The sequence below is a fragment of the Microtus oregoni genome, unplaced genomic scaffold (assembly GCF_018167655.1).
Source record: "Microtus oregoni isolate MIOR12 unplaced genomic scaffold, Mior012 000020F_ref0000438, whole genome shotgun sequence".
NCBI lineage: Eukaryota > Metazoa > Chordata > Mammalia > Rodentia > Cricetidae > Microtus > Microtus oregoni.
In genome coordinates this window covers 37,590,307-37,662,395 of record NW_024543079.1, presented here as the reverse complement: position 1 = coordinate 37,662,395, position 72,089 = coordinate 37,590,307, and the positions used below count along the sequence as shown (strand labels likewise).

The 72,089-nt window shown below is 46.1% G+C and overlaps 1 protein-coding gene across 2 annotated transcripts; it reads right to left on the bottom strand.

The window, feature by feature from the left end:
* Positions 1–32,087: 32,087 nt before the first annotated feature.
* Positions 32,088–54,184, bottom strand: Pdyn (prodynorphin). Of its 2 annotated transcripts, none has more exons than XM_041670588.1 (4): positions 54,139–54,184; positions 42,434–42,494; positions 35,224–35,375; positions 32,088–34,106 (listed from the first exon to the last, which is right to left on the bottom strand). In XM_041670588.1, exons 3-4 carry the CDS (start codon positions 35,356–35,358, stop codon positions 33,489–33,491), a joined length of 753 nt encoding a protein of 250 aa, XP_041526522.1. In that variant the 5' UTR covers positions 35,359–35,375; positions 42,434–42,494; positions 54,139–54,184; the 3' UTR covers positions 32,088–33,488. The 2 variants fall into 2 exon arrangements, with proteins under 2 accessions (XP_041526522.1, XP_041526521.1); XM_041670587.1 differs by lacking the exon at positions 54,139–54,184 and adding an exon at positions 43,648–43,933.
* Positions 54,185–72,089: the final 17,905 nt, after the last annotated feature.

Sequence of the window (72,089 nt, the reverse complement as noted above, 5' to 3'; positions counted from 1 at the left end):
CAGCATCAGCGTGAGATGAGGCTGGAAGTCATCTTGCTGAGAAAAGTGAGGCAGAAACATGGAAAAACTCTATTTTTGGTGGTATCAGTGAGGACCTAACCCAGTCCTGAGGTTAGCTTCGATCCAAAGACCCTGTTGTCTAAGTTTGGCTTATTCCTTATGTGTAAACGTCACAGGCAGTAGGTGTGATTCTGTTCGATTGCTTGCCTTGGATGCACAAAGCCCTGGGTTTGAGTATCAGTACTTTGAGAACCAGGTGCAGTTGCACAAGAGAAGGCTGGGGCAGGAAGGTCAAAAGTTCAAGGTCATCCTCACCCATGTAGTGATCTGAGGCCACCCTGGGATAAGAGAGACCCTTTCTAAAAAGTAAAGCAGTAAATAAACTTCACCTAGTTCTCCCTGACTTTCAACAGGCTTTGTGATGATGTACCTACCAGGTGTGATTCTGTAGAGGCTACAAGATGCCATCAGTTTAAGAACAAGCTTTTGTTTATATTTATTTTACTTTTTTCCTTCTTAAATATGTTGAAATAAAAACAAAGAAAAGAAAACACGAGTGCAAGAAACCTTTCCTATCCTAAGCCTGTACAGCCCCAGCTGGTAATGACCCAATTCTGAGAGTCCCACTGTCTGTCACTCAGCAGATGTGTCTTCCTAGCCCCACTTCAAGGACAAGGCATTATGGTAAGAGGAGCTGTCCCCACTGGTCAAGACCTTCTGACCCTGCCTGTCCACTCAGACAGGGTCAGCTGGGGTCGCAGTCAATGGCACGAATCCAAGCCACAGAAACAGTCTTCAAAATGAGGCTGGGTGAGCGTTTAATGGTAACCCTGTAGCCCGACCGATGCTGTGTCAGAGTTGGGTCCCCCGTGCACACAGACTAATGCATTATCCCCGATGCTGTGTGAGAAATGCAAAGGAGCCTGGGCTACCATTGTAGCGTGACCTTTTGCTAGAAGTTTTTGCTCAGGGCAATGTTCAGCTATCTCCTCCTGGGGAGTGCCGGCTTGCATCTTAATTATGTTTAGAGAAGGGAGGTAGTAGAAAGGATACCCAGATTTTAAAAAATTAAAAAACAACAGTCTTCTTGGTAAACAAAGCCATTCTTTTGCAGCTGTGAATCTACTCTGAAGCCCTCTCCCCCTCAGTTCCAGAATGCCTTCGGTCCTCTGGGCTTAAAGCTCCCTATCATGTAAGCTCCTCTTCCAGAGAAGTAGGGGAATTATGGGAGACAGCATGTATGTTCTTAGCGAGGTGTGCAAATCTTCTCACTACCTTCCTATCTTCAAGAGGGTTGAAGGCATTAACCTCGTTTTACAAATAAAAAAAACTCAGGTGGAGAAAATAATTGGCTATAACCTGACTTAGAGCAATTTTTTTAAAAAAAGGTATAAATTATTGAGAGAGGGAATTACAGAAACAAAAACAAATCGATGCTGATCCAAAGGAATCAGCACTGAGATGCGCATCCTCTTTATGGAAAGTGCTAGGACCAAGGACTGTTGCAACTCCCCTGTCAGGGGCTGAGTGGGGGGACCAGAAGTGGCAGAGGGGCTTGGGGGAGGTGGAAATACTCTGTCTTGAGTGCTGTATGCAGCTTCAGTGGGAGTGTCTGGATAGCAGAGCTGGCGAAACTATAAATTCAAAATTGGTACACTATTTATATGCTTTAATAAAATTCTTCTTAAGGGGAATAATATAGCAATAAGTAATAGCTCACTTCCTGTGTGCCAGTTTTTCTTGTAAGCACTTTGTGTATGTCAATCCATTATATCCCTCACGCCAGTCTCTAAAGAGGTGCTGTGGTGGTCTGGGTGAGACCCCAGTGGCTCACATGTTTGAAAGCTTGGTACCAGGTTGGTGAAACAATCTGGGAAGGTTTGGGCGGTGTGGCCTTGCAGGAAATGTGTCACTGGGGTGGGGGTTGGGGTTTCAACCCCACATCATTCCCAGTTAGCTATTGCTGTGAGTTATGGCTCTAGCAGCATGCCTGTCTGCTTCCATGCTCCCTGACACTCTCTGAAACTGGGAGCCCCTTCTTTCAGAAGTTGCCTTGGTCATGGTGTTTGAATCATAGCAATAGAGGAGTAACTAAGACAAGAATCATGAGGGTCCCTTTCCAAGCTGAGGAGCCTGAAGCACGACAAAGACTTCAAAAACTCTTCTCAAGGTGACATCTGGTAAGAGACAGAGCCTGGGTTAAAATCCAGGCAGCCTGATCCCTGTGCCTAGCGCCACTTAAGAGCGAAGTTTCAAAGGCAGGCCTGGGCCACTTGTAATTCCAGCCCCTGGGAAGCTGAGACCAGAGGATCATGGGTTAAAGTTGAAACAAACTTACGTTTGCTCACCTGAAATTGTTCAAGGCAGGGTTCTCTCCAGGGCCTTTCAACAGGACAGAATGGGGGGGGGGATAATTAGAGAAGTATTTGTTGTATGCCTACTTCAGTTCAGAATATGGAAAGCAACTGAGAAACCCAAGGCCTTGTTGAAGATAAGGGGAATTGCCAACTAATCAAAATCAAATCAGGACATGGCGTGTGTCCGTGGCCCCAGCACTTGGAAGCCTGAGGCAGGATATGGCTTCAGCAGAGGAGTTTGAAGCCAGCCAGGGCAGCATAACAACTGTCTATCTCAGGAGGAAAGAGAGAAAGAAGGGAAGGAGAGAAAAGAAGGGAAGGAGGGAAGCAAGAAAGAAAACGAGAAAGAACTGTGAGCCATAGTCAGTGTCAAGTCCCAGCAGGAAGGAAACGGGAACGGAAATGGAGAGTTAAGCAGCCCGTTCTTCACGGGCGATTTCTCCGAGAAACAAGCTGCTGCCCAGCGTGGGTCACATTTCCCAGACACTTGATGTCTCTTTTACAAGATTCGCTCTGCTGTGGCCAAGTTATGAGTGCCATCTTTCCCAGGCTGCTGCAAAGGCTCTTTGGGGTCACACCTGCACTTAGCACCTAGAAGCTTCCTGGGCCCCAGCTATTTCACAAGTGGCCCAGGCGCATTCCCCTGGGGAGACGCCAAGAGTGTCATGTTCCACCACACAGGAACGACAGAACGGGTGACAGCTGGGGTTCCACAAGGGACCCAAGCCACCAGACTTGTAGAGCCCTGTGTGGCCTGGTCAAGGCACTGGGATGTGGCTTCTAGGCCTTTTTCCCACAAGTCAGCTGCTGTCCTGTTAGCTCCCACAGGGGTGAGGTCCCAGTGGACACTTTGAGCACATCATCCAGCGTATTCTTAGCAGCTCTGGTTCCCAAGGGAGAATAGAGAAGGGAGGTGCTTTGGTCAAGTCATTTGGTGTAGTTGGGGCTGTCTTTGACTCTGGTGATCAATCTTCCAGGTGCCAGGGGATCCAATGCTCAGATGGTTGCTCCTCGTGGTAAAGTCAGTGCCATGCTTCCAGTTACCCCATCGGTCACTCTGTGTTCCTGAAGGTCGCTCAGTACTCCCGGGCTTTGCTCCACTCCTGTGGAGTTTGCTGTCCCAGACCTGCTCTAGCCTAGGTTGTAGGCTTGGACCTGTTTCTGTAAATGTCCCCGGTCTGGTTCAGCTCCTGCAGAGGTTCCTGGCTTGGGGTTGGTCCTGCAAAGGTCTCTGGCTCAGGCCTACTCCCTCAGAGGTCCCAGACTCACGCTTGACCCACAGAGGTCTCTGGTTTCCTCCTACTCCCTCGGAGGCCCAGACTCACATCTGACCCACAGAGGTCCTGCCTCAGGCCTAGTTTCTTGAAGGTCCCAGACTCACACTTGGACCCTTAGGGGTCCTGGCTCAGGTCCACTCCCTTAAAGGTCCCAGAGTCATGCCTGGACCCACAGAGGTTTCTGGCTCTGGCCCACTTGCTCAGCGGTTGCTCCCCTGTACCTGCTATAGGAGCATCTCCACAGGGAGTTCATTGTTTCAGGCCCTCTCTGGACTAGGTTGCCAACTCAGTCCTGCTCCTGTGGAGTTTGCTGTCTCAGGCCCTCTCTAGCCTACGTCACTGGTCCAGTCCTGCTTCTGCGAATGTCCCTGGAATGGGCCCCACTCCTTCTCCTGTGGAATTCACCCTTGTGTTGTGGTTCTCCAGCTCACCAAAGCTCTCAACTCATCAGCTCCCTGCAACAGCAACTGGAGTGAACAACTTCTAAGCAAGGATACCAGAGAAGGACTCATGGTCCATTAAATCCTTATTCTCAGGCTCCCACGAAGCCAGTGCGTGCAGTAGGATCAAAAACCCCCAGTGCCATTGTTCTTGACTTCTCAGTAGTCCTCATTGTCCGCTATGTTCAGCGAGTCCGGTTTTATCCCATGCTTTTTCAGACCCAGGCCAGCTGGCCTTGGTGAGTTCCCGATAGAACATCCCCATTGTCTCAGTGTGTGGGTGCACCCCTCGCAGTCCTGAGTTCCTTGCTCGTGCTCTCTCTCCTTCTCCTCCTGATTTGGACCTTGGGATTTCAGTCCGGTGCTCTAATGTGGGTCTCTGTCTCTGTCTCCTTACATCGCCTGATGAAGGTTAATATTCAGGAGGATGCCTATATATTTTTCTTTGGGTTCACCTTCTTATTTAGCTTCTCTAGGATCACGAATTATAGGCAGTTTGGATGCTCACCTTACTAGACCTGGATGGAGGTGGGTGGTCCTTGGACTTCCCATAGGGCAGGGAACCCTGATTGCTCTTTGGGCTGACGAGGGAGGGGGACTTGATCGGGGGAGGGGGAGGGAAATGGGAGGCGGTGGCAGGGAGGAAGCAGAAATCTTTAATAAATAAATAAATAAAAAAGAAAAGAAAAGGAAAAATAAATAAGTCCTTATTCCCAGTCCTAGTGGGAGAGATAAGAACACAATCAATTGAGAATGCATTACCTTATGTTGATTATTACGCAAAAAATATGTTAGGCAAAGCTGTGGAAAGATCCTGGGCCTGAGATGGAAATGGAAAGGTGACATTTTCACTTCTCCTTGGAGAAAGAGAAGAAGCTGAGGGAATAGCATAGGGCTAAGGCTGGGAGGTGGAACTGAGCTCCAGGAGGGAGAGAATGAGCATTTTGAAGGATGTGGATGAGGTAGGACCTGGGAGGGACCTGGTGAGGAGCTGGAACATTATCCTGAACAACATGCAATTCCACTGGGGTGGGAACATTGACTGTGTATAGAAATGGCCTAGAGGGACACCAGTGGAGAAAGGTAGACAGCATTAGATTCCTGGAGTCACCCAGGCCATGAGACAAATGATGGTGGTGGGATCCTGGAGGCCACCTCCAGCTAGGAACATACCTCATGGTATTTTCTGATGATGGTGGGACCCTGGAGGCCACCTCCAGCTAGGAACATACCTCCACGGTATTTTCTAACAGTGTTGGGACCCTGGAGGCCACCTCCAGCTAGAAACATACCTCCATGGTATTTTCTGAGGGTGGTGGGACCTTGGAGGCCACCTCCAGCTAGGAACATACCTCCATGGTATTTTCTGAGGGTGGTGGGACCCTGGAGGCCACCTCCAGCTAGGAACATACCTCCACAGTATTTTCTGAGGGTAGTGGGACCTTGGAGGCCACCTCCAGCTAGGAACATACCTCCATGGTATTTTCTGAGGGTGGTGGGACCCTGGAGCCACTTCCAGCTAGGAACATACCTCCACGGTATTTTCTGAGGGTGGTGGGACTCTGGAGGCCACCTCCAGCTAGGAACATACCTCGTGGTATTTTCTGATGGTGGTGGTGATGGAGGAAGGTCATTGGTTAAATAAAAAGAAACTGCTTGGCCCTCATTGGTTAGAAGATAGGTGGGAGGAGTAAACAGAACAGAATGCTGGGAGGAAGAGGAAGTGAGCTCAGACTCGACAGCTCTGCTCTCTGGAGCAGAGGTGCCATGCTCCGCTCTCCCAGGCAGGTGCACACAATGAAGCAAGCCGCCAGGTCAGACATGCTGAATCTTTCCCGGTAAGACCGGAGCTACATAGTTTATTAGAGATGGGTTGATGGGGATATCAGAATTAGCCAGTGAGGGCTAGAGCTAATGGGCCAAGCAGTGTTTAAATGAATACAGTTTGTGTGTTATTTCGGGCATAAGCTAGCAGGCGGCTGGGGTGCTAGGGACGCAGCCCCGCCGCCCTTATTACTATATGGTGGGACCCTGGAGGCTACCTCTAGCTAGGAACATACCTTCACGGTATTTTCTGTAGGTCCAGGTGATGTAGGGTCAGAGCCATGGACATTACTCCCAGGATGTCACACTGCCTGCATCAGATGCTGCACTCCTGAGAAGATTCTGCTCACACCCTCGGTCCCTGACAGAAACCCAGCAGTTGCAAATGCATTCAGATTTCTTGATGCAGTATGCAGTTACCGATAGCTCAGAAGAAACTCTGAGGAGCAGGCTATGTGGCTAAGACTGCCTAGAGCAGTGGCTCTCAACCTCCTCAATGCTGCGACCCTTTAATACAGTTCCTCGTGTTGTGGTGACCCCCCATATAAAACTATTTTATTGCTACATCATACCTGTAATTTTGTTATGGTCACGAATCATAATGTGGATGGATATCTGATATACAACCCCCAAAGGGGTCAAGACTCAAAGGTTGAGATCCACTGGCCAGGGGGCTTCCTTTTCCAGAAGGAGCCAGCAAGAAGCCATCAACCCCTGGAAGGGGGCCTATTTACCCCTATTCTTCCAATCACACAGAATTGACTTTTCTACCTGTTAAGCCCTGAAAGCAGTGCCCTGCCCAGAGATTGCCATGAAGCCAGCCCTGCAGTTTCAGGTGCTGAATGGCTGCTGCAAACCCTTCTTCAAATCTCTCTGAATACCAGAAACCGAGAGAATCACTGACCCCTGAGCCATCTGAAATCCCCCCCCCCCCGGAACCCACCTGGCTTTCTTATCTCCCATTCCCTTGGAGTTCCTCGTTATAGCCACCACCTGCTGGTCAATGATCTACTGGCCTCTATTCCAAGTGGGTTCTGCTGCCACTGCAGCTGAGACCGGAGCACTGTTTTGCTGCTCCCCCCTCAATTTGATCTTCTTCTCTAGTTCATTTTGGGGAAGGAGTGGGTAGCTAAGATCCTGACGGTTCCCAAGCAGTGTGCCTGAGCCAGTTTGTTTTTAGTGCTGGCAGTGGGGCTGTTTGGATGATGCTTCGTGTTATCTTTCTAAAACTGTGCTGGAGGATTAGGCAGGGTTCTCAAAAGTGACAGAACCAGTAGATCCAATATGTACATACTATAACAGGATTTATACCATTGCCTTACATGACAGGGGCTGGGTAATCCAACAAGGGCCTTTTGCAAGACGGAGAGGCTAGAATGCAGTAGCTGCTCACTCCGTGAATCTGGATATCTTTGGAGTCCCCTGGCAGGAGGGGTTTATAAAGCTAAGCAGGTTCCAGTGGCCACAGGCAGAGCATTAGCATATGCACTTAGTGGACACACAAGAGCCTAGCTGGAGTAGGTACTTGCAAGGCTCAGGTTCACTGTTTAGGTGATACTCTAGAGCAGAGAAGTTCTCAAGGGACCTATGCCTTCAGGATAGGATAGGATAGCCAGATTCCTACATGAGACTTTCACGGGCACGCTTCACCTCCTGTCTAACTTCCATCATCACCTGGAAGGTATTAATAGTCCCCAAGGATTACCTTTTTTCACACATGATATGGTGTCCTGTATACTGTGTAAACTCCTCTTCACTCTATGCAATTAATGCCACCTGCTCCCAGAAACCTGCCCACTGACAGCAGACAAGTCCTTACTTTCAGTTCCTCATCCCTTTGTGTTGCTTGGACCCATTTTATTACAATGGAATCACATTGCATGTATATTTAATATGCTAGTAAAAGAAAAGAGAGATACCCAGATTTTCCATGTCCCCCTCCAGGGTCTAGCCTGAACTAACAAAGGAAGTTTCATCTCAAGGATACCAACAATATGAAAGATCAAACCAGTATCTTCTCAAAAACTGCAGTCTTATAGAAATGTTTGTCAGTGAGAATTACCTAGATGAACTTCAGGAACGGTATTTAAAAGAACAATCATAAACTTCATTAAAGAATTTGAGGAGTTTAAAGAAAACACAAAGCAACAGTTCAATGAAAGTAAGGAGGAAGAGTTTAAGGCTAATAAATACCTCAATGATGCTCCCAGAACCCAAACATTAAGATTTATGGAAACCATGGGGACAATGGAACTAGAAAACTCACAGCCTTGGCAGCTGAATGAATAAAACAGAAGAAAGATTGTCAGGACTCCAGGTAGAGAAGTAGACAAAATAAGTAAGGAATGTTGACAAAATTAAATCACAGGAAAGAAACACACAGGAAATGAGAGACACCATGAAAAATATCAAACCTTCAAATTATAGGTTTACATAGGAGAGAAGGATCCCAGGTTAATGGCATAGACCATATCTTCAACAAGATCATAGAAGAAAACTTCTCTGAACTCAGGGAAGGCACACCCATGCAGATACAAGAAGTACAAAGAACATCAAATAGACCAGAGCAGAAAAGAAAATCCTCACAGCAGATCACAGTTAAAACACTAAGTATGCAGAACAAAGGAAAGCTGCAAGAGGAGGCACACAAGTCACACACAAAGGAAAACCCTTCACAACCGCGACTGACTTCTCAATGGAAACTTTGGAAGCCAGAAGAACCTAGAGCAATGTCTTCCAAGTACTAAACAACTATGACTAATAACATAGACTAGTATATTCAGAAAAACTATCTGCCATATTTGAATGAGAAAGGAAAACATTTTACAACATAAACAACCTAGATAAATTATAGCCAACAAACCAAACCTAAAGAAAATACAGGAAAGATTTATTCAGGATGAAAAGATGAGTGAGCCCAGCAGAGAGGCCATGGAAGGACATATGAAGACATCATTATTAAAACACAAGATATCACTGAGAACACAAACAACACCAAAAGTCAACAACACAATGGTCATAATTAACACACAACTTTCAATAATAACTTTAAATATCAATGACCTCAATTCCCACAGTCAAATGTCCAAGACTGACTGAGTAAATCAAGAAACAAAGTCCACCTATCTATTATCTAAAAGAGACACATCTTTGTTTTAAAGTTAGGTCCTGCCTTAAGGTAAAAGGATGGAGAAAAGTACTTGAATCAGATGGGACCGGGAATCAAGTGCACACTGTTACCCTATATCTGCCAAAGCAGTCTTCAAATAAAACCAACAACAAGAGATAAAGAGGGACACTCCATTCTAAACAAGGGAACAGTTAACTGAGAAGGCATTACTGGCCTCAACATATATGCACCAAATTCTAGAGTACATAGTTTAATTTAAAAAAAAATCTGCTACTAGATTTAAAGACACAGATTAACACCAATCCATTAATAGTAGGCAATATCAATACCACACTTTCTCTGATACACAGGCCATCTGGACAAAAAGTAAAGAGAGAAACATCAGAATTAGAGGAAAGAGCATTTTGGAGCTTATAGTTCCAGAGGGTTAAGAGTATATCCCAGTGCCAAAGCATGGCAGCGAGCAGCAGGCATGGCGGCTGCAACAGGATGCTGAGCACTCATGGGTTACCATAAACATGGAGCAAAGAGCCTGAACTGGAAGCAGGATGAGGCCTTAAGCTCCCAAACCCTGTGATGTGTTTCCTCCAGCAAGTCCACAGCACTGAAACCCTCCTAACAGAGCCACCAACTAGGAACCAAGCGTTCAAATTCCCAAGTCTATGAATGAATTTCATTTCTCATTCAAAACTCTATAACCCGTGAACATTCCGAATTCTGCAGACTTGGGTATGGGCCCACCCCACATGTGGCTGTCTCACTTACAAACCTTTATCTCTTACAAAAGTCATGAGTTTCAGCGACTAACATACTATGTGACGGGCAAAGCAGGCCAGGACAGGCAACGTAACTGTGGATCGTCTTCCATTTCCATGCAGTTCTCTTTATCAGAGGACCCCAGAGTGCTGGATTCTCAGTTGATCCAGAACCCTGTGGCCAAGTGTGTGCCCACAGCTGAGGCAGTATCCATGTAAGCGGGAGAGGAAAGAAAGGGATCAGTCACTTCCCTCTTTCCATTCACACTTGACTTGTCTGACAAGGACTCTGTCAGAGGACTAGGCCAATGGCTTCTGCTGGTTCTGCTGTTTCTTCCAGGAATCTCAGCTTAGGTTGGTAGCTGTCTAATTTATTATTACATGGTGCATTGCTGGATAATTATACACTGTGGGATAATTTGTTATAACTTGGGCTGAGGCCTATAACTGTATAATTTATCATTATATAGTACGGGACTGAAGAATATCAAGAGTGTATAATTTACTTCAGACTTACAAGCCTAACCTGTAATCCAAAGGCAGCGAGCAACCCTGTGCCTGATTAATATTTCTACAGGAACCTCCACCTAGGTATTTCTGACATCTTTCCTTGAACTTCCCAGAACCAGCCTGACTGGTGTTGGCAAGTTCTTGATCCTTTTTTGTTTCAAGCAAAACTCAAATTCTGGCGATCCTAGCCTTGGCCTAGTAGGCATTACTTATTGAATCAAGACCCAGAGCTGTCACCCTGCCCAGTACCAGGCATGACCACTGAGAGGTCACAGCTGGCTGAAGGCGATGCCTGCAGCCATGGAGAGGATTGGGTCATCAGCCTTGCTGGAGGAAGTACATCACGGAGGCAGGCTTGGAGAGCGGAAGGCCAGAACCAGAACCTAGCTTCCTGGACACTCAGCTGTAGTGTCTCCTTTGGTTCATGTTCTAAGGGTTCTTCTTCCAGTGCTCAGGGCTGGGAACGTTGCCAAAGCACATTCTTCTCATCGTGGAGCTTGCGTTACATCAGAAGCTTAACTTTTTCTGGTTCCTTGTTTCTCAAGATGTGGTCACCTAGACCAGCATCAGCAGCAGGGGCTGGGAGCTGGGAAGAAATGCCAAATGTCAGCCATCTGGACCTGCTTGTCACCATCGCAAGATGGCTGAGGATCCCCACAATGTCATAAACACCGCTCAAGCTTCTGGAAAAAGAGTTCTGTCTACAGGTCCCTTCCTGCAAGTGCATATCGCTCACCAAGTTCTGTCTTTTTCCCCTTCCTCCTCCTTTTCCTGCAAGAATATGTGTTTCATTTTACCTTGCTACCTTTTGGAAATTACAAACATGTCATGGAGAGGAGGGGAGGGGAAGACAGAGAAAGGAAAAAAATCACTCAAAACTTCATTATCTAGAAGTGACATTGTTAAATATCCTTCATTTCTTTTTTATAGAAATATTTTATCTAATTTTATTTTATGGGCATTGGTGTTTTGTCCACATACACATCTGTGTGAAGATGTTGGCTCCCCTGAAGTATAGTTACCGACAGTTGTGAGCTGCCATGAGGGTGCTGGGAACTGATTTGAGGTCCTTGGGAAGAGCAGGCGGGGCTCTTAATCACGGAGCCATCTCTCCAGTCCCATTGTTAACATCTTATTGACTCATTTACAAGATATCTTTAAACGGTTATGTATCTATTTATGACAATGGGTAGAGGGTGATACAGCATATGCTGGAAGCCAGAGGAGCGCTTTGGGAAACGGATTCTTTCTTTCCAACTTTTGGTGTGTTCCGGGAATCAAATGCAGGCCACGAGGCCTGTGCAGCAAGCACCGTCACCCAGCGAGAGCCATCTCGCCAGCGCTGCCACCTTTATAGGATTTTTTTTTCAACATCATTTCAAGGAAAGTCGGAGTTGAGCTACATGGTGGTTCCACTCCCAGCAGGCTTGCTCAGATACTGGTTGCCAGGCCTTACCCCAGAGCTTCTGGGAAGGAGAGCCAGCCATGGTACTAGCATTGCTAACAAGTTCTAAGCACTGTGAGAGTCTGCTGCTCTGGGGTATTGGTGGCTCGGGGACAGAACATCAAGGTTTAGAATCCAGCTCTGCCACCTGCTGCCTAGTGACAGGAATATCACGCTGAGAGACTCTCCAGGTTTACCTTCTGCTTCCATGGTAGGGTATCCATCTCCTAAGATTAGCACATTGGCCATGGGCCTGGGGCAAAGCCAAATACTACTGGTCTGCTAAAGGAACACAGCAATAAAATGGTTCCTAATGACATTCTGGTCTACCCAGAGACCAGGGCTTCGCTCAGCTGTCACCAGAGAAGCTTCTTCTTGCAGTAGGTGGAAACTAACACAGAGACCCACAACTGGACATGCAGAGAGTGAGACTCTGCAATACTTAGTTCTAAGTGGGATTCTGCAGGGAAGTACGCAGAAGTATTTTAAGAGCCAGAGATGACAGACCAAGGAGACAGAGTCTTCCAGCTACAACAGGACTGACAGACGTGTGAACTCCCAGAGACAGAGGCCGCAAGCAGAAAGCCTGCACAGGTTCAAGCCACACAGACAGCGTTTAAGCACGGAGAGGAGAGGTGGACGCTGGATCCCACCCCTAACGAAGAGGCTATCTCAATTGATATCACCTGCAAAGGGAAAATTAGTTCTCTCCAAGGGAGTCTCTTGGGTTACAGGAGCCACACTTAAAGGTGGTCCCCCTGCCCAGCAACAAGAAACAAACTCAATAGTATTTCTGTAGACTTTTTGCCTCATATTGCTTTGTTTGGGCATTTTTTTTTTGTCTGACTGGTTTTTTGTATGTGTTGTGATACAGCTGCCCTCACTCCCCCTGACTGACAGGGGAACTTCCTTGTGGTCTGTAATTGACAAGGATGTTTGTGTTCTTCTGGCCTGTGGGTCTCCGCAGAAGGAGTAGAGGTATAAAAGGTTGCTGGGCAAACTAAAGGTTGCTGTTCTTCCACCTGAACAGAAGCCTCTGTGTCTCAATCCCGGCACACACACACACACACACACACACACACACCCAGCCGGCTGGCTATCCAGGCTGCGCTGGTTGCAGCATGTATGTTATGGTTTTGTGTGTGTGTTTGTTTGGGTTTTTTGTTTGTTTGCCTGTTTGCTTTCTAAAGAAAAAGAGAAAGAAAAGGTCATGGAGTTGTGAGGTGGGAAGGACTTAGGAGGGGGAGGGGAAACTGTGATCAGAATACAGTGTATGAAATTTTTTTTCATTTAAGAAAAGGTTATTATGAGGACTGCATGACCTCGCTAAATTAGTAAAACACAGAGGAAGTATTTGTTATGTTGCTTATGCCTGTAATTTCATAATTGGGATTTATTATAATCATCTATAAATGTTGCTCTTGTTGCTCTGTTTTCTTTGGAAAGGCTACACGGTTGCCCTTCACACTGATGCATTGATTTGGCCCCCGCTTTTCTACCTCCGAGCATTGCCGATGACAGTTCCTCCAGATGAAACTCCACGCACCTGTCTGTCGGTTCCTAAGGAAGGAACGTGCCAGAGGCGAATTGTTGAGGAGAATCATACAACTCTATTTAGAACTTCAGATAAATTTTTTAAACAGTCTTCCAGAAACACGCACCTGATGAAGAACGGCACCAGGCTCAGACAAGACTATCTTTTTCTGCAGGCTCTTTAACATTCCACATGATCGGTTCCTTAAGTACAAACATTGTTCCAGCAGCTACGGCTCAGCGTGAAGAGCACTGGCTGCTCTTGCAGAGGACCCAGGTTCAGTTCCCAGCCCCCCCCCCCGGGGGGGTAGCTCACAACTGCCTGTAACTCCAGTCTTCAGATGTTGGAAAGGCATGTTTGAAATATCTTCATGAATTAAACTTGCTATTTCAAGGAAAGTTGAAATGAGGTTGAAAAGGAAAGAAAAAAAAAACAGGACATTTTTGAAATTATGCCAGATTAACAAAATTATGATTCACAGTGACTACGAAGATGGATGTACCCTCCCAATATTTAAGGTCTTTAAAATAAAAATGCAAAGTTCCTCAACAAAAACTGTGCTTAGGTAGCTTACCAGCCTTGGCCGTGCTCCACACTTGTCGTTCTGTGGAAGCAGAGGTGCAGTCCACGGGTACCAGCTGCTGATTAGCCCTCACGTTTTCCGCTGGCTGTGCACCTCCCACGTAATAGCCAGGTGCGGACTGAAGGAGGCAGGAGACCGTGTAAACAGAGAAGTCAACAAAGATTGCGCAGTGAAAATTCTCTCTCGGCACCTCATTCCTCACAACCAGGGCCTCTGTAAACACGGAGGATGCCACGGCAGGAGCCGCTCAAAGTCCAAGTGTGGAGCATGGACTCGTATCCCAAACAACGGGAAATGGCTGGTGCAAGTCACGATAGTGACCTCAAATTTCATTAAAGAAATGGCACTGGCTTTGAAGCCACAGAAGCCCTGGGTTCGAATATTGTCTTGTACAGCTGCTATCTTTGGGCATCAAAGTATATCACTCACAGGCTATTTGTAAGTTTAAAATAGTTAAACAATAAGTTAAAAACAAATCTTGAAGCAGGTATAAACCTCAATATACCAATCCAAGGACAAAATTGGCATATTGTTGTGATCCAGCTGCCCTCACTCCTCCTGACCGGTAGTGGAACTTCCTTGTGGTCTGTATCTGTAATTGACAAGGATGTTTGTGTTCTTTCTGGCCGGTGGGTCTCCATAGAAGGAGTAAAGGTATAAAAGGTTGCTGGGCAAAATAAAGGTTGCTGTCCTTCCACCTGAAAAGAAGCCTCCGTGTCTCAATCCTGGCACCCCCCCGCCAGTCTCGGCTATCCAGGCTGCGCAGGCCGCAGCAGCATATAGAGGGCCCCTCCAGGGATTTTGAAATTGTTTAATAAGAGGAAATAGCATAACCTAGGTTAATGATTCTCTATATGTGATGTTGGGTAAGGAAATGCAGGCCCAACTAGACCAATGCTACATGTTCTGTCTCACACAGAGACCCTAACTTCAAATGTGCAGGCTTCTGATTCAGCTTGGGCTGTCTAGAGAGGGCTGGGAAGCTAGAACGAGGTCATGAGAGGGGGTGGGCAGAGAGGCTTCAGGGATGAAGTGCACAGCAGAACACGTGTGATGTGAACATGGGTGGAGAGAATGCTGAGCTCCGACAGGTTTAGGGATGGGAGAAGGGGTGGAGGGGGTGCTTAGCCCAAACTCAGGAAGTATGAAAAAGCCATGTGGAGACCTATGGCTTTGTAAGCTGTTAAAAAAGGTAACTTGGGGCTGGGGGCGGCTCAGTGGCTTGCTGCCCGGACATGAGAACCTTGGGCTGGGTGGTTTTATGCCAAAGACACAAACTGGAGTCATCTGAGAGGAGACTACCTCAGCTGAGAAAAACGTCTCCAAAGATCCAGCTGTAGGGCATTTTCTTAATTAGCAGTTGATGGGGGAGGACCCAGGCCACTGTGAGCGGTGCCTGGGCTGGTGGTCCTGGGTTCTATAAGAAAGCAGGCTGAGCAAGCCACGATAAGTAAGCAGCACCTCTCCATGGCCTCTGTGTCAGCTCCTGCTTCCAGGTCCCGGCCCTGTTTGAGTTCCTGCCCCGACTTCCTTCACTGATGGAGTACAATGTGGAAGTGTAAGCCACATAGATCCTTTCCTTCCCGACTTGGTTTTGGTCATGGTGTTTCACCACAGCAATAGGAACCCCGACTAAGACAGAACCTGAGTTTTAAGCCTGAGTAGCCACATTGAAACCAGGCATATTAGTTCCTTTCCTGATGTTGTGATGAAACACCACGACCAAGAGCAACAGACAGAAGAAAGAGTTCATTTCGGCTTACAGTTCTAGGGGGATAGAGCCTGCAATGGCAGGTGGGTAGGTGGAGTGAGGAGCTAGGGGATCATGTCTGTCTTACATGGGAAGTGGAGATGGTGACCAGGAAGCAGAATACCCATCCCCAGTGATGTACTTCCTCCAGGAAGGCTGTCCCTCCCTAAGGTTCCATCAACTCCCAAACAGTGCCACCAACTGGGGACTAAATGTTCAAATCCGTAGCCTAATGGGGGATATTTCTCACTGAGGCCACAACACCAGGTATGACTGTAAGCACCTGTAACCCCAGTGCTGGAGCGGGTGGGTGAAAACGTTCCTGAGGCTTCCTGGTCCCCAGCATAGCTCTAAGTTAGAGGCCTTGTCTTAAGAGAATACCCGAAGTCCTCCTCTGGTTTCCATGCAAGTCTTCATGAGCAATGTGTATACGCCATTACATGTGTAAAAACATGTATTGCACACACATAAAAATTTAAAAGGTCGAATGGCGGTCCCCTGCATGGGTAGATCATACTACTCCCGGAAGTCATGTTACTAAATGAAAATCCCAGTGCCAGATGTGGAATACCTCTGCATGAATTTTGGGTCAGGAAGGCCCCAGGGGCTTCAGAATAATGTAGGCTACTGTGGTTACTCTTGGTTGCCCACTAGACGTACATGGTAGGACCCCATCGCGGAAGACACTATACACTCGGGTTATGGGCTGCAGAGAAATCAAACTAAAAGTGACTTGAAATTTTCCTTCCCGCACCAGAAGGCTGTTAACAGTCTCATACAGATACCAACTTTGCCAGGTACGATGTGGGCAATGGTGGCATAATGGGTTTGAGGGTAACTACCAGCTTTCTGATTAGCTTTGTATCCTGCTCCACAGAACGGAATGCATGCTGGGTATGTACTATAAGCCTTGTTAGAAGTCCATGACTGGGGAGGCCGCAGCCCTAGAGAGTTGCCCACTACCCTCATTTTGCTAAACAGACATGTTTTCAAACTGCCTTATGAATATTTATGTTTATATCCATTGGCGAGTGCTGCTGTCAGCATCGGTCAGACAAACTCCTTCATGCAAGGGTTAATGCAAACACTCGGAACTGGCAAAGTGCTATGAGCAAATAGGACATCGACATCCCCTCCTCCAAGGGAGCACAGAGAAAGAAAGATCAAGGATATAAAAGCCAGAGGATGGGGGAGGAGTACGATGAAATGCTATTTTCTAGACATGCCGTGGACATATTAATCGAATCCGAATCAGGCTCCCATAAAGATATTTGTTAATCTAGTTGCCTATGCTCACAGGGCACCTACCGTCTGCCAGATGCTGTTCTGGAGACGGAGATGGAGTGAAAACTCTGAGAAGGCTGGGTTTCCCGTATTCTTTGTATTCATGCTCTTCCCGTTACTAGGACAAAATTCCTCAGTGGCTTTAGGAAGGAAAAGTGTATTATCACATATGGCGGCTGGAGCAGCTCAGGCTGAGGTAGGAGAGGGCGGTAGCTGGCCACACACTCCATCTGCAGCTGCAGTCAGCAAGCAGAGAAAGATGCCTGCTGGTACCCAGGGGCTACCTCCCCCTCGCGATGTGGTTCAGGACCCGACCCCCATGGGATGGAGTTGTCTATATGCAGGGTCTGTCTTCCCCTGCTCATTAAAACTCTCTGGAAACACGCTCCCAGCCACACTCAGAAGAGCATCTCTAGGTGCCAGTAAAGGAGATGATGAAGATTAACCATCACAGGCTCTCAGTCTATTGCATGGAGATAGATGGACTCATTAAAGCACAGAAAATGTGGACAGAACGTCAGTCATATTTTGGAAGATGAACAGCACTCGTCTGGAGGGGGAGTAGGAGCAGATGTGCTCTGGAGAGGTGGGGCTTTGGGAGCATAGAAGGGGTTGTCTAAGACAGAAGCCGGGAGAAGCAGAATGTGCCCGATGATAAAGGGCTGTGATGTCTGTCTGCCCAGGTGATTTGATCTTGATCCCTGGCCTGGAGAGGGGTATCATTAAAATGTATTCTCAAGTCGATTATGACCACGCTGTAGCTTCAGAGAGGCAACTCAGAAGGCAGAGGAATAGCCATGTCAGGTCTAGGTGATCCCCAAGAGGTGGGGAGATGATATGGGGACCGGTGGAGAGGGGCAGTCAGGATCTACTGAGCTTTGGATTAAGTGCACGCCATGCTTGCTGACTGTGGAGTGAAGAGTGAAATTTGAGGACCTGGAACCCATCAACAAGGTGGGTGGAGTAGCCAAGAGGGCTGCTGGAGCCAATTTAGGAGTTCTTTCCCTGAAGGTTTCACAGCCTGGGGTATAAGCACCAACAAAGGGGAAGCTGAGATACTGATTGTAACAATGACTGGGAAAGAGTAGGCTGTCACCAAGGACACCAGAGACAGCTTGGCTCGCTTGCAATACTATATGACTGTTCTCTCAGGGAGGCCAGAGTGGGAGTAGGGGTGGAGAGAGTTTGAATCTTGGCCACACACCGTGTGCAGAACCAAAAAATCTTAGGAAGAAATCCCTGGGATAGACAAGGGTGAACTCAGGCAGCTGGACCTGCCCTCTGCTGGCTCCTGCCATCTTCTGTTTCCAAACTCCAATCACACTTGAACACTGTAAAATGACCTTTGCCCACATCCATCTCCAGCCACTCCCAACGGACTTAGGGTCCCTCTAAGCCCCTCCCCCAGCTCTTATAGTCTAACCACAGCACTCTGGTATCCCCCCATCTTTCTCCCTCTCCACCATAGATATAAGAGGGGTTAGAGGCAGAGCAGGGCTTTTAAACCATTTCTGAACCTTCTAGAGTAAACATGAGGACTCAAAGAATGGATGAGAAATAAGCGGATAAGAAATAAGGGTACGTCGTGGAAGAACGAGTGAAGAAATAGGAGGGGGAAAAGAAACAAGGACGGAAGGTAGGAGGAGATGGGGGAGGGAAGGAGGGGAAAGTGGAAGGGAAGACAGGGAAGAAGGGGAGGGAGGGAGGAAGGAGAACTATGAATGAAATGAATGAATGAACGGAGGACTGATGGGGAGAGAGGTCCAGACAGATAGATTCACTCACAGACAGACAGGGATATGGACTAGGGAAGGCATTAATAAGAGATGGAGTGAGAGGATGAGAAAATAAGGAGATGAGCATCTTTGCAAGGGAATGATCAATTAAGTGATTGATAAATAAATGAGAAAATAAGTGATTAAGAGGATGGATGGATGGATGGATGGATGGATGGAGCTAAGTTCTCTACTTGCTAGAGTTCTCTGTCCTCCCAGACTCCAGTTGGGATAAGCATCCTGTCTCTATGTAGGCATGCCCGTCCATAGTGTCTGCAGACTCCAGCTGGAGCAAGCATCTTGTCCCTCTGTAAACACGCCCATCCCTGGTGTCCGGTAAGTGGCATTGTGCTGGCCTTCCTGTAGTGGTAATCCTATCCAGAAACCCCTTGTCCTTAATGCTCCTCTTGATGAGTTTGCGCTTGCTGAGCTCCACCCTGCTTCTTGATTATGAAACCCCTGCTCACACAACGGTATCCACAACCCAGTGAGGCAGGTATTGTCAGGCACATGATATAATGTAGAGACTATATGTATATAATCTATAAGTCCTCATTCATCATCTTCAGAGCCGGACCTGAATCCAGTTCATCTTCCTGCCACAAGGACTGCCACATCCCCTTTAGTGAGTTGGTCCCTATGTCTTCCTCCACGGATGTCCTTGAATCAAATCCTCCTCGCCACCTTTTCACTCTGCTTGGGCCAATTTCAGTCGAGAGTCCTAAGAATTTACGGCTTATCACATTTGCTTCCGTTACGGTTATTATTCTAAACTTTCCCTAGATCTTTGGGAAGAGTAAGTAGCCAAACATGACAAGCCTTTTCAATTTCTAGTTTTGTTTTATACGAATGAGTATTTTGCCTGGATGTGTTTGTGTGTAGCACATTCATGCCTGACCCACGGAGGACAGAAGAGGGCATCGGGTCCCCTGAAGCTGGAGCTACAGATGGTTGTGAGCCACCATGTGCGTGCTGGGAACTGAGACAGGTCCTCTGCAAAAGGAATAATTGCCCCTGAACCGTCTCTACAGCCCTATTATGATCCTGTCTTTATCTTCATACTCATTTTTTTAAGGTGGAGAAAATAAAAGAATGGGTGGAGAGGAGCCTTGCTTTGCAATGGAGTGAAGCTGAAATCCAAAGGCAGCCATCCAAGCTCGCGGTGCTCAGGTGCCTGAGAGCTCCAAGCCGTGCTTCCTTTTCTTTGAAAGTAGGGAAATTGCTTATTCGTTTGTAGCTGGAAAAAAATTGGAGAACAGGCTATTTCAACAATAACAACAAAAGCCCAAGATTTTTCATCTTAATGCAATAATCACCCATTTATAGTCAGCACACTTCTGCATTCCTGCCTTAAACCCAGAATTTTATTAGTGTTGGGATTTAGATTCTGAGGCCTACCTGAATGGTGGCAAAACTCCCCCGTGTGTATTGATCCAGGTGGCCACAAGGGGGCGCGCCCAGATCAGCTACTGCTGGCTGCAGCCACCTGGCTTGTTGCTGCCCCCTGCGGTGGATGCATCATTGTTGTGGATCCGTCTGGTAGAGCTTAGGTCTCCGGCCCCAGGGTGATGCCCCTGAAGTCAGGAAGCAGCTGTGCAGGCTGGAGCAAAGGAGCTGGACTGTTGAGACCTATCAAAATTTCCATTAAAATACCCTGGGTTTCTGGAGAGGGAGCGGAAAGTAAATCCAGGACCTACTGTGTGCCTGGATTTTATGTAACTCAACTGCTCTGCAGACACAGGATTTGTGGGGAAGGGAGCCATCTAGGAAGGGAAGGAGCCTACGGGTTGAGTAGGAACATGACCACCAGTCCAGTTTTCTTGGCAGCCAGTCCCGCTATCACGGAGTGAGAACAAGAAAGCGATCTCAGCTGTGGCCCAACTCCAGCCAGCTTCCAGGCAGGGCTCAGTCAGGGACTGGTCTGTGGCCTGGGGCTGAGGTTAAGGTTTCTGGGGAAAATAGCATCCTGATGAGCATCGTGTGTTAACGGAGGAAGCAGCAGCGTCCCTGCCAAGAACTGGCACTAGGACGGTAAGATTGCTTCCGGTTTTTATTAGGGCAGAGAGCCCGAGGATGCTCTGGGAACTATTCTCTGTTCAAGGATTCCCCTCAGGGCAACTCTTTCACTCTTGTATGGGTGTCTCCTCAGACCACCTGCTCCAAAGCAAAGTCTCCAGAGAAGAGCAGTGTGTAACTTTTGGAGGTGGACATGGCAAGGTGGGACAGGGCTGTCTGTGCCTGTCCTCTGTGCCTGTATCTGCACCCCTGTAACTGTCTGTGCCTGCCCCCAGTGCCTGCCCCCAGTGCCTGCCCCTGTACCTGCCCCCAGTGTCTGCCCCCAGTGCCTGCCCCTGTACCTGCCCCCAGTGTCTGCCCCCAGTGCCTGCCCCTGTACCTGCCCCCAGTGTCTGCCCCCAGTGCCTGCCCCCAGTGCCTGCCCCCTGTGCCTGCCCCCTGTACCTTCCCCCTGTACCTGCCCCCAGTGCCTGCTCCCTGTACCTGCCCCCCCATACCTGCCCCCGTACCTGCCCCCCATACCTGCCCCCTGTGTTCTCTTTCCATTAGACTGAATCTAGCCTCTTTCATGTCTTAAAGTCTCCACCCAAGCTGGTATGCTGTGAGCCTAAGGGACAAACAGAAACTTTGTTATTTCCACTCCAGCTTAGCTATGAGTGTGATCAGAGATGTCATGAAACGAAGATAATTTGTAAGTGCTTGTTATTAAATTAATATTCAGTGCTTTACACTTGCTTTTTTAAGAAAGAAAATCCTATGTGTCCTTAAACTTTAAAGTTGAATTTACAGAACTCACTGTTTCTATGCAGTCACTTTCAAGGGACATTTGATGAACAGCCAGTCAACTCCGTTAAAACGAAAAACAACCATCCCCTTTGCAAATGTGGTTAATTAAATTATCTTCAACATTTAACACAGAACTTACTAATTTAATGTATCCAATCACTTTTAAAACACTTTCCTTGCTTGACCTGACAAACAAAACTCTCCAAAGTTTAAGCACTTTGGAGAATCTAAGAACTGGAGCTGCAGTGACTCTTGAGAGCTCTTGCTCGCTACCCTAGCGCTCACAGGTTAGTGTAAGAAGCCACAGGGCCTCAGCAGAGTGACCGCAAGTCTAAAACCAATTACAACTTTCAAATTAGAGTTCAAGGCTCATCTGTTCATTCTCTATGCAAAAAGTCTTTGTTGTTATGAATATTTTACCTAGCAAATACCTAAGTGTGCAAAGTTAGAAGCCATTTGCCCAAGTAAATGAAAAGCTCTCCAGCCCAAGGGAATTAGAGTGACCGCCTCTTCTAGCACACTCGGTCACCTCTGGGCAAAAGTTCCATGTGCAACAAAATAAATAGCCACGCCTGCCTGACCAGGATACGTAAAACAAAGATGGTATTTCCCAGCATTCCTGGTAACAAGTGACTGTGTAACCAAGATCTGTCCAGGGAGATATAAGCAGAAACATTACATGACCCCTTCTGGAAGGCCTTCTGAACAAATGGCTGCTACATGTGCCCTGCCCACCCTGTTTCAGTCATTCCTCCGTCTTCTCCCTGGTCACAGGTGTGATGGCTGGATTTTGGTCCCTGCCTTAGTCCTAGAAGACCAAGCCGGGTGTGAGGAAGCAGGATCCTGGGATTCGGCTGGCTTCATAGAGGATTCTGAGATTCATTAGCCAGACTGCCCATCTAAACTTCCTGGAAATGTGGTCTTGCCTCTTCTCACCTCCTCCCCTCTGTGGACTCGCCTTGGTGACTGGCTTGGATCAATTACTTGTGACAAAATCGGCACTGGGCGATGTCCAAGGCAGCACTCCCGTTTGCCTGCTTGCAGTGCTGCCCTGAGATGCAGTGCTGCATTCGAAGCTGCCCTAACCTGCTGGAAGATGAAGGACCCTGGCCAGAGGATCTGCTATTCGGAGCTGGGGTGAATCCCGGTCGAGTCTCCCAGCTCCGCAGCCTCCTATTTCTGCCCAGGTGAACCCTTCAGAGAGGTGCTCTCCGAGGTACACAATTGTTTTCAACCACTGAGTTTTAGGGTGGTTTGTTTGTTTATGCAGCAAAAGCTGGACAGAATGCAGCTGTGAGCTGCCCAGGTCTCACTTGTCCATGAGCATGAAGCATTTTTTGTTTGAGGTCTAGGATCTGTCAGATCCTGCTGCACCTGTGGGCTGAGCTGAGCTGCATCGTGCAGGTTCTGTCTTGCTGCTGACAGACTTGCAGAGCCTTTTCTAATTGGTTGCCATGTCAACAAAGGACTCCATTTTCTCAGAAGAGGTGGATCTTGTGGACAATTGGGTTCTGGCCATCTCATTAATTCTCCCATCTAATCTGAGACTACATCCCGCTCCCCAGTCCCCGCCCCGCCCTTGCTTCACCCACCCAGGAGGTCACCGCTGGCTTCCTTCTCTAATTTCCTTAATACCTAATTGAATTCTGGAACTGATTTTGCCCCTGTTGCCTGCCCAGGCTCTGACCCTGACGGATATGACAGACAACTAGAATTCCGCAGAGCTCCTTTCTCTGTTCTGTTGTTCTCAAAGTCAAGTCAGATCAGGGGTGCGAGCGTCCTCCTGCTCGGAGCCCCTGCTTCTTTTCCTTGCTGATGGAATCTAGGTTCTGACTTGGTGGGGTTGTTGGGACATAACTCAGATTTTTTACATAAACACTGTGGTGTGCTTAGCTTCCCTGGTAGAGACACAGCAGCTTCCGGGAACCGGGTCATAATTTTCCAGTAGCTTAATAGCCAGCGAGTCAATGAGATCCTCAACTCTTCATCACCATGTACCCATGCTGACCTGGGCACTGCTCACTCCCATCACCATGTGCCCATGCTGACCTGGGCAGCACTCACATCACCATGTGCCCATGCTGACCTGGGCACTGCTCACTCACATCACCATGTGCCCATGCTGACCTGGGCACTCTCTGTTCACATCACTGTGTACCCATGCTGACCTGGGCACCACTCCCATCCCCATGTGCCCATGCGGGCCTGGGCACTGCCCTTATTGTCCTCCCTAAACTACTATGACTGGCTCCTTTGTTCTCCTTCAGGTCATTTGCTAAATGTTGCCCCCGTTGTGCGTGCTCCCCTGACCACATGTCTCACATCAAAAGCAATAACAGGGATTGCAGAGATGGCTCGGGGGTTAAAAGCCCTTACTGCTCCTATAGAAGACCTGGGTTGGGTTACACCTACATGGAAGCTCATAACTGCCTGAAACTCCAGACCTCTTCTGGACTCCAGGGCTACATGAGGTGGTGCACACAAACACATGCAAGCTCACACATATATGTAATTAAAATATTTTTTAAAGTAACAACATAATACAGTGACAACTTTAATAATAATTAAAGCTCTTAATTTTAAACTTATGTTCTCTCAAAAACTAAGAGGCCCTTCAGTATACAGGTAGGGTAACTGGAGAACCCCCACTGTGAGTGTTGATCTTGCTTGTCAACTTCACTGGATCTAGAATGAACCAAGATGAGCACTGGACATGCCTGCGAGGGGCCTTCCTGATCTGGTTATGGGAAGTGGGGAGACCACCCTACATGTGGAGCTTTGCTCTTTCCTGCTTGTCTTCCCGATGTCTTTCCATCAGGCTGGCAAGTTGGTGCACCCCGTTGGAGCCTTGCTGCAGGCTCATCCACCCTGCTGCTACTGCTGCTGCCATTTGTCAACATCAGAACCATTCCTTCCGCCTTCCAATGTGGACTGAAGACCAGTGACTCTCCAGGAACCCCCAGGCCTTCAGTGCTAGACTGGAGGTGCTGGGGATGACCAGCTTCGTGTGCTGAACAACTAACAGGATCTCAGCCTCTCCAGTGTGAAGGTCATCACTGTTGGACTACCTGGGCTATATTGTGCAAGCCAATCTAAAAGTCACACACACACACACACACACACGCACGCACACACGCACACACACACACACCTTTTAATATGTTGTTTTCTCTGTATTACTCTGGTGTGTGGCGTTGCTCCAGTCCAGCACTCTGACCCTGTCACCTCTTTGATGAGAGCTTTTGCTTGCTTTCTTCATTTCTGCAATGAGGTATAGCAGGCTTTCTTTGGGTCACCAACCAGCTCCCAAATCATGACATGGAGACTTATTATCAATTATGAATGCTCAGTCTTATCTTTTGCTCATCCTGCTAGCTCTTATAACTTGGTTTAACCTGTTTCTCTTCATCCATGTTTACCTTTCTTTTATTCTGCATGTCCTGCTCTGTGTCCCAGGAGCCTGCCCCTCTTTTTTCCTCGTTCTCTCCTCTGAAGCCTAGATTCCTCCTCCTACTTATTCTCTCTGCCTGCCTGCCCCACCTATCCACCTACTGTCTAACTATTGGCCATTCAGCTTTTTAATAATTTTTTTTTTTGATTTTTCGAGACAGGGTTTCTCCGTAGCTTTTGGTTCCTGTCCTGGAACTAGCTCTTGTAGACCAGGCTGGCCTCGAACTCACAGAGATCCACCTGCCTCTGCCTCCCGAGTGCTGGGATTAAAGGCATGCGCCACCACCGCCCGGCGGCCATTCAGCTTTTTATTTGGCCAATCAGGTGCCCTAAGCAGACAAAGCAACACATCTTTAATTCATTAAGCAAATGCAACATAACAAATGTAACATATCTTTACCTAGTTACAGTAATATTTCACAATGATGAGGCCCACCTTCAAGGCGTACATGATCAAGCTTTTCCTGTCACTAAGATGTCTCTGTACCACTCCAGTTATTGCTCCTCCTCAGGCCTTGGTTTGGAAGTCACTCTCTCATGGGGCTCCCACAGGCCAGGCCTCTGCTGTCTCTACCAATGCTCCTCTCTCCCCTCCATCCCACCAGAATAGCCCTTCATGTGTTTGTACTGGCATTTGCTCTAAGGAATCTCTCCCGCTGGACCACACTGGTCCTGAGTGCAGGGATCATGCCTGCACTGATCCCAACTCTGCCTTTGCCCAAGGAAGGGCACAGCGAAAATTCATTGTCTTAACCCTGATTGTTGGTTAATGTCACATTCTTGATGCTTTTGGAGGGTTTTCAGATACTTTTAAATAGGCAAGAAGCATTGTAACTTGCAAAATCAGAAAAGAAACTGAATAGCAATAATCCCTAATGCATTGAAATTCAATTTGATTTGCAAAAATTTGATGTATATACTTGACAGTGATGAATCTTTTATATAAAGCAATTCAGAGACCAATTCAGACAATTTTCTTCCTAAAAGCTTAAACCATGAGGCTACATTTTTCGGGCTAAAAAGGGTGGGGAAGTGGGAGCTTCTTGCACCTTCCGCAACCTAATTTCTCAAGTGCAGTTCATTTTTGCAAACTGTCTTCCCAGCTTCCACCGGAACCATTCCCAGAGCTACCCCTTGCCTGCAGGGAGTTTGAAGCACCTAGGAGCCACAAGTCCCATTTCCCCCTTGCTGTCTGTTTTGGAGAAAGCATTGTGACTGGGGCTTGATCCCAGTAAAGAAAAGTTCCTGAGTTACTTCTGGAACCTTCCATAATCCTCTTGAGGAGATGCAAATTTACCCAGTCTAGTTCACATGCTTCCAGAGGTCCCCATCCCCTGTGGGTCATAAGTCAAGGGTCTTTTCCAGGGCTCATCTGGTGAGCCACAGAACAGTAAACTACCCAGAGCAGGACACTCGGAGGCTGAAGTGGTTAACAGGATAAGTCAGAACAGTGTGGAAGCCCGGGGCCATCTGGTCCATCTGCTTCTGCTCCGTTTCCACCCTCTGCCCTCCCTCACTCCCTCCTCTTTACTCCTCTACCACCAATAACCACATACTCTCCTCTTAGCTTTTGAACTTGCTGTTCTCTGTGCCTGGAACACACACACACACACACAACTAGACAACTACAACTTACTGTCAACCTTACGCATCTCTGGTCTTATGTCACCCCTTATGTCACGGCTATCCTTTCTCCGTTACTCACCCCCTCCTCCCTTTCTTTTTCTCCCTAGGACTCACACCCTCCTAACCCGCTCCCACCAGATCCACTTATTCTGTTACAGCTAGTTTATCTCCCCCTTGAAAACTGAGCCCCAAAGCATCAATGAATCCCCTGCCTTGCCTGGCACTGTATATACAGTAGGTGCTCAATAATATTCATCAAAACTGAGAATTCAGATAGGGAAGACACTGCCCTTGATTATGCAACAACTTTTAGCCAGATGGCATCCCTGTGTGTCTCTCTGTGAGCTCCCTCAGCTCATAGGGTAGAAACCATCAACTTTATTCTTACACTAGGAAACTGAAGCTCGGTGGTTTGGGTCAGAATTAATTAATTCATGCAGATCATTACATGCTGGCTCCCTGAAGCTTGAAATATCACCAGCAGCATTTAACAGAAGAGAAAACCAAAGAGGTCCAGTCCCCTGCTGCAGCTGCTGTTCAGTTAGAGCAACGCTCAGGGCCCTGAGCCTGAACTCTCTGTCCAGTGCTCCTCCCCCAAGTCCCTATATTTCATATGTGGGTAATCAGAAAGCTCCCCTGGCTTCTCAGGCCTCAGGGAAGCTCCTGCAGGGACCTGGCAGGGGACCAGAGGCATTGGATGGAGAAGAAGACAGGTGCATGGTTTCAGAAGACAAACTCCCTGTCAGAGGTGATGAAGAATGATGGACTCAGCGGGAATTAGACAGAAACAAGACAAACTGTGCGTGAGTGCAACATGGGTGCACATTTCCCCGTCGGATGAGTAATTAGAAATCTGTGTTATAAATCTCCACACTCCTATGTCATGTTATGGATGCCAACCTGACATCTATTAGGGGAGAATTGTTCCCTTAGCTGATGTGAGGATTTTTGTTGTCTTCACATTGGAGCCTTTAATGAATAGATAAGACCCATTGCTAGGCTGGTTCCTTTGAGGGGCTTGGCAGGGGAGCGTGGGGGAGGGCTGATCCAAAGCAGAGGACGGTAATGACTGTCATAATCATTATGACCAAACTTCCTGTCTGGTGACTGTGTTCGATGTTGTCTGGAAACTGCTTGCTTCTTAGTAATGGGCTCTCTAAAGGTTACCAGGGTGTTGGCATGCTGGTAGCCAGTGCCTGTGTGCTGCATGACCATTGCACAGTAACCTTGGGCAGGGACAGAGGCTCTGGAATCTGGAAGGGCTGTGATAGTCTCTGTCTCCACAAATAGCTCATTAAAAAGGATGGTGTGGAGCCCTCTGAGGTGTGGAAATTTCTCTGCTGGGGACTGAGTGGCAGCAACCGCAGTTATATGCATAAACCTAAACATTCTCACTTGAGGGGACTTTAGAGCAAATGTGTCACAACTCCAGAAGAATTACTTAATGCCACTCTTTAAACACAAACAACAGAATGTTGTTCCTTCAACAGGTGTGTGTATCATTCGGGTGGTACCAGGCACAGCATGATCAGAGTCATCATTAGAAAACAGGGTGCTGAAGAGGTCCAGTCCCCCCTGCCATGGCGGCTGTGCAGTGCTAGAACAATATCAGGCCCGTGGGCCTGGACTACAGGAGCAGTCAGCATGTGGCACACACTGCTTAAGGCAAGTTAGGTGTCTTGTGACTTACTTGCTACTCCTGAATTTTTGCTGCTGACCAGTAAAGTCAGTATCTCAAGTCACCACTCAAGAGATTAGAAATCTGAGCCCCAAGACTCTGTGCCCCTTGAGCCATGTTGCCCACCCCTCATAGGTGGGCCTCTTGGTGACCACGAAAGTAACCTAGAAAGGGGAAGCCAGAAACACTAGGATTGCGGAATCCATAATGTATGGGAAAATATCAAGGGCTATTTCTCGTTTTTTTAAAAATTTGGAAAGAGCCACCCTAAAGTGGTGGGAGAGTGATGGCTGGTGTCAAACACGGTTGTGCACATTGTAATACGATTTTATAATTACTTAGCTCCAACCGAGAGCCGTCTTGGAGAGCCAGATGTCTGCAGTCTCTTGTTCATTTCCCACGGCATCTGCTTGCCAGCTTCCCCTGTCCCCACCAGCCCTCCACTCGCTAGAGAGTGATTCGCTGTTGTTGTGGTCTGGCACATTCCCTACCTGTGGGAATCATGCTCCAGTTTTCCTTCCCCCTTTGGGCCAGCCCTCTCCTTCCTTTCCCATTACTTTGCATGAGGATGGGTCCAATCTGACTCCATGATGTTCATGTTGTGACCAACCAGAGCAGCAGACAAACCTGCCTGTGATGACTGGAACTAGCTCAGTTTTGGTCATAAGACCTAAATGTTGCCAAAGGTATAACAGAATATTGACTAGAATTATTATGAAAATAATACATCAAACAGAAACCTGCATGTTGAGAGCTAAAACTTTTGGAAGCCACTGGAAAAATACATAGAGCCTACTGACAGACAGGTCCTGAGGTCCTTAGAGAGTCCCTTGTTCCAGTTCTCCTGAAGCACAGCCTTATTAGGGTTTGCATTATATAAGTCAACAAATTGCCCTGCTTTTCCCATTTGAGGTAGTCAGAAACCAGTTCTGAAAGCAGCAGAAAAACCTTCTCCAGAGAACACTCCAGGCTGACAGATGACACAGGATCAGGATTCCACAGGTAGACATGACAGAGCTGACTCTCTGACCCATCAAAGTGGGAGTCAGTGCTGCCAAGTGTCAGGCTACAAACGCGGTCAGGCAGACTCAGTGTCTGCTTTGGACCTGGGTGTGGCTGGGTAGAATGAATTCAAAACTTAGGCTCCTTCCTACTTCCCTTTCCCATGATGAGCAAGAAAGCAATCTCCCTAAGAGAAGGATTGTCTGGGTAGACCCACTGTCCTTCACTTTGAATCCCCATTCTTTTCTCTATGGTAAGTGCCGCTATTTTTAACTTTAGCTTCATAGTTTTCCTTACTTGCTGAACCTCTAGCCTGTTGAAGGGGGAAAGAGGAATATATATCCTAAGTGCTCAGTAGTCTGTACATCTAATGTAGCTGCCACCATGCACTGTTACAGCTTAACAGTTTCTGCCTGAGAACTGTAGGGCTAAGCAGAGACAGAAGGAGTCGGAATTTTCCTGAGTTCTGCTCTTTGTGCGCCTGCCTGCTTAGGTTGAATCCCCTTCCTCTTATCTTGGGAAAAGCCAGCGCCTGCAAATCTGTCTTAAGAAACGGTTGACACGGCTGTCCAGTTAGACATCAAAATCCTGTTTCCTAGAGTGAGAATATCTTAACAGCTCCCAGCAATGCCCATGCCCATGCCAATAACCACGTAGTCCAAGGCATGCCCGAACTACAGTAGACACTCCCTGTCAGTGGGCATGGAACCCAGAGAGCACACTCAGATGGTTGAAGTGTTCAACACTCTCAATATAGACTATAAAAAGCTGTAAAAAACTTCAGGATGGTACCAGACTTACACAAAGCACTGCCTTTGGTACATTGCCTGCTAGCAAAATTGTGAATAAAGCTGAGTTCTTCGAGTACAGTTTCAAAATTTGGATTTCAGGGAGCATGGGGACCTTAGGAGAGAGTTGAAGGGGAGGGGAGAGGCAGGGAGGGGAGAGGCAGAGAAAAATGTAGAGCTCAATAAAAATCAATAAAAAAAAAAGTTGGATTTCAGACAGAGCAGTGGTGGCGCACACCTTTAATTCCAGAACTCAGGAGGCAGAGGCAGATGGATCTCTGTGAGTTTGAGGCCAGCCTGGTCTACAAGAGCTAGTTCCAGGAAAGGCTCCAAAGCTACAGAGAAACCCTGTCTTGAAAAACCAAAAAAACAAATTGGCTTTCTATAACACTGTAAGAACAAAGAACATGTTCATTCTGCAGCAGGTCTTCCAAACACAGTAGGCCTTCAATTAGTGCCTCATTTAATCACTAGAGAAAGAGTGTCCCATCTCCGTGGCCCTATGCTTTCTGTGTGTTCCAGTGTTCCAAGTGTTCCAAAGGAAGCCACGTCTACAGGCGCTGAGTCACTGACACATCCCATGTAAAGGCACTTCGTCTGCACCCTTCAATGATGGCAGGTTAGCAGAGGGTGGCGCTTGTCTGCCGCTAACACATCCACTCTTGTTAGGAACGTCTCTGTGACCTGTCCCAGTTTCCCAGCTCCGAAAGAGGCCCCTGAGGGGACAGTACCTCTCTCTGTCCTCGCTTTTCTAGTGCTGAATTGCCCAACTTCACCGTTGTTTCTGAAGACCACACAGGGAAGGAAACTCTCAATTACTGAACCTACTAAGCGCTGGGAACTTTTTAAGTATGATTTCATCTGATCCTCTCTGCCGCATTATAAACAAGGTCCTACTAGTCTATATTTTATATAAACAAGAAGTGTTGCCTGATATTTGATGGCACTATGAAACTCTGAGACTGTGTTAATAAAATTAACCTTGGATTGGGCAGAGCCAGCGACTAGTTGACAAGAATTGCCCATAGAGAGTGCAGAGGACCTGGTTAGATGGATAGAGAGACACAGGAAGGAGTAGGGAGGGACTTAGAGATTCTCGGTCCTTTTGGTTTGTGACAGTGTGGAGAGGCTCTCTCTCTCTCTCTCTCTCTCTCTCTCTCTCTCTTTCTTACCCCCTTTCTCTTTCTCTCTTTCTCTCTCTGGGCCTATGACTAAAAAGGAAAGTCAGCTGATTGCTTATTGGTTTCTCTGATCTAGCAGATTTTTATCTCAACATCTTACTCCCGAGTCTTTATTGGTAAATAAAACAACTTAGATTAAAAACTACATTTGGAGGACTGGAGAGATAACAGTGGTTAAGAGCAATTCCCAGAACCCACGTGGCAGCTCACAACTGTCTTTAACTCCAGTTCCCTGGGATCTGATGCCAATGCACATAAAATAAGGTTAAATAAGTTTTGTTTTTTTTAAAAAAAAAATACATTTGGTGACTGTGGCCAAGCCAGTGCAGGCAGGACTGGAAATTGTGCCAGGCTGTAGTCTGGGTGGCAGTCTAGCAGTTGGATGCTGACTGTAGGCCTTGGGTAGTTAAAATAGCAGTAGATTCGGATGTGGCTATTAAGACAGAAAAACAGCAAAGGCCCAGAGGAGTCAATGGCTTACCCAAAGTCACCCAGACTCAATTTACAGAATTGAGCCTGGGGCACACTCACTTCCTCGTTATCTTTATTTCACACTTTGTTTTGTAATATGACTATAGAGGCTGGAGTTATAGTTTAGTGGAAGAGTGTTTGCCAGTCATGCATGAGGCACCAGGTTCAATCCTCCAATACAGCTATACATGTGTGTGCTTATGTGGGTATATACGCATCATATATGCATATAAATGCAGTAGACTTTCTCCGGAGACTACTGTTCAGGTATATACGCATCATATATGCATATAAATGCAGTAGACTTTCTCCGGAGACTACTGTTCAGGTATATACGCATCATATATGCATATATAATGCAGTAGACTTTCTCCAGAGACTACTGTTCAGGCAAACACACCAAGTCATCAGCATAATCTTATTTATTATACCAGAGAAGTAGGGAATTACACAGGCCTATTAAGGACTCACGTATTCCAAGTAAGTTGGATAAATGTGATGTTTGAGCAGCACATAAAGTCATCCCAACACAATATACAGATTTCAGAACACACAAAGAGCTCCTATGCGTGGAGAGGGACCACTCACGACATCTAATGCAAAAATGCAAATCCAGTTTGTTTCCTCTCCCATTCAGCCTCATCTCTTTAACCTACCCATATCAACATTTGCCTGATGCAGGGGCGATTTGAAACCGAGGAGGACCCTGCGTCTGACTCTGGGTTATAGGAATCAAGGGGTTCCAGCTGATCTCGAACACTCAGTTTTTTACTTGGAGACATAGGGAGTACGGCTCATTGTAGTGTTGAGGTGGGACAGTCGCTCCTTCAGCTGCAGCGTCTGGATCCCCTTTCCCAGCGCCAGTGCATATGCTGGGCCAAATGACTCAGCCAAATGGCTCGGACTCCCGCAGCCAACTCAACTCCCGAAGAACACAGCTGCGCTCAGCCTCCTCGTCTCCACTCGGCTTCAGTTCCTCATGGGGCAGAAGTGTGATACTGATCCTTTTTAATGAGGGCTGTGGGAACTGGCCCGAATTCTGAATTTGATGCACAGAACAAATTGGTTTGCTTTGCTCCCCTCTTACCGTCTCAGCCTTTACAAGCTCATGGCTGTTCGGCATGAGCAGCGGGGAGTGGGGGGGGGGGGGGGGAGGCACTACTTTAACCCAGGGCCTAGGAGAGGGCATTTCCAGAGACACGCTTGAAGCCACGAGAACTCTAGATGCTCAGACTGAGCATTTAGCCACTAGAGGCCTGGCCTCACTGGGGTCATAATCCCTGCCACCGAAAAGGCTTTTCATTTAACCCGTGGCCTCCAGAGCAGGGTACCTTAAAAGAGCCCCTGATGCTGAAAATGCGGTTAGGATTTCTAGATATCTTGTTTTAAGTTTCTACTCTGTCTCATGCATGCACGCTGTCAGGGACAGCTCATTTTTTTTCTGAGAGGAGCTGGTGATCAGTGAAGTTTGGGGATCACAGGTATGAAGAACAAGTCTTCCCTGGATTCTGGGGTGGGGGATGTCATAGGGACAGCGTGGCTGGGTTGGTGTCAAAAACCACCACTGATGGGGGTAGAGGTCTACAGGTTTGAGCCGGACATGGGACCTATTGGCCAGGGACTGTCGCTCTGCTCTTCTCTGTCACTGACTGCAAATACTGTACTCACTCACAGGCAGAACAGGGGTGGGTTGGGCTTAGATGTTTCCTTGTGAATGCTGAATGGAGCAAGGGGTGGGACAAGCACAAAGGGGTGAAGAGGTGGCCTCTAGTATAGGAAGGGGGGGGGGACTCTTGACCCAACTCCCTGGTGGGGAAGTGTTAGGCATCAAACATCTAGATCTTCAGAATAGGTATCGGGGTTTTCCTGGGACCGAGTCACCACCTTGAACTGACTCCGAAGGAAGCCGCCGTAGCGCTTCTGGTTGTCCCACTTCAGCTTGGGCCGAATGCGCCGCAGGAAGCCCCCGTAGCGTTTGTATAGGTCCTCATGCCCTACCGGCTCCCCATCCTGGCCCCCATCCTCGTCCCCGGCCATCTCTGAGCTCCTCTTGGGGTATTTGCGCAAAAAGCCGCCATAGCGTTTGTCCTGTTTCCTCAAGCCCTCCTCATTGAAAAGCAGTGCGTCAGTCTGCGTGGCTCCGTCATTCATCTGCTCGGCACCCACCAGCAGCTCAGACTCCTTTCCATCCCCAAACCTGCCCGAGAGACCCCTGAGGTTTTCCTCTGAGACGCTGGTGAGGAATTGCCTTTTCTCCAGCTCCTTCAGGAGGGGCTCCAAGAGCTTGGCCAGTGCACTGTACCCTTCTTCCAAAGCAACCTCGTTATCCACGTCATCCTTGCCCGGGAGCCCAAAGGCAGAGGCGGCGAAAAAAGACAAATAGCGCTGGCATCTCTCCCACTCCTCTGATGGTGGCACCAGGTCCTGGCATTCCAGGGAGCAAATCTGAAAGGATCCCAAAGAGCACAGAAGTAATGACACCAAATGACTGTCATCATGCGAGAAGTGAGAAATCAGACTTATCGCAAAGGCACAGAGGCAAGGATGGAAATGCCGAAAGGAGAAGCAAGATCTTCCTATTGCCCTGCACATATGCATACGCCAAAGGGTGTAGTTCTCTACCAGAAGTGGAGGGGACTGCTAACACTTTAGAGACAGAGGTTCAGAACAGCAGGAAGATACGCATAGGGAATGGGAGGGGTCTATACACCTGAGCATGTGTGCTGGGAGGAACATAGGATCTGCTTCATGGTGCTGTAGGGAGCATTCAGTCACCTCAACTATAATGATAGTGACGGCAGTGAGCAATGCTGGGACTTGAATTCTGAAGGTCTGAGGCTGGAGTCCCCATGTGTCGCCACATTGCTTTCCCGCAGTGAGCAGGACACACTGAGTGGCCCAACGGATATAGACTAGACTCAGAGAGTAAACACTTGCCATCATCATGATCTCAGAGAATCACTCTCGGTTTGTAGATTAGGAGCGTGAGACTCGGAGAACAGTTTCAGAGTAAGGGGGCTAGAAAGGGCCAGAATTCAAGCTTGCGTGTTGTCCACCTTAGTACAGCCAGTTTGGCTGCAGTCCACCTGCAGTGCAGGGTGAGGCGTGTGGGGGAGGATGGCCCAGAGCAGCGCCAACAGATGGGACGCAGAGAGCCTCAGGCCCAGGAGAGGGGCGGAAGCTCCAAGCCCACCAAGCACATCCTGACAGGGATGACCGAATTTTGAGGTGACTATCAGTCAGAAACAGAAGCCTTGGAATGTGTACCCCGTGCTGCAGACAGCACACCGAGCACCCAAATGGTCTACACCCTGTTGCCAAGCACTTGGCTGCCTGGAAACATGGTCTGTGTGCAGACCTGGGAGAGCCATGGTGATGAAGTCTGGACTGCAATGGGAACTAGACAGCAGCAGACCCTGGTTCCCACCGGACTGGAGGGCAGGAGAGGCCATGAACGATGCGGTAGGTGCAGCAGACTCAGCAGCTGCCCAGATGTGCTACCTCCCGTCTCTGGGCTCCACCCACAAATAGAATGGTATGGAGAAGCCTTGCCGAGACCTACCAGGGGGTTGATGGGATGGGGCCCGTCCTGAGGCCTCACTGCACACAGGGAGCACAGGGACAGGCAGTCCGCTGCATCATCGGAGGGCACCACCGCGAGGAGGCAAGCCGCCAGCATCAGCACAGACCACGCCATTCTGTCTCACTCTTTTGCTGGAGAGGGAGAAGGACAAGATGGTGAAGTGTCCTGAGCTGACAAGGCCACATCTCTTACTCACATCTCTGTGTAGGAGCAGCACAAGGCGGCAGGCGTTCCCCTTCCTGTCGAGTAGTCAAGGACACAGAAGCTGGGGAGGGAAAGTGGGAGTCAAGGCCACGGAGTAAGGGCTGACGGGAGGGCTGAGTAATCGCTGCACGTTGGGATCTTTGTTCACAATCCACGCAGCAGCTCTGCAAGGCAGGCTGTGATGTAGTTTTCACTGGACAGGTGGGGAAGCTGAGGCACAGGAAAATGGTTCCACACAGCTAGGAAGCTGGGGAGTCAGGGCTCGATTGGGTCTGTCCAATTGCAAGGCACACCTGGGCTATCACCAACCGGAAAGTATGCAGTTATGACCTGAGTCCCCAAGCTGTAATGATCTCTCTCTCTCTCTCTCTCTCTCTCTCTCTCTCTCTCTCTCCCCCTCTCTCTCTCCCTCTCTCTCTCTCTCCTCTCTCTCTCCCTCCCCTTCTTTCTTTTTCTCTGTCTCCTAGTCCCATTCTCTGTCTCTCTGTCTCTCTGTCTCTTTCTCTTTTTCCCTCCCTCTCTGGTGCTGGGGATAGAACCAAGGGCCTCATACATGGTAGACAAGCATTGTATGGCTGACTTACACTCCCATTCTTACTGGTTTTTGCAAGTTCTCTAGAGCTTGCCCTTTTCTCTTTAGCACTGCTCCTCACTTGGACCAGAGCTCCCCTTCACCCCCCCTTCACACTGGCCTCCCCCCTTAGCTTCTCGGATTGGAGCATAAAATACCCTTCTCAGCATAGCAATTCGGAGAAGGCACCCACAAAGTGGAGTAAAGCCTTAGCCTCCGCCTCACCGTCAGGCACTCTCCGTCTGACCCCACCCCTAACTCCAACAGTGAGGTCTGGGATCTCCTCTCTCACCTCCTGGCCTTGCACATGCTGATTTTTCTTCCTGGAGAGCTTTCCCCCTCCTTTTACCTCTTCCTTCCTTGATTAGGTCTCACCTGCCAGTAACTTGTACCCTCTCCATCACCATAGTGCACCCCCTAACTAGCCGTGCAAGCACTCCACCCCTTCAGGCATGCATGTACATGCACACACACACACACACACACACACACACACACACACACTATCTCTTGTCCTCTCTGTAGTACTTGCTGGTGGACCTCAGACAGGCTAAGTTTGTTCCTGTCTCAGTGCCCTTGTTTGTTTTCTTCCTCTGTCTGAAGTATTCTGACCTCAGGTTTTCACAAGACTGCCTTTCTGCGTTAAATAAACTAAATGTCACAGGGCCAGACAGGCTCATACTGGCTGAGGTATCCGCCTTTACCATTTCCCCCAACTAGAATGTTAGCTCTCAGAGGCACTACCATTTCCCCCAACTAGAATGTTAGCTCTCAGAGGCACTGACTTTAGCTGTCTTAGCTTCTTATCCCAGCATTTAAAACTCCAGCCAGTACATAGGCCCTTAGTAAGTGCTTGACCGGTGACTGATGGATTATAAGAAAGCTTCTTATAATTGTCCCTTTTGAGAGAGGGAATATAAGTGGGGTTGGAAGGAAGGGGCATTAGAAAGACTGGAGGGAGGACAGGAAAGAGGACAATCATGTAATTATATTTCAATTGGGGTAGAAAATTAAAATTAAAAATCACAGCCAATTTTTAAAAGATTTTTATGTTATTTTTAACTATATGTCGATATCAGGTGGGGTATATATATTTCAGGTACCTATGGAGACCAGAAGAGGGTGCCCTGGATCCCCCAGAGCTGACGTGACAGGCAACTGTGAGTTGCCTGGCGTGGGTGCTGAGAACCTAACTGGTGATGGCATAAGTCACAAAACAATCCCACACCAGTTTGGGGTCCTTTGCAAATTCAGTGTTCACCCCTAACCACTGACCCAGAACTCTGGCCTCGTCAGTCAACTTTTTATGGTCAAATCACCATGTAGTTCTTGCAAGCCATCTGTGAGGCCCCAGAGACCCCTAGCTGGCCAGCTGGGGGGTTTTACTCTCTTCCCCACATAGACATCCTGACCTATTGTCTCCAAGAAAGGAGACACTGTCTGCTCTCCTCCTGCAAACTGCTCTTCCTCTTCTGATGTCCAGGGGCTTCAAAGATTCCACCCATGAGCCCAAACCCCAGAACAGGTCTCCTCTCTTGAAGCACACAGTAGACTCCCCAACCAGAGCCTTCCTGACCATTGTCTCAGTTGCCATCATTGAGCCCCTCCTGCCCTAAGCCCCTATGGGGGCGCTTCTGTTGCAGGGAGCTGGGGTGCAGAGCCCACTCTGTTGATTCTCTCCAGCTAATAATTGCAGTTTCTAGAACAGGTTTAGTCACCAACAGCTAAGTCTTCCACGAGTCCCAGCAACAATTCACAGAGCCCTGACTCTAAGCCCAAGCCTAGTCTACCCACTCGCTGAGAGGTAGGCGTGATTGACCGACTTTAGAGAAGCAGAAACTGGTGCTCAGGATCTTGGTAGTTTGTCCAAAGTTCTATGCAACTGTAGGCCGGACTGCAGGTCCATGTGCTTCTCCTGAGACTGGGCTCAGCTGCTGCCGGCACAGGGAAGCTCAGAGTAGAAAACGCAGAGAGCTCTGCCTATGTACCCTATGAGTTTCCACGTCCCTCGGGTTAGTGCCCTGTTCTATCAGAGGAGAAAATCAGAGGTCTGGGCAAGCGAATGTTCCATTTACATGCAGACAAAACAAAAGGTTCATGTTTTTTTTGGGGGGGGGGCTTGTTTTGTTTTTTTGGTGTATGTGTGTGTGTGTGTGTGCATGCGTGCGTGTGTGTGTGTGTGTGTGTGTTGTTTTTCTGATACTAATAATAGCTAACCTAACCCATTATAATATTTGAGCAAATGAAACCACTGGTGATCCAGTGTCAGTCTCTAACACCTGTTGGGAGACTTCCAAAAGCACCAAGCTCTAAAATAGACCCAATTTTGAACTCTCTATACAAAACTGGTATCCTCCTAGACACAATCTCCATGGTAGCCAGGGACTCTCTGGACACTCTCATCTGACCCAGTTCTGTTCCAGCCTCTCAGGCTCCATAATGCCTCTCAGAGGTCTGACTCTTTCTACCTATACCCAGCAGCCTTCCCAACACAGAGAGCCTGTATTTGCAGAGTGCACACTGTATGTCTTTCTGTGCTCCGTCCTGAACATAGCTTAACATGAGGAAATCCTCGAGACAACCCCATTAGGCTGAAGCAATATTTTCCCCAGTTCTATAACCAAGGGCCAATGCATGCTATCCCCAGCCCTTGCATTCAGGATTCCCTTTGTCCCAAACACCTGTCACCCATTCCTATTACCTTTGACCTAACTAACTCTCACTCTTTAGAACTCAGCCTTAGGAATCACCTCCAGGAAGTCTGTCTGGACATGATCCCTCCTTGGAGCTCCTGCAGCCACCCATGCTAGCCCCAGCACATAGTACATCTGACTATCTGAGTCTGACACAAGAGGGGATTTTGTCATTGCAAAGTTCCCGCAGTATGAGTGCGTGTGGTATGCTTGACCATGACAGGTAGGCCACAGTTGAGAAAAATACATCAAAGATAAACTGGAGAATTATATGCCAAGAAGGGGCGGGGGCCACTTTGTGCCATCCCCGTGGGCCTAGCTATAGTTTGCATTTGTTTGAAACATCATGAGAGGACCAGAGAAGTTTGTGTGATTGATGCATGCATGGATGGATGGATGGATGGATGGATGGACAGATGGATGGGTGGATGGATGGATGGATGGATGGATGGATGGATGAACAGATGGGTGGGTGGGTGGATGGATGGATGGATGGATGGATGAATGGATGGATGGATGGATGGATAGATGGGTGGACGGACGGACGGACGGACGGACGGATGGATGGATGGACAGATGGGTGGGTGGATGATAGATGAATGGTTCCCAGAGCCCCATCCAGGGCTCAGATGAGACCAGAAGTTCCATACAAGTTTGTTGATTGAATAAACAGACATTTTAAAGCTGGGAGTTTTCCAAGCAGGGAGAACCTTTATTTCCAACTTGTTTGGAAAAAAGTCAAAAGCCTTTGAGGCATTAGACTTGCATCTCACTTTGGTCCTAGTCATAGGGGGACATACTCACAGACCAGTTCTCACTGTCCCTGCAGAGCACCTAATAAACACTTGTCTCTGCCATACTTGGAAGGCTGACTCAAACAACTTGGGAAAGCAACTTGAGATGAGAGGGGTTCGATGAAGGCGGCCCCTCCAATCCCGCTGCAGCCCACTGAGTCTGCTCAGTAGGAGAGCAGAGCGCAGACTCCAGCTAGCCACTTACCACCACTTGGAGAAAAGTTTCCTTCACTAGACAGTGGGGCTAATAACAAAGGGTTTGGGGGTTGTTTAGCCATCAGGTGAGAGACCGTGTAGGCACACTAAACCTATGCCTGGCACACTTCAAATAAAGTATAAAGGGATGTTCTGGTCTTATTATCCAGAGTTCCTTGAAAGAGTGGGTTGTGTTTTGATTTGATTTTTGTCCTCTACCTAGCTCTGAGATATTTCTACTGTAGTCAGCTGGGGCTCCAGAGGCAACAAGCATTTTTATTTGAAAAGCCAGGGAGGAATAATAATAGCATGATTTAACATCACAATTATCTCTGGGAGCAATGTATGCATATGATTATGTCTATTTGGAGGAAGAGGAAATGGGAAGAGGGAAGGATGAAGTCACTTGCTTAAGGTCACACAGTGAGTCAGGAGAACCTCCAGCTCTCACACCCACCTTGACACACGTCAATGTTTCTGTGACCCTCCAGTGACAGCCACCCTGGAATCTATCAGACTGAGCCACTGCTCTGGACCAGACGCCTCCAAATGGCCCCTCAAGGCAGGCTATCAGTATAGGCTCAGGCTTCAGAGGAGAACCGTCCCGGTGGCAGGACTGGAATCCATAGCATCCTCCACCTGGAGGCCAAATGCTTTATATCTTTGATATGAATCACCTGCATTTGTGATCTGGGCACTATCAGTCTCACTTTCTAGGTGGGAATGCAGTGATTCAGAGACATGGGAACTAGGCATGACATTAATCCACAGGTTGCACCCGTTGTCCAGAGGTGTTGGGACACATGGCATGTCCTGTGTGCTAACCCCCAGACTGTCACACTCCTGAAGATGAAACCACTTTAGGACTTTTCACCTTAGTAGAAAGTAACAAGTTCATTTTTTGTGAGTTCCCAAGGGGCTGCCAACAGAAAGCTCTGAAACTGGAGGATGCCCCTTATTGAGAAATGCTCACTCATAGAGGAGGGACAACCAGTTTGCAGAATGGCTTTAGTTCTGAGCAAAAAATGAGCCAACCTTTTGTTCAACAAGTATTAAAGCACGGATATAGGACCAGGCCTTGCCCAAAGGTCACCACATTTACTGAGCAGAGACAGACAAATAGAAATACGGGTCCTGCAGCCCAGGCCCCAATGGTCACGGTCTCGGTGACATCATTAGCTGCAGTTCTAAAGGAATGTGTCTCGGCTGTCAGATTTGTACTGGTGTCCCCTCCCCCCTCCCACCAAATGTCGTTTGGTGCATTTGTAGGATAAGGAGAAAGAAAAATGGAGAACGAGAGGTCAAGGAGAGAGATGAAGAGTCAGAGTAAAGGGACACGAGTGGGTGTGGGGCAGTGCAGATGCTGGGGAAAGAGAGGGCGGGGCTGGGAGGAAGCAAGGAAAAGGGGGTAAATGCCAGTGTCCTCTTCTGTCTCTCCCCAAGTCTGCTACATAGTAACAGCTCAGGAAACGCTTATCAAGTTAAATTGAATCTTACAGGAATAAGACTGGGGACACAGGCAGGTGAAGCCACACATCACCTCCGGTGAGTACGTCTGCAACTCATAGCCAAGCATTCTGGCAAGTGGGGTAACTGGGGTGGGGTGAGGAGAAAACTCCTGAGCATGTCACCTGCCTCAGATATGAGAGCTCTGGTGGGGGCGTGGAGTAGGATCCAGGCTGAGCTGCAAAGGACCTGGAGACATAGCTCGGCCTGACATCCCTATCTCTTCCCACTGCGGTCAGCTCTGTCTCGGTGAAGTTGTTTTAGCACCGTGTCAGACCCCTAAGATCTGCCGGTCACTTAGGAGCTGAGAAGAGCAAGTGCGTGAGAGAAATCACCTGCTGACTGCCCTTCCTCAGATATGCATTGACACCAAAGCAGCGACGGCTGACCCCTCGAGGAATAAAAGTGAGATATGAAATATAGAAAAGTTGGGCCAGGATATCGGGAGCGGCGATGAGATGTCAGGGAGGGATTTCATTGTCAGGGGAGGGCAGATAAAAAAAGTGAAGTCATCTGTAGGGGTGCAGAGAGGAACACTGCCCCCAGAAAGATCTGAGTTTTAGTCATATTTCCCTGGTAGAGCACACGGCAGCATGGAATGGGGTGACCGAAGATGTCATATAAGAAAAGGAAGGGAGGGGCTCATTCTGAAGCCCGCCATTATGAATCAGCAGAGAGTTGGCCATGGTAGCATTTACTGAGTGCCTACCAAATGCCAGGTGCGTACAGCCTCCCTTCGGAGCCTCACGGAGATATGAGGGAAAGGACATTATTATTATCTGCATTATATCAGTGAGGAAATTAAGACCCAGAAAAGGAAAAGAATTGTTGCAAAATTACCCAGCAAAGGAAGGCTGCCCACGGGATTTAAACTCAGTCTAGGCTCAGGTGTGGCCAAGCACTCTCAGGTGATACCTGGGAAATTCTTGAAGTAGCGCTCAGGGAATCCTGTGAGTTTTCACAGTCTTCGTGTGCTTTCTCAAACACCCCAGAGCGAAGCACTTGAGCAGCCCGCTGCAGCAGAATGGGGGAGCCTACCACACAGCTGCTGTGGGAGCTCTGGGACACCCCAAACCCAGCTGTCAGCTACTACAGGAGACAAGGAGAGCCGCCTGCCACCCAGCATTCTTAGCACAGTGAGGACAAAGCAATGGGCTCAGGAGTGTGTGGGTAAACACACACACACACACACACACACACACACACACACCAGCACCATAACTCACCCGTTGTTGCTGCTTCAAGGACTTCCCCCCGCACAGATCTCAAAGCCTGGGGAAGAATGACCTGCAAAAACAGAACAAAAGGCAGAGTGAGGTGGGATGAGGCAGTGGTGAGGGGCGCAGGGAAGGAAGGTGAGCAGTGAGCAGTGAGCAGGAGGAAAGCCCCCACGAGAAGGAACGGAAAGGGATTGACGTTTGGAAAGGTTTCGCAACAGATCTTGACAGCCATGCCTGTCAGATTAGAAGGATGAACGGTGTCTATTTCACCAACCCTTGGCAGAAGGGCGATAATGAGAGTTCGCTGTCCGTGGGAGGGTCCTTGAAACCAGAGCCAATAACCTAAAGAGCTTGGAGGCTTTATTAAGGGATACTTGTAAACCTTGAGAGGTTCTCAGAAAAAAAAAAAATACCCAGGGAAAGTAACAAGCCACAGAATTTACTGTTCAACCATGGAGTGGTCTCCAGGCACCTTCTCTGAAGCTCGCCAGCTTTATTACTAATGTCAAACTTTGGGGTTCCATAATACTTTCTTTGGATTGTGGGCATTGCTATAAGAGAACCCATGGCTTTCCCCAAGCGAGCTTCCTGCAGCCTAACTTAGCCGCCTCCGGCGTAATTTACATGAAAGCAACAAGTCTTTTCAAAGTAAAATTGGCGAGCCCAGCTCGGCCGGCTCGGGTGTCTAGCCACGCTCCCACAGCCTCCATTCGGAGTAAAATCATAGCAAATTAGCATCTCATCAGCGATTAAACATGAATTAGAAAGAATAAAAAAGACGGACGGCGCTTGTTTATGCGTTGATGGTGCCGCTCCACACTTGGCAAATGCCGAGTCCCGGACCTCATTAACGTTCCCAGTCCTTGTTCTCTAAGTCCGGTGAGGCTGTTAACCTTTAAAATCCGGCTAATTAGTGAAACCTCTTGGTCTTCCGCCCAGGTTGCCCCCTTCCCCTCAGACCCTGGAAACAAGCATGGGGACCGCTGTGTGGCAGAGCCGAGGCGCAGCTAACACCTGTGTAAGTCAGGACTGTACAGGGCTTGGGTTCTAGAGGGCAGGCAGCTCTTAGGACTCCCTGACCTGGCTTTTGTAAACTAGCCTTGAAAGGACGACTTTCTGCGCTGAGTAGTCTGAACCAAAACCTGACTTCTCCCATCCCAAGCTCCCACGGAGGGGCAGATGCGTCAAGCCAGCATGCCTGAGCTGCCTGCAGATCTTACCTGTATATTGCTTTGTCCCTGGTATTCTGGCTGGTCGGGTGGTCGGGTGGCGGATCCAAGAGTCAGGAGGCACCCTGACTCCAGCTCAGAGAAGTGCCACAGAGGAAGCTGTGAGGGCTACCAAGTCCCCTTAGAATGGCAGTTCTGGAGCCTTTCCCCCCTTTTATGGATGAGAGTCTCCCCCTGTCGCTCAGCCCTCTTGCGCTCGCTAGCACAGCACACGCTGCCATGAGCCAATGGGGAAATGGCAAAGCAGTCAGAGCTCAGACCCCCCAGGCCTTTCCACTCAACTCCCTGGGCCTGGGTGAGACACAATAGCTGGTGATGGGATGTGGGGGAGGATGCAAGTGCGCAGTCTGGGGGTGGATTCGCAGTGTAGTGCTGTTTGTCACTTCCAATCCGGCCACTTTCAGCATTTCCAGGAGAGTGTCACAGGAAAGCAGAGACAGAAAGATGGAGAGACTCTGGGTGAAATAGAAAGGCAGAGAGAAAGCCAGCAGACAGAGAACGGAAACAGGCGACGGCTGAGACACAGGAAGAGTGTAGACAAAGCAAGAGGAAAAGAGAAAAAGGCGTACAGCCACAGAGGCTCTCGGAGACTAGGAGGTAAAGAAGGATAGAGAGTCAGAGAATCAGAAATACTGGGCCAAGGAAGGCTGTCTCAAAATATAGGGACCAAGGGATGTCTTGGAGTGCCCCAAACAGTTCTTGGCTATGGAAAAGGAACATTCGGCTCCATGTTGGCTGGGTCACACGCACACACTGAGATGAGTGCACATTTGTGTTAGGGTGCCAGTTGACTTGGGCACCTGCCCGAGTTGATGCCAGGCGCTGCCTTTCCCTTACAACCAGGGGCTGCTGTTCCATTTTCAGTTTCCTCTGGCAGTAACAGGGGGAGTCCTCAGAGTCCCGGCTGTGATGTATCTGGGAGGGATCACATCCGCCCCATGGGAACCCTCCACCGTGCCATGAGCAGCCTGCAGGGTCTGCACAACTGGAAACAGCTCCCAAAACACGGGCATCTCTGAGTGTGGAAGAAAACATGCTTGTCTCTTTAGCCAGCAGCACAACTGTTTGCCTCGGTGGAGAGACTGCCAGCAGCTGGCCAGGGAGTGCGTGTCATGAACACTTGGGTTGCACCAGGCAATGAACAAAGATGTCAGGTTTAATTCTCATGTCCTGGCCAGGTTCAGCAGCATAGGCTAGAGATTTGACTGGCCCCTGAACATAGCATATCTGTCACCAAGACCTGTCATCCAGACCCAGATGGATCTGGCCCTAACTCTCTACCTACTGGACAATGGCCCACCCCGAGGACTTGGCTCTAGAATGTCCACATCTGAGACTCAGTCGGTTTGCCAGAACAAGGTAGACAAGAGCAGCTAGTAACACTGGCAGTCTGGCTTTAACTTCTGCTTCTGCCGCTCACCAGTGCAGAGTACTGAGACAAGTTAATAGATTCGGCCTCAGTTTGCTCATCCGTAAAATGGGGAAAAGAGCCCCCATTGGGAGCTTGCCATAGAGAAAAGAGGAAATGCCAAGAATGTCTTCCGTGGCTGGCACATGGCCAGCACTTCCTCATAGCTGCCCTTGTGGTTGCAGTGATTAGCTCAATCGTGCCCGGTCTGATGCACCAGCCACGCTTCACGCTTCTCTGGGGCATCAGCCTCTTCCTGCCGCTGGGTCATCTCATGCTCTCATACACCCAGGATGACAGAAGGGGCCATCTGGTGAGTGCCTAGCACATCCCAGACATCGTCACTTGTTTCACCGGAGCCTCAGCAAAGCCACCGGGTGATGTGGTTGTCACAATGTAGCCTTGCGTGACTAAGCAGCTGCAGTGTGGTGTAGTGACAGCCATGCAGGGAGAGTGGGGAGGTCCCAGGTGCCCTGTCCCTGGGCCGTGACTCCAGGCCCCCGGTTCCTTCTCATCTCCACCCTAAGCTTTCCTTCTGCAGGACTCCTCGCCCACGGTGAACCAAGGGCTGGCTCTGACAGGCAGGAACATACACTTCCAGGCACCTGCCCAGCATCTGGTAACCATGTCTCGGGCTGTCTTCCTGCTTGCCGAGCTGGAGCTCCTAGTTTCTCTAGTCACTGCTACTCAAGGATCTCACAACCTGAAAATGAGCTGTTCTTCATCCTCAAGGTGTAACTATCATGCCCTCTGCTCCTATTCTCTTTAATTCCCCCTCCCTTCTCCTAATCTCTTGGCAATAACCTTGGAATAGACCAAGAATCCTAGAAGAGATGGGGTGACGTCATTCCCTTAGCTGGAAGTCAGCAGACACTAGATAGAGAAGTGGGAGATGCTACATCATAAAGAGATGCGCAGGCAGGCAGAGATGCTCAGAGAGGCCATCGTAGCCTCAAAGCAAATATTTCCGGCATTTGTTTTTATCTACAGTGTCCTCTAAATACATACACACACCTACGCGCACACACATGCACGCACGCAGGCATACACATGCCTAGGCACGCACACAAAATTATTGTGCACATGTTGCAGGAGAAGGCTAATAACAGACTCTCCTTATCCCTGGAGAACCCTAACACAAAGTTTGTCTCCCTTAGGCCTGGGACACACACCCCTCCCCCTTGAGGTCCTAATGCAGGCCTCTGAGCACCATTGAAGGGGAAGAGGAAACAGGGCTCCCTGGACTCTCCTGTGGGCTGACTCTATCCATCACAACCGACGGGCACCTCATTTAGATGCACAAATGCCCGAGTCATCCTCCGAAGGCAGGGAGATAGTGGCAGCTTTATCTAGCTGTCAGGACTAATCCCTGCGTTCTCTCCTGAGCCTTGCTGCCTATCCTCGTTAAATGATGATCTCCAGTTCTGATCATGAAATGGACGAGAAACAAAGAACAAAGCAAAGGAAATGCTTGAAACAATCAACCCTCAAGTTGTGCTGTTAGAAAGGTTTCAGTAGATCACGTTAGAAGACAGAAAAGTAAAGGAAATGAAGGCAGCTCTTATTGCTGCAAACCTCTCTCATCCATCAGCTGTCCTGTGATCAGCTGTGGCCCTCACCTTCCGCTTGCAGACTAAGAAACAGGCTGGGAGACAGAAAACAAACAAATCGCCTCGGAGTAAACCTATCCCAGTGTGAAAAATAATGAAGACTTTAAAACACCAAAGGAAAAAAATAGGAAAAGACACTCGAAGATGAAAGGACTTTCCAGGATCACTGATTGGACAAATCAATAACGAGAAAATAGCTATCTTATCAAAAGCAATATCAGAATCCCGAGGTAGTTCTTCACGGAAACATAAAATACACTAAAATCCCTGTGTGAGTACAAAAGATTAAAAGAGTATTTCTTGGTGTATCACCATAGCTGGCTTCCGTTATGTGCATGGGACTGGCGCAAACACCAACACATAAATCTGAGAAACACAGTGCAGGACCAGTTACAAATCCTGTAGCTACAGCCACCTGGTCCTTGACAAAGATGTAAAAAAACACAGATCAGAGAAAAAGTAACAGTTTCAACAAATGGTGATGGGAAAACCGGACAGTCTTCTTTCTTACCCTGCACAAAAATCTCCTTCAGATGCATCAAAGACCTAAATATAAGACCTGCAACTCTGAAACTTATAGAAGAAAAATGTAAGGAAATGTCTTAGTTCCGTTTCTCTGACTGTGGTTAAACACCATGACCAAGACAACTTAAAGAAGAAAGAGTTATTTGGGCTTATGGTTTCAGAGGGACGAGTCCATCACAACAGGGAGGCCTGGGAGTAAACCATCAGGAATGTAGCAGGAGCCAGAAGCTGAGAGACCACACCTGTGAATATAGACACAAAGCAAGTTGGTGGGAAGCAAATAGGAAATGGGGAGAGACTACATAATCTCAAGGCCCACACCCAATGATTTACTTCCTCCAGTAAGACCACACCCCCTCAAGCTCCCAAATAACATCACCAACAAAGGATCAGGTTGGTAAATACCCAAGCCTATGACGGACATTTCTCATTCAAAGCGTCATATTGTTTATGGCCAATAAGATGAATTTAGTCTAACTTCAAAAGTCCCCATACTCTTTGGCAGTCTCAACACTGTTTACAAATAACAAAGTTCAGAGTCTTTTCTGAGACACAAAACAATCTCTTCAAACTGTAGCCCCCTGTAAGGTAAAAACATACAATGGCATGGAATATACCTTACCAGTCCAGAACAGAGGAATGGGAGCATAGTGAGGAAATGCTGGACCAAAGAAAGACCCAGCAGGACAAACAACACATTCTGTAGTTCCACATCTGATGTACAGGACATTAGTTTTAAAGAGCTTCGATGGCTCTGGCCCTCCAGGTTCACTGCTTGCAACATACATCTTTCTCTTGGGGTGATTTCTCTCCCTCTATGGAGCGCTCCTTGGCAGATATCTATGGTTCTAACATCCCTAATATCTTGGGGTCTCCACTGAAACCCAGGCTTTACTTTCCCAGCTTTGCACAATGGCTTCTTTCTCACAGCCTTTCCCCCTCTCTGGGGGCTTTCAGGCAAGGACTCCCCTGCCCCTGCTTGGCCTCAACAGCTCCCCCAAGTCATAGAGGACGAACTCAAGAACCCCTTCATTCTTACATTCTTTATGCCTTTAAAGCCAGCACCACATGGCTGACACTATCAAGTTAAGTTTCCAACTTGGGATGGGCCACTTTGAACTTAGGCAAGTTCTTAGGACAGGGGCAAAAGGCAGCTAACTTTTTTTCTTGTCAAAGTAGCATATGAGTAGCCACTGGCCCAGTTGCTGTTAAAATCATTGCTTCCTTATGAAACTTCTTGAGCTTGGCCTCTACAATCTATATTATTCTCAGAACTACAGTCTTCCAGCCTCCTACTCTGCTTACAGTGTTCAGCCAGTTTTCTAGACCAAAGTCTAAAGTTCCAAAGTCTTCCACATTCCTCCAGAAAACAGTATAATATTTAGAACCTCTACAACCCCACGAGCCACTAGAGAAAGGCAAATCAAGGTTATAGTGAGATTCTATCACAACCTATACATAAGAGAGCAAGTTGCTGGAGAGATGGCTCAGTGGTTAAGAAGAGCACTGACTGCTCTTCCAGAGGACCCGGGTTCAATTCCCAGCACCCACATGGCAGCTCGCAACTGTCTGAAGATCCAGTTTCAGGGGATCTGACACCTTCACACCAATGAATATAAAATTAAAAAGAGAGAGAGAGAAAGAGAGAGAGAGAGTTGCAAAAGGTGCTGGTGAGGAGATGAAGAGAGGAAAAGGGACCCGAAGCACTGCTTGTGAACTAGCCCAGCCACTAGGGAAGTCTGTATGGAGCTTCCTCAAAAAGCTGAACAATTTTCCACGTGATCCAGCTGTGCCGCTCCTGTTTACCCAAAGGCTTCCCTAGCTGACACCGCAGAGACACTTGCTCATCAATGTTTACCACAACACCATTCACACAGGCTAACTTGTGGGATCAACCTAAGTATCCAACAGCAAAGGATAAAGATAATGATATATATGCACAAGGGAATTTTCAGTCATGAAGAATAACAAAATTACATTTTCAGGAAGGGGAGGCAACTAGGAGTAATTATATTGTGTACATTAATCCAGTCTCAGAAAGAGAAATATCGGGGGCTGGAGAGATGGCTTAGTGGTTAAGAGCATTGCTTGACCTTCCAAGGGTTCTAAGTTCAATTCCCAGCAACCACATGGTGGCTTGCAACCATCTGTAATGAGGAGGTCTAGTGCCTTCTTCTGGCCTGCAGACATACACACAGACAGAATATTGTATACATAATAAATAAATATTTAAAAAAAAAGAAAGAGAAATATCCTGGGTTTTCTCTCACGTGTGGTTCCTGGATTTTTATATATATGCATCAATTCAGATATGACATGAAAATAAAAGCTAAATTGTCTAGAGCAACAAAGCAGGCTAATGCAAAGTGAGGGAGTGAAAAGGGAGGGTAAGGGATGTGGAGGAGTGTCCTCAATGCATAGCACAAACTTATATGAAAATATCATTGTGCAACAATATCATGTATGATGAATATATATAATGAAAATAAGAAATGAAGTAGAGTTCATGGTGTGTCCATACCCACCAGCCACAGAAAGGTGTTTTGATGGGAGGCTGAGAGATCACTTAGGACTTGGGTAGAATGACCTGTCCATCCCTAGATGGCTTCAAGTCTCTGGGTTGTAACAGGGCCACTTTCCCTTCAGTCCTTCCATTACTTACGAAGAGTTTCGCCCTCTAGCGGAGCAACCCTGCTACCGCACGCTGATCACTGCCCCTCATCCCGCTAGGTCCACCTTCACATCAAGTGTATGATGACTGCTAGCTTCTGTGATAGTTGCCAGCTTCCCCTCATCTGATATAAACCCTGTGAAGGCAAATGTATTGTCTTGCTGAACACCTACTAGGTGCTTAACAAACATTTGCACAGGAATTTCAAGCGAGGTAAGTGAGCTGAGCAGCAGAAGACAAAGCATGGGGAGAGGCCACGCAGGACCCTGAGCCCTGGGTAAAAACAGACAGTTGTCAGAACAGACTTGGGAAGCTGCCAAGGATTGAAAATGGTTCTTCCTGTCGACAAAGAACACAGAGATCCAGAAACAACTTACTCAGCCCTTGAACAAGAAGCATGTCTCAGTGTTTTGATACCAGTTATTCAAATTCAAATTCAACATGATTCCCATCCTTATCAAGCTCATAATCCCATGAAGGAAACGTGCAGGCATAAGAATATGAAAGAAAGAACTGCAAAAGAGAAGCAGCGGAAGGGGCGGAAGCAGCAGTGATATCTCTCTCCTGGCATGCTCAGGAAGGATCCTCTACCCAGGTAACACCTGGGTTGAAGAATAGGAGCTCACCAAAGACACAAAAATGGGTTTCCTAGAATGCCTCAAAGAACCAAGATTAAGGAAGCAGAGAAATGAAAAACTCACTTAAGACGACATAATTATTATGGTAAAAAATGTTGCCTCAAAATATAAACATGAAATTATCATATGACCCAGCAATTCTACTTCTAGGAATAACCCCTGAAAGATTGGCACTAGGAATTTAAAAGGATAAACACACACTGACTTTAAAAAGCAATCCCACTGGTGAAAGAGTAAGACCCGACAGTCTACGCAGAAACTGCAGTACCATTTGGCTCTGAGAAGGGGTGGGGTCCTGCTATTTGCTGTGGAAGATGAGTCTTAGCATCCCAATGAGGCAAACCCAGAAGGCAGTGCCACACAGTAGCAGCCCTGCGAGTCCAGACAGACACATTTGTAAGACAGCAGTAGGGTGGAACTAACTTACTCCTATGCAGAAGGGAGACATACGGAGTCACTGCTCAAGTCTCTGGAATGAAGAAACAGTTACTAAAATGTACAACGGTTGTAGAACATCATGATGAACTAAACATACAACTTAACACTGATGAAGTAAATGTGTAACTCATTACAATGGTAAACCTTGTATGTGTACACACACACACAATCTCTCCACAGCAGGATGGCCATATCATCACACAGTTGGGATAAAGAAACAAATCCTGACCTGATAGTGGGTTATTTAAAGGATCCAGGGGCTCCTTATACTTTGCTAAGACTTCTGCCTCAGCCCCAGGTCTTCCCATCCACTGTGCTTCCAGGCTCACATCCGTTCATGTAGAGACTTGGGATCTAAAACAAGGGGACTTGAAAAAAATCATGAGATATATCTTTCCTGCAGGGAGCTTTCCTCAAGCAAGCCCTGAAGGTTTCTGGAAGCTGCTGGTCTCTAGTCTATAATGAAAGTCAAGAAACACTGATTCTAATATCTGCAAAAAAGTAATCAGTATCAACCACAGGGCAAATCAGCTCAGTGGGAAGAGAGAAGGTCAAGTGTGCAAATGACAACATGGCCTCCCTTCTGCTATGCTATTTTTATGTGGGCTACTACCAGAAGGTGCTTCCCACAATCTAGGTGGGTCTTCCCACATGAACTAATCACTTCTTCGGTGAGGTTCTCTACTCAGGTGATTCTAATCTGTGGCAAGTTGACATTAAAACCAAACATAACAGGCATCTTGACTACGAAATAAGGTTGGAATGGCCAGGGCAGAGCCAAAAGTATCTACATCAAGGCTTAGCTCCCTCTACAGAACTTCAGGATGGCCACAAAGAACCTGGCTGTAAATAACCAGATGGTAAGGCATGGTCTCTATCTTTTAAAGCTCACTATAGCCACAGGATGCTCAAGGCTATCACTGAGGAAGCAGGAAAAGCTGGCAGACATTCTCAGAAACATCCTCTCACCAGGCCAAGAGCTGGCAGGAAGCTCCCAATCCTGGCAACGACTCTAAGCTTTGAGAACCTAATCACCCAGACACCAAGCTAGACATGGCACACATGTGCTCTTGGCCTGAATTTATAAACATGTCATTTCCTAGAAGACAGGGGCTCTTGGGTAGCAACAAAAACACAGAGCTGTGTGCATCTTCTGCCTGAAAATTCACCAGGTGCCAGGAGCAGAGAGGGGAAACAGGAATGAGGGAGAGCTCCAATTCTCATGGACAAAACTTCTCTCAGATTGTTGTCTCAGCGGCATTCTGGCCCCTACTTTATAACTATTTTTCTCCTACTCGGAGCCTATCACTCTGCTAAGTAATCTCTATGTACTGCATCATTTAACCCTCACAACAAAGTAGATGCTAGTTTTACCTCCATCTGTCAGAGCAAGAAATTGAACTTGGAGGCTGGGAGGTGGTGGCATATGCCATTAATCTCAGCACTAGGAAGGCAGAGGCAGACAGATCTCTGTGAATTCAAGACCAGCCTGTCTACAGAATGAGTTCTAGGACAGTCAAGGTTACACAAAGAAACTCTGTCTCAAAAGAAAGAAAGGAAGAAAGGAAGAAAGAAAGAAAGAAAGAAAGAAAAGAAGAAAGGGAAAGAGGGAGGGAGGGAGGAAGGAAGGAAGGAAGGAAGGAAGGAACTGAACGTGGAAAGCAGTGGTTTGCTTGAGGTCACACCCCTGTGCCTGAGGTCACACAGCTCAGAAACTCAAGATCCATCAGCATCTAAGTGCCTTACAGAGGGAACCAGCACCCAAATAGCCATGCATGGCTTCTGTGACTCACAGAGAGGAGTCACGGTGCACCAGGCATAGTGATAACCAGGGACAAATTTCTGTATGTTTATTTTTCAAGTGAAGACAATGAAACTCTGGGTTGGGGGCAGGAAGCTTCTTAAATGATGTATCGGGCTTGTGCGAAACCACAATTGTGGCCAAATCTGCTTGGTCTGTACTCCAAATCCCTTTCTATCATCTACCCACAATGCCCTCCTTCCTTCCCAGCTACTGGGGAGCAACCCCTGAACAAGACTGTGATCAGCAGATGGCCACAAGAAGGGATACCCTGCTAATTGAGCACTTATCTGGGCTCTGGACATAGCAACATCATTCATATTTATGACCACACATCTTAGAGCATGTTCTTGACTTCTGGTCAATCAACAGGCAAAAGGTAGTGATGGCGCCAGGTCTAGACTTCACTGAATAGTGGTGTGGAATACTTTGACCAGATCTAAAAAGGGCAAATCTCAAATATTTGAAATGTAATCACAGCATGTGTCCAGGACAGGTGAATGAGTCTTGAATTTACCCTTCTGTACCCACTGGAGGTATTTTTTCCCAACTCAACACTGCCTGGGTTGTAGGAAGGCCACCCACAAGGACCTCCTTCCTATACAGCCCACACCGCCAGATCAGGGGAGCCCTATTGGGTTAAAATCCAGAGTCTCATTCTGTCACAGCAATACAGAAGCCCCTCTAATGTCTTACGGCCACAGAACTGATGGCAAGCTGAGTCCTGAACCTAGTTTTTTCCTTTCTTCCCACCGTCTCCTATGTCTGCTGCAGGCCACCGTGAGACCACTTCTCCAGATGAAGGCTGGTGCAGCTGAAGGGATGGAGAAGCCCAGACTCTGGATGTTCTTCTGGGTACCACTCTTCCTGCCTGTGTGGCATGGGCAGGTTATCCTTCCCTGAGCTCCTGCTGCCTCCTCTATGAAATGAACATCATGTAATGCTGAGAGTGGTGGTGCATCTTTCTTCTCCTATGCCATTAGCAGCAGGATTGGTCCTGAAACTGCTCCATCATCCCAGACATTTCGCATTTGTCGATTTCTCACGAAACATCAAGGATATGTCTCCTAATTGATATTCTAAAATAGACCTCAGGTGCCCAAAAATCTATACATAAGACTTGAGACAAATAAGTTCTCCTACAAATATACACCAATAAGAGCAGACACACGCAAACAGGATCAATGTAGAGACCCTTGCCAACACCCTGTCGCTGCAAACTCGTAAACATGATTGCATGAGTGTACATATGCACACATGCTCACAGAGCAACCACAAAGTACCATGCAAACGCATCCTGCGGGGGACCCACCTCCCACCCTCAGTCTGTGACAAACTCAGGAATCTTATCGCAGGGAATGGGAGCTTCTGGATCCCTGTTCTTGACTGACCTTGAACAGCTGCTCCGTTTCAACTCAGGGCTCCTTGGAGGAAGGCTACTGCCAGTCTAAAGCTGGGTCTTCAGCTGGCTTCCACCTCTGATAAAATGATTAGTTTTCCATTACAAGCTTCTGCCTCTCTGAGTCACCTTTACAAGTTTCTTGTAATAGTGGCATTTAAAAAAAGTAACTTTCTGAACACCCAACTCCCGTCAAAAAGGTTCACCTTCCTTGGTGAAGCATTTGCAAGCTGGTGGAGGGCGCACAGAGCCCTGCGATTTCCACATCTGAGAAAAGTGAGTGGGAGAGAATATCAGACAACTGCACAGTACCAATCCCCATTTGAAGAAAACACTCTCGGGACTTCTTGGCATACTTAAAATTGTTCTGTGTCTCTCCGGAGATGTCGCATAATAGGCTCTGCATTGCCAGGGAAAAGGACACGTGGTGCCATGTGGATAGGTTGGGGTTTCATCTGAGGTTTAATCAAATCTATCCTTTGTAGGATCGTATATAATTTAGCATATAATACAGCAGCTGAGAGCAAGGAAGGGTTCCTGCATGCTGACTGTCTGTATCTGCCCCTCACTAGCTATGTGATCTTTGGCAAACTACTTAGGTTCTCTCTGCTTTGGCTATCTTTTATGTAAATCAGCAATAACAAAATGACCCTTATAGAACTGCTACAAGCCTGAAATTAATATATGTATAGTGGTTATAAGCCCATAACCATCCATAAATGCCAGCTGTTACTTTTCACTTCATTGTCCCCTTCCATCATCAAGGTGAAGTCAGTTAAAGAAGATGGTGCCACAAAGAAGTAGAGTTAGCAGATACTTCTGTTATCAGAGTTGGTTCTTTCTGAGTAGGGGAGTGGCCTTTTTTAATGCACGTGTGTGCCTGCATGTATGTATGTGCGCCATATGTGTGCAGTACCTGTGGAGGCCAAAAGAAAGTGCCAGATTTCCAGGAACTGAAGTTGCAGGTGGTTGTAAGCCACCTGCTATGGATTCTGGGACTCAAACCCAGGTTCTCTGCAAGAGCAGCAGATGCTCTTGACTGCTGAGCTATCTCTCCAGCTCCAATCTCCCCCTGCCCCAAATTAAAGTCATGAATTGAATGCTGGATAGCCTAAAGAAAACTGTGTCTTATTTTAGTTGGGATTAGTATTGCTGTGATGAAACATGACTAAAAGCAACTTGAGGAGGAAAGGAATATTTTTGGCGAATATATCCTGAATCACAGTCTACTAAAGGAAGCCAAAACAAGAGCTCAAACCAAGTGGAGCCTGGAGGCAGGAGTGACACAGAGGCCACAAAGAAGGGCTACTGACTGGCTTGCCCCTCATGGTTTGTTCAGCCTGCTTTCTTGTAGAACACAGGACCACCAGCTCAGAAGTATCTCCACCCCCAAAGAGCTGGGCCCTCCCATGTCAATCACTGGTTAGGAAAATGCTCTACAAGTTTGCCTTTCTACAGCCCAGTATTATGGAGATATTTTCTACCCTTCTCTAAGATGACTTTAGTTTGTGTCGGGTTGACATAAAACTAGCTGGAACAGGTTAAAAATGGCTTTGGAGTCAGACAGAGTTGGGGCTGGGTCCTACTTCAGCTCTTAGTATTCTATGAGCCAAGAAAAATCACTTAAGCTTTATAGCCTTCGGTTTAGCACTTGTCAGATGTATATATACATGGTGAGTCCAGCCCTCCAAGACTCAGGATCCTCCAGCACACGAGGAGGGATAGCCCAAGAAATGATGCTGGCTTGGAAGATTAGTGTATAGAACTTTTGGATCTGTATATGGATGACAGTGCCCCCCCTTCACACACACACACACACACACACACACACACACACACACACACACTGCATGGTTGATGTGAAGACTAAAGAAGAGTCTTAGTGAAGACACTGCAAATGTTTCTTTCTGTATGCCACCTGGCAGAAAGAAGCCCAAACTCTTTCCATTGAAGAAGAGACTGGGCTGGATGTGGTGGTGCAGTCTAGAGGCTAAGACAGAAAGATCATGAGTGTGAGAGCAGCTTGGGCTGCATGGTAAGAGTCTGTCTCAAAAACAAAAGCACAGAATTAAAGAAAAAAGAAAAAGAGGGATCCAAGCCTCTGTGGTGGGGTCTAGAGCCCAGCTTCCTTCCAAATGTGTGTTATACCATAAAATAGTTAGTTGGGGCTGGAGAGATGGTGTAGCAGATTAAAGACACTTGCTGCTCTTCCCAAGGACTTGGGTTTGGTTTTCAGCATCTATAAGGCAGCTCACAATCATCTCTAGCTCCAGGGAAACCTGAAACTCTCTTCTGGCCTCCTCTGGCATCAGGCACACATGTTGTGCACAGACGTATGTAAAGGCAAAACTTAATGTGCATATAATAAATTTAAATTACATTATTTTAAAAATTATTTTATCAAATTTGAAAGTGTAATTGGGGATAGAGGTTATAGCAAAATAATAAAATCTTGATCAAAAACATAATTTCATTCAGTAGAAGGAATAAGTTGAAGAGATGTAGCATACATTGTGTGACTCTAGTTAATAACAATATAGTTCTGAAAATGCTAAGTAGATTCTGAAGCATCTTGTAGGTGGAGACTATTCATTTGTTTCCAGGTCACCCAGACCAGAAATAATTATACAAAAATTATATTAATTAAATCACTGCTTGGCCTATTAGTTTGTGCATATTCATAACTATCTCTTACATCTTAAATTAATTCATTTCTATGAATCTTGGCATACCGGCAAGTTCCTAGCGTCTGTCTCCTCCAGCAGCTACTTGGCTTCTCTCTGACTCTGCCTACTTTCCTCCTCTATCACTGCTTGGAATTACTGCCTTACTCTATTCTGCCCTGGAATAGGCTCAAGCAGCTTCTTTATTCATTAACCAAACACATTCAAAGCATACAGAAGGGAATCCCACATCAGCATCTCAAGAAAAGCTATATGAGGCATTGTGCATGCTAACTAGCTCAACTTAGCCATCCCCTTGTATATATGTTGTGTTAGTTACTTTTCTGTTACTCCAATAAATACCATGACCAAGAGCAACTTAAAGAAGAGTTTATTTTGGCTTTCAGGTTCAGAAGGGCCATCCTTAGTGTTGAGTGGGAAGCTGAATAATCATATTTCAACTGCACACAGGAAGTAAGGAACAAACTGGCAGGAGGAAGGGCTATAAACCCTCAAAACCTGTCATCCAGTGACATGCTAGGGTAGAGAGGGACCCCAGTAAGACCCTACCTCCTAAAGGGTCCACAGTCTCGCAAACGGTGCCACCAGCTAGGAACCAGTGTTCAGAGAGGAACCTATGAATACATTTGCCATTCAAATCACAATGTGTGTGTATTCATATCTATGACGTGATGCTTTGAGATATATATGACACATATATCAAGATAAATATATTTGTCATTATTTGCCAAAAGCAAAAGCAAAAACTCAGGTTGAGAAGCACTTTAAAATAAATCTATAATAAAGAATGGTTTCTTGTCATTCACCAAAAGACAGTAAAGCAATAAAATACTTAAGAAAGTTCTCTTAAAAGAACACATTATGAGAATTTAGTTGTGAAAAACTAAAGGTGAGAAAAATTAAAGATGTTTACTTACAATTTTATGATTTATTTTAAATTTAGTTATAAAATTATTTTTATCAATAATAAGTAATAACAGTATGAGAGTAGTCCATTCATCCTCTAAATTTTAATTTCTAGGCACAAAAATGCTTTCAAAATTATTTCTGTTGTTGAATAGTGTTTAATTTTCTACCCCTAAAATCTTTAATGCTATCAAAGAACTCATTATATGTATTAAAAATAAAACAGGTAAATTTGATTTATCCTGAAACAAATGGGATATTTTCTAAATTTTTCAAAAGACAAGACTCCGTGTGACATAAATAACCTAAAATTTATTTTTTAAATTATCGGTACATTTATTTATTTTGTGTGTGTGTGAGTGGCACAGAGCACATGTGGAGGTCAGAGGACATCTTTTGGAGTTGGTTCTCTCCTCCCACTAAGTTTGTTCCAGAGATTGAATTTGAACCATCCGGCTTGGTAGCAGTTGCCTTTACTGCTGGATTCCCTTTCTGAACACAAGCCTGGCTTCTTAATCTGTATAATGAAGCCTATATTTTAGTACTATACAATTCAAAGATAGGATAATCTGATATTTACATGTTGAAAAATAATGGTAGGTTTATTTTCCACAACCAAATCATTGTTTCTAGTAGAGAAGAAAACTTCCTATATATGAGGGGAAGGAAACTCCACTGCAATTCATAACATACAAAACTCATAAATCTTAGCTGACATGTTTTAGGTAGCTCAGGCTACCTAAACAAGGTTGGCTTGTTCACCTGTTCTGTATAGTTATGTACCTGGGGTTGCATTAAAATGTCTTGTCCCACAATAGTTGGCAAGTGGAAAAGTTTAAGAAGACTTGCGCTCAGGCTCTAGTTTACTAAGATTTAGTCCGTTTTCTCTATTGGGTTCTTGGGCTGTAGCAATGGCCAGGCTCTTGCTGCTGGGTGGGAGTCTCGTTAGTAAACCGGATGACATGCGCACACGACAGAACTTAACCACCGTGGGAAAGGAAACAGGTTTTCTTTGGCCTTTCTATTTTTTAAGTATCAGGAAGCCTGATCTAAGGGCCCCTGATCCATCCTGGTCAGTCTAAGAATGTTGATGACTTGAAGAAATTGAGTTTTTGAAGGTCAGGATAATAGGAATCTCAGTATCATCTAGCAGGATTGGCCCCAAGATGTACTCAGTCAATATTTGTTTAGTTGGGTGCTTGCCCCTAGTCTGTCTCCCCCTGGCGCCCAGGCCGCTTGCCAGTTGCTGTCCGTGGTTCTGAAAAGAAAAATTTTTGCTATTCGCCTTGAGTCTCAGGTGCGGAGGCAGAAAATAGAGCCCAGGGGAAGTGAGTGGAGAGAAGAATAATGAGCCAGTCTTCCACTGGGCATTAGTGACATCTTCATTTTGCCATCACTTGAAATCTAAACTTAATATTTCCTTTTTTTTCCCCTCCTGATGTCTCCTCTTGGCAGTTCATCTCAGTTGGAAACATGGAGAAGATACAATATGTGTCCTCAATCACCACACATGGTGGGGCTTTCTACAGTGAGCACACATCTGTATAAACCACTATTTGAAAATGTTCTATAAAAGTGGTAGTGGGGGCTTTCCCCTGCCTGCTTTTGGAGAGTAAAAAGGCAAAATTCTCTGATGCCCTGTCAGGAGATTTCATCCACATCTGTTCCTAAGTATGTAAACATCTTTCAGTCGAAGCTAGGCATGAGAATACAAGAGACAGGAGAAGTCTTGGGTCATCGAATTGGAACTGGATGAGTGCTGAAACTGGCTACGGATTTATTTTGACCACTATATACTGTGATACTCTTTTTGTCTACTCGTTGATTCTATAAAACATTTGCGGAGTGCTTAACACGCCCTGGGATATTATAGAACTTTCAGATACAGTTGGGCACAATGGCCACAAGGTCTGTGGCTTCCTGAAACTTCTATGGCAGCAATGCAAACAAACTGCCAACAGACACACAAGCGAGCTCTCACGTAACTGCGGGAAAGAGGACATATAAGGGCAGGGAACGCGCTTATGGATAACGTGATGGTCCTTGAGGAGTAACATGTGAGTACAGAGGTAATGGAGTCAAGAAAATGAGACATATGGTGGTCACATGATTGCAGACAACACTAGCAAGTCCCCAAAGTAGGAACAAGATGACGTGTCTAAGGAACAGCAAGGAGGCCAGTGTAAGAGCCTATGTACCAAAGAGAACATCAAAAAAGCTTGAATACTGATGGCCCTGAGGAAGGCAGAGCAAGTGACTGGAATAAGCTAGTAAATGACTAGAGTACCTGTAACGGATACGCCACAAGGTCTTATTCCAACAAGATTCAAAGATGGGAAAAGCTCCTGCCTTTCTAGAGCTTGTCATGTCCCCAAATCTATCAAGTGGGGGCCAACAGAAACTACACATGTATTTATTCAGTCAAAAATGCTAGCATATGCTGTGACCCAAGGACTATGTCTAGCATAAAGCTCAGGTCTAATTTCTGGGCTAAGGATGAGCCACAAAATGGAACCAGAATAAATAAGTAAGATGAACCTAAGAAAAAAATCATCTGTAATTTTCACGCATCCAAACAAATATTGACTGAGTATATCCTGGGGCCCGGCATGCTGGAGAACACAGAGGCTGATGTGCCCTTGACTGTCGAACACTTAATCTCTTCAAGCCACCAGTATTCTCAGACTGATAAAGTTGAGCCAGGACCCTGTATCTCCTGCTACCTAAAACACAGGGAGACCAAAGAAAAGTTGTTTCCCTTCCCATGGTCATTGAATTTCTGTGATGTGTGCATGCCATCCACCTTACTAACGAGACCATCACTCTCAAAGTTGGCAGCAACAGCCTTGTCATTACTATACCCTGAGTACCCAGGACACAGCCTGGCACATAGTTAATCCTCAAGAGTTTTAAGGGATGTGTGGATGAATGAATCTTCACAAGCCTCGTTTTGCTCCATTTTTATTCATATTTTACAGGAGAGAAACTGAGGCTATGCAGGCTACCTTCTCACCACAGGTATAAGTGAGAGAATACTGATGCAAATCCGGTCCCTTGGTTTTATGCTGGGCTGTCAATCACCAATATGTGCTTAGCAGGGAACTCCTGAAACTTGTAAGAAATGCTAGCCTGGGAGAGATGGACTCAAATCTTAAACATTCATCACTACTTAACATTAGGTAAATCTTTCTGGCCTCAGTTTACTGTATTTAAAATGAGGAAATGGGGCTTGATGGCAGTGTGGTCCCTTCCCCATGCTCCCTCTGGCTATCAGTAGCTTCCCAGGGCTGGATCATGCAACTGTTGCTGTTGGAGAAGAATGATAGTGGGGGCACTGTGAAGTGAATTTAAGCCTTGTTCCCTTATCTCTCCAGGGTACCAAATGAGAAGCATATTGATATCCTAGCCAACCTCGGGTTCCTTTTTCATCTTCCTGCCACAATCAGGATGTGAGCAGGAGAAGTGCCGGCTCTGTTCTTTTTCAAGTGCAGCAAATGAGCATCAGCCCATTTTGAGCAATGAGTAAAGAGAGCCCCAGGACACAGAGAGAGTGCAGTGAGGCTGTGGTGACTTATCACCCAGGAACCCACTTGTCGGGTAACTTTGAACAGAGCCTGGAGCAAGGATAACTGTTCAAATGGCTGCGAAAGCAGAGAAATCAGCTTGGCTGATTGATGTCTTGGGTTCCTAGTTAGTGGGTGGCTTCCTGCCATGGTTTTGCCTCAGCTCCCAGAATTACTCCAATAAGAGGTTTGCTCATCTCTAGCACTTCCTGGGCATGTCAGAGGAGGCTGAATCAGCCCTCTTACAAGTGTGATTAGAATTTAATGGGAACCGGTGGGTATTGGCACACCGAGGGCAATGTTGGGAGAGAAGTAGAACTCTCGGGCTTGGCAGAAGTGCCTGGCTCCTGCCTGTGGTGTGTGGAGGGGAAATCAGAAAAGAACTAATTGCAAAGCAAACATCTTTCAATTATCTAGAGGGAAGGCAAACCAAATGTGTCACTAAGATTGTTTATCTAGTCCATCCCCGGTCATTGCAATCTATATAGACCAAGGGTAGCCCCCAGACTAAAGAACAGTGATAAGAAGCTTAGGAGATGTTAAATACCTAATCCAGCAGGACACACTTGGGATAACAGGGAGAGAAGACCCTGTGATAGCCCAGACATTTGTTCAGCTATGGCTCTGCACTGACCACTTGTGGGACCTGGGTCAACTTGCCTAATCTTCCTGAAACCCAGTTCAGTTCCTTCATCTTAAAGTGAAACACTGCTCAGAATCTGTACTCTTTCATTTATCTATTACCGCACAGCAAACTACATCAACACAATCACTTTGTTATGCTCCATGTCTTCGACCAGGAATTCACACAGAACATAATTGGTGTGGCTCATCTCTACTGTACTTATCTGAGGCTCCAAATAAGCAAACCCAAATAGCCAAGGGTTGGAATAACCTGGAGACTTCACTCGTAGAGTCTCAGGTATTGGTAACTCAAGGGCCAGCCTCAGTAGGAGGTGACCAGAGCATTTGCCTGTGGCCTCCCTAGCATAGGGGCTCAGGATTCTTTTTTTTAAAAAAAAGAAAACAAACTATCTTTTTTCATTTTATATACCAATCCCAGTTTCCACTCTCTCCCCTCCTCCCATTCACTTCACCAGCCCCACCCCATCCACTCTTCAGAGAGGGTAAGGCACATTGCTTTGAGGAAGGACAAAAGCCCTCACTACTATATCTAGGCTGAGCAAGGTATCCTTCCAAAAAGAATGGGTTCCAAAAAGCCAGTATAAGCAGTAGAGATAAAAACCTGGTGCCACTGCCAGTGGTCCAACAGTCTGCCCCAGCCATACAGATGTCACCCACATTCAGAGAGTCTAGTTTGGTCCTATGCTGGTTCCTTCTCTGTCCAGCCAGAGTTGGTGAGCTCCCATTAGCTCAGGTAAACTGGTTCACTGGGTGTCTCCATCATGGTCTTGACCTCTTTGCTCACATTCTCACTCCTCTCACTCTTCAGTTGGATTTTGAGAACTCAGCACAGTGTTCCGATGCAGATCTCTGCCTCTGTTTCCATCAGTTGCTAGATGAAGGTTCTATGGTGATATTTAAGATATTCATCAATCTGACTACAGGACAAGGCCAATTCAGGCATCCTCTCCACTATTGCTTAGGGTCTTAGCTGGGGTCATGCTTGTAGATTCTTGAGAATTTCTCTAGTGCCAGGTTTCTTGTTAGCCCCAAAATGGCTCCCTCAATCAAAATGTCTCTTTCCTTGCTCTCCATCTTTGTCCTTTCCCTATCTCGACTATCCCATTCCCTCACGTTCTCCTCCCCTCTTCCTTTCTTTGCTCCTCCTCCCCTTCCACCCTCCCTTCTCCCTGACCCCCATGCTATCAATTTTCTCAGGAGATCTTGTCTATTTCCCCTTCCCATGGGAAATTATATATATAGGCTCGTCATCCTTTGCTTTACAGTTAGTATCCGCTTATGGGTGAGTACATACCATGTTCATCTTTCTGTGTCTGGGTTACCTCACTCAGGATGTTTTTTTCTAGTTCCATCCATCTACATGCAAATTTCAAGATGTCATTGTTTTTTACCACTGAGTAGTACTCTAATGTGTAAATGTACAACATTTTCTTTAGTTATTCTTCAGTTGAGGGGCATCTAGATTGTTTCCAGGTTCTGGCTATTACAAATAATGCTGCTAAGAACATAGTTGAACAAATGTCTTTGTAGTATGATTGGGCATCCTTTGGGTATATACCCAAGAGTAGTATTGCTGGGTCCTGGGGTAGGTTAATTCCCAATTTTCTGAGAAACTGCCATACTGATTTCCAGAGTGGTTGTGCAAGTTTGTATTCCCACCAACAATGGAGGAGTGTTCCCCTTATTCCACATCCTCTCCAACATAAGCTATCTTTGGTAGTTTTGATCTTAGCCCTCTGACTGGTATATAATGGTATCTCAGAATCATTTTGACTTTGCATTTCCCTGATGGCTAAGGATGTTGAACATTTCCTTAAGTGTCTTTCAGCCATATGAGATTCTTCTGTTGAGAATTCTCTGTTTAGATCTGTACCCCATTTTTAAAATTGGATTATTTGAAATTTTGATGTCTGGTTTCTTGAGTTCCTTATATATTTTGGAGATCAGTCCTCTGTCTGATGTGGGGTTGATGATGATCTTTTCCCATTCAGTAGGCTGCATTTTTGTCTTATTGACTGTGTCCTTTGTTTTACAAAAGTTTCTTAGTTTCAGGAGGTCCCATTTATTTATTGTTGCTCTCAGTGTCTGTGATACTGATGTTATATTTAGGAAATGGTCTCCGGCACTCAGGATTCTTTAAAGCTAGTTTTCCAGAAAACAAGTTTAAACTCTGTGACTTCTTATGACTTAGCCCTAGAAGTCATACAGCATCACTCCATGTGAACTCAATGTGCCAAATCCATCACAAGTCCACCCAGATTAAAAGGAGGAGACAAATATCCTACCTCTGTACGGAAAGAACATATCTAGCCAAGTTTTCTGTTATTGTGTTGTGTCTTGTTTAAGATCAACTCTAGATTGACTATGTCACCAAAGATGACCTGGAATTTGTGATTCTCCTGTCTCTATCTCACAAGCACTGAGATTATTGGTGTGTACCACTGGTTTATGATATGCTGGAATTAAATCCAGGGCCTCATGTCTGCTACAAAAGTACTTGGTTTTATTTAAGTAGGTAGATGAATTCATGAGTAGTCAGATCTTCTATGGCCAAGGATCTCCTTATATCAAATCTCTGATTTAGTCATCTTTATCAAATCCACCTTTCCCAGGGGTTGCCTTAAAATGGCTACAGTTTCCTTGCCTGGATCTTCTGTGTGGAGCATACAAAGTATGGTTAAAAAGAAGTACTAAACTGATGTTCTCATTGGCCCATCTATGAATGAGGGATTCTCAGCAGATACATTGAAGACATAGGCTTTCCCTTCACTGCCTAGCTGATGAGGTGGTTTCTGGAGCTCTCTGGAAGCTGTTGTGGCTGAAGTGGGGCCAAGGTATGTTGGAGTTCTGTTTAGTAAGGTTTACTGATTGTGTTTAAAGACTGTCAGTGTGAACTGAATAAATGATTTGAAAGAGCAAACCAATAACAAAAACAGAATAGGTGCAGCTTCAGACAGATATCATCATCATCATTATCATTATCATAAGAGGAAGGCTCAAGTACTAGGTAAGGAGCAGGACTAAGTATTGAAGGGCTGGGGGAGCCGGGTCTCTGCAAGCTGTAATCTTGAATCTGCCACCTCCAAAACAAATCAAAACATGAACGAAAAATTAAATATCTCTTTGTTTTAATATCTTATTCTGCAGAAAAGGGCACAGAGCATGAGGAAGCCAAGGACTTTTCTAGTCTGGCAGACACATGAACCTCCTTGTTGACAGATTTAAAAGATCCTTCTCAGTTCTTGTCTCGACTGGCCCCTCGAAAGGATTTTACACTGTCAATTACTCTCTACTTTTTTTGTTTTAACTCATTCATTTTCTGGGCCTTCAAAAACAACTCTCTGTCTCTCTGATCTGAATGACTTCTTCACCACTTGTCACTTAAAGGGGGTCCCTTTTCCTTCTTACTACTGACACATTTGTATGCTAAAGTTTCATCCTCACTGTGGCTCTCATACCCCTTGCTGTCCATATGTCAGTCAGAACTCTTTCCCTAGTGCCATAGTGTATTAGTTACTTTCCTGTAACTAAAATAACCTATCAAAGAAAGACAATTTAGGGAATAAAGTGTGTATTTTGGCTGACAGTTCCAAAGGGTTATAGTCCATCATGGTGGGAAAGGCATGGCCACAGTCAGTAGGAACAGGAAGCTGACCAATCCCATTCTCATCCGCAGCCAGGAAGTAGCCAGGGAGGACTGGAAGTGAGGTAGGGTTATAAATCTTCAAACCCCACCCCTGGTGGTGTACTTCCTGCTGTAAGGCTCTATGTATGAATGCTTTGTTGTATTGCATTTTCCCCCTAATTGAAACATCCCCTCTAGGAGGGAGAGGAATGTTCATGATACCCTATGAGGAAACATAGTGTCTTAGGATTTCTGTTGCTGTGAAGAGACACCATGACCACGGCAGCCCTTATAAGGGAAAACATTTAATTGGGGTGACTCACTTACAGTTTTAGAGGTTCAGTCCTTCATTATCATGGCAGGGAGCATGGTGGTGTGCAGGTAGACATGGTGCCAGTTACATTTTGACCAGAGGGCAAAAAGAAGTTGACTAAGACATGGAACATATCCTGAGCATAGGATACCTCAGTGATGTGGGATGTCCTTTTGTATATGTGTTGCTTTTATTGGTTAATGAATAAAGCTGTTTCAGCCAATGGCTTAGCAGAGTAAAGCCAGGAGGGAAATCTGAACAGAGATATAGAGAGAGAGTAGGTGGAGTTGAGGGGACACCATGTAGCTGCCAAAGGAGACAGATGCCTGAACATTTCCTGGTAAGCCACAGCCTCATGGTGATACACAGATTAATAGAAATGGGTTAATTCAAGATGTAAAGAGTTAGCTAGAAACATGCCTGAGTTGTTGCCGAACAGTGTTGTATTAATAAAGTTTCTGTGATTATTCAGGTCTGCATAGCCAGGAAATGAATGAGCAGTTTCTGCCTACATCAAAACTCACCCCATGGTGACACACTTCCTCCAACAAAGCCAGACCCAATCCAACAAAGCCACAACTCATCATAGTGCCACTTCCTATGAGATTACAGGGCCGGGCTGGAGAGATGGCTCAGAGGTTAAGAGCATTGCCTGCTCTTCCAAAGGTCCTGAGTTCAATTCCCAGCAACCACATGGTGACTCACAACCATCTATAATGAGATCTGGTGCCCTCTTCTGGCATGCAGGCAGGCATGGAAGGAATGTTGTATACATAATAAATAAATAAATATTTTAAAAAAAAGAGATTACAGGGCCAATTACATCAAACTACCTGAAAAGCATTGGCTCAAAGAATTGAAAAGTCCAGAAAATGAACACAAATTTCGTGTTGTCAAGAGGTGCAAGAACAGGTTCATCTGTGTCAATTAAGTGAAAAGATAGGAAAAAGAGATTATGGGAAATCTTGGGGAGTCCCAGCAGAGCCATCATATGGAAACTGTGACCCCCTGTTTGAAGTTCTTAGTCCCAACCAAGAAACTTAAGAATGGGTACAGACAAAAACTTTTGAATTGGAGGAATTTGAAATTGTGTATCCAAGTCAGTAGGACACAATGAAAGAGGTGTTCAAAAGAAAAAATCTGTGTAATTAAATGCTTATGTTTGAAAATAAGACAGTTGTCAACAGTCTAAGATGTCATCTTGAAAAACTAGGACAAAAACCCTCTAAACTTTGAGAAGTAAGGATAACAAAGATCAGAAATGAATGAATTTAATAACAGAAAAATGGTAAAGTCAATCAAAACAAAAGATGCATTTGTGAAAAGGTCAATAAGATTGCTAACTCTCTAGCTAGAATAACAAAGAAAGATAGAAGACACAAATTCCCAGTATGCAGGTGGAAATCAGAATGCCACAGACTGCAGTCACCAACCAGAAAGAAAATGCCTTGGTGGCTGGAGAAATGACTCAACAGTTAAAGCACTGGCTGCTCTTTCAGAGGACCTAGCTACGGCTCCCAACACCCACACAGTGGCTCACAGCCATCTGTGACACCAGTTCCAGGAAATCTGATCTTTATGAGCGTCAGACACACAACATGCACAAGCATACATATCAGCAAAACACTTGTACACATAAAACAAACATGTTTTAACTTGAGGAGGAAATACCATGAATTTAGTATTTAGGTTTATGGCCACCGCATTAGAGGTGGTTGGGATCTGGGAGAATGAAGAGGCTTAAAGTCTCGTGCCATAGCCAGCTTTATTCGGAGCCTCAGACAGTTTATACTCTGTGGGTTAAGGAAGGTCATGTGAAGAAAGTTCTCGTGAGTTCAGGCTGTACACAATCACAAGGACGAGCCACACATGGCGAAACGTGTTTTTCCGTAGAGACGTGAAGATTTGATTGAATAACACCAGCAAGCAATACCGAGTAATCTGAAGTGAGCTCACTCCTGTCCACGACATCAGGGAGGAGCACGAGAACACTCCAACAACAATTCCATGTTTTGAAGACACTAAAGCCACAGACTCCCATCATATTTTCTTGGAGAGTCCTCAGAGGCTCTCAGCATTTTCCCACACAGTACCACTCCTGGACCGTGTTCTGACAGTTTGTGACTTAAATCTACAGCTTACTGGAAAGCGATGGATTTCTTGAAAGTCACAAATTACCAAAACTCGCATGATAATGACTGAAATATTTCCAAGCCTACTAAATAAACTAGTATCAAGGAGAATATGTCTAGGCAGTGTGAAAAAGTTTAAATATAAAAATAAAATAAATATAAAAAATTAAAAATTAAATATAAAATATAAAAAGTAGTTAAAAATATTCCTAACAAATATAACTGTAGACCATGCCTATGAGTCCAACAAAATATTGTCTAGTTATTCATGAACATATGCAAATCTCCTTCCTCTCTTTTCTTTCTCTTCTCTCTGCCTCCTCCCTTTCCCTTTCTCTTTTCCCTCTTTCTTTCCTCTCCCTCATCCCCCCCACATGTCTTGGCCTAGCATCTGAAAGGTACAAAACTGGCCCAACATGTAAAATCAGTGTGATTCACCACATTAACACAGTAGAGGGAAAAAAACGCAAAGGTCATTTAATTGATTCAGAAAAGTATCTTGTTATACCCAATATCCAGTCATGATTCATTTTTAAAATCTTTCAGCAAACTGGAATTAGAAGAGAGCTTCCATAACCTGAACGGTGTGTCTCTAAAGAACGCCACAGCTAACATCTTTCTGCATCAGCCTGGGAGCAAGACCCTCACTCAGTGCGCCACTTCAGTGTTCCACCAGTAGCCTTAGCCACTGCGACAAGACCCATCAAAGAAATAGAGGACATACGTACTGGAAAGTAAGACACCCGCTGCCCATATTCACAGATAATTTGTCTGCCTATGTAAGAAACCTCAAGGAATCTATAAAAAGAAAATGTTCCTGGAACTAACAGGTGAGTTTGACAAGGTTATACAATCCAAGGCCACTGTACGAAAATTAATCTTATTTTTGTAGACTACCAATGAATAGTTAGAAACTGAAGATTTTAAAATAGAACCGTGAGGCCTGGAGAGAATGCTCAGCATTGAAGGTCATGCACTACTCTTGCAGAGGACTTGAGCTTCGTTCCTGGCATCTGTCCATGTCTGGCAACCCACAACCACCTGTAAGGAAAACACCAACGGAGCCACACGTCTGACCTCCACAATCATTGCACACGTATACACACTCATTCAACAGAGGCTCACACATATGCATACTCTTAAAATGAAAATCACCTTATTATAATTTTTAAGTGTGCAAATATAAAACATCACACAGCTAATTTAATGTAGTTCCTCAAACAAGGTCTTGCTCATACCTTACGTCAACACATCTCAAGATCTTCCACATGCTTGAAATAACTATCAGTTCCATTTTTATGTACTTATCTACCAAACACAAAAGAGAAAAATCCATGACGGAGTTAAAACTGGAAAAGGCATTTTGTTTTTTGTAACTCATGTACCCTTTGCCTGTATTCGATCCTTCCCCATCATCTACTATGAATCATTTATTTCTCTCCTTTCTCCATGCTAGACTATACTCACGTGTGCATCTGCTTATGTATATACATGTATGCATTATAGTCTAGATGGTCTAGAATACATACATGAGGAGAAGCATTTGGGCTTTTTGTTGTCCTGATATGGGTGCGCTCACTTAGTATAACACATTCTAAGTCCATCCATTTTCCTGTAAATTTTGTAATTGCATTTTACTTTAAAGATGAATAGTATTGTTTTATATCGTCCAGATTCTTACTGTTCCTTCAACTGTTGAAGGACAACTAGGCTGGTACCATTCCCTTGCTATAGTGAATAAAGAAGCAATAAACATAGGGGTGTAATTATTTCTTTGGTAGGATGTAAGATTTTCTGGGTCTATGCCCAGAAGCAAAATATCTGGTGCACTGGCTGGTTTTGTGTTAACTTGACACAAGCTAGAGTCATCAGAGAAGGAGCCTCAGGTGAGGAAATGCATTCATGAGATCCATCTGTAAGGCATTTTCTCAATTAATGATCAATGAGGGAGGGCCCAGTCCATGGTGTGTGGTTCCTTCCCTGGGCCTGTGGTCCTGGATTCTATAAGAAAGCAGGCTAAGCAAGCCATGAGAAGTCAATAAGCAGCACTCCTTCGTGGCCTCTGCATCAGCTCCTTCTTCCAGGACCCTGCCTTGTTTGAGCTCCTGTACAGACTTCCTTCAATGATGAACATTGATATGGAAGTGTAAGCCAACTAAACCCTTTCCTCCTCAACTTGCTTTTTGGTCATGGTGTCTCATTGCAGCAAAAGAGACCCCTAACTAAGACAGATGGGTCATATGGACATTCTATTTTCAATTTTTTGAGGTATCTCCAAACTGATATCCATAATGGCATTTTCACCTCCACTAGCAGTGAATAAGGGTTCTTCTTTCTCCACATACTCTCCAACATCTGTCATAGATTTTTTTTAATTTGATAAAATGGAGGAAATTTATTGGAAAGGTGAAATCAATCCAGGAAAGCTGGCTTCTGCCACAGTTCTCTGAAAGGCATCCATCCCATTAGTTCTCTTCCTTAGAATTTGTTGTAAATTTCTTAATAATAACTCTTCTGACTAGGATAAGATGGTATTTCAAAGTAGTTTAATTTGAATTTTCTGGATGTCATGGAAAATTGAACACTTTTAAAAATAATTATTGGCCACTTATCTTTCTTAAAACTGTCTATTTAATTCATTAATCCATTTGATGAGTGACAGTTTCATTTCCTTGATATTTAATTTCTATAATTCTTTATAAATTCAGCGTATTAACCCATTTGAAGTGAAGCTGGCAAAAATTTCCTTCCACCCCATGGACTGCTTGTGCCCTGCTGGCTAGCTTCCTTTGCCATGCTGGAACTTTTCAGTTTCATAAAATCCCATCTGTGGACACTTGAGACCAGTTCCTGTGCTATTGGAGTTCTGCTCACAACATTCACACATACCCCAATGTATCAAAGAGTAATTTATATCATCTGACTTTAATTTTGGTTGATGATTTTTGCATTTAGAAAACCTTCTGCTTCTCTTAGATTTACAAGTCTAGTGCATCAGTTTTCATGATAATCTCTCAAAACAAAACGTTGTGCATGGAATTGGAGTCAGTTGGAAGATCACCCTTTTGACCTGTGATTCTGCTCATTGTATCTTCTTCCTATTTCCTTTGTCAGTTTAGCTAAGAATTTGCCTATCTTACTAACTTTTTCAAAGAACTGTTCGATTTTGTGTATTGTCTTTTGGTCTCTATTTCATTGATTTCTTCCTTAATCTTTATTATATTTACTTGGGATTGGCTGCTTGTTGTTTTGTGAGCGCTTTGAGTCGCTTTGGGTCATTTATTTGCTATTTCTCAGCTTTCTCTAATATGAGTGCTTATCACTATAAACATTCCTCTTAGGACAGCCTTGGATGCATCCCAATGGTTCTGATAGGTTCTATTCTCATTATCATTTGTCTTCAGAAATTTTTAAATTTTCTCCCTGATTTCTTGGATAACCCAATTTAAAAACGTATTGTTTGGTCTACAAATATTTTGTGGTATCTGTAGTTCCTCTTATTGTCGATTTCTAGTCTTATTCCATCATGGTCTGATAAGATATAAGTAACTATTTCAATTTTTTGATTTTCAAAAATTATTTTAATCTTATTTCATGTATATGAATGTTTGCCTACAGGCTTGTCTGTGTACTTCATGTATGCCTAATGCCCTTGGAGTTCAGAAGGGGTGTCGGGTCCCCTGGAACTGGAGTTACAGATGGCTGTAGGCTGCAAGCCACCATTTAGGAATGAGGAATCAAACCTCAATCCTCTAGAACAGCAGCCAGTGCTCCCAACCACTGAGGCATCTCCCTAGCTCCTACGATGCATTTTTGACATCCTAACTATGATGTGTCATGGGGACTTTCTTCTCTGGTCATGTCTATTCAGAATTCTTTATACCTCTTGTGTTTATCTGTCTATTTCTTTTCTAAGTTTAGGAAGCTTTCTGCTATAATTTTAAAATAATATCTTATTTATTTAATATTTAAATTTAATAGTATTTAAATAATATTCCTATTCCATTTTCTTTTTATCAGTGTTCCTTCTATACCATGAATTCTCATTAATTTCTTAAATTGACATTTCTCTAAA

Coding starts and splice junctions, on each gene's coding strand:
- Pdyn (XM_041670588.1), bottom strand. CDS start 35,358: ATGGCGTGGTCTGTGCTGATGCTGGCGGCTTGCCTCCTCGCGGTGGTG. Junction 34,107..35,223: donor CCCATCCCATCAACCCCCTG/GTAGGTCTCGGC, acceptor GGATCCTTTCAG/ATTTGCTCCCTGGAATGCCA.